Below are 60948 nucleotides of genomic sequence, written 5' to 3'. Positions count from 1 at the left end.
TGGGATCAAGTGATAGGGACCGAAAGAAGCACCCGGTGCTCCCGGCCGTCCTCGGTGGCCAAGGCTACTTCACGGAGGAGGTGGGGCTGGTGTTTGGTTGGCTTATTAGAACAGGGCGGGGCACATGCTGGGGACGAGGGGTGCATATTCGCAGACTGCAGGTGGCTGGTGTGGGTTAACATGGGCCGTGTCGGGGGGCGCCTGGGTGGCTCAGTCGGTTGCGCGTCCGACTCTTGATTTTGGCTCAGGTCGTGAGCTCGGGGTTGTGAGCTCGGGGTTGTGAGCTCGGGCCCTGCATCGGGTCCACGCTGGACGTGGAGCCAGCTTAAGATTCTCTCTCTCCCTCTGCCCCTCTTCCCACTCGCACGATTTCTCTCTTCTCTCTCTAAAATAAAAAAAAAATGTGTGGACAGTGGAGATGGGGCTGGTAGGAGTACAGTGTGTGCCTCGAGGTGACTGGCAGGAGATCTGCTTAGGAAAGCTGGTCAGGTAGGGCAAGGCTGGCCTCCCAGCAGGCCCAAACGGTCTCCCGCTGCAGCATCCACCCAGGATGGACTGCAGGTCACGCAGGAAGTAGCCGTGCGGTCTCAGACACCTCCACCCCAAACAAGACACCGGGTTGCCATCGCTTGCCACATCCAGAGCTGAGAATCCGCATCCAAGCCTGGGATGGCTGGAGCTGTGCACAGGTAGAGTGCTCCCTTAAAGGCATGAATCATCTGGGCTCCCAGTCCACACCCAGGAGGGCCGCCCCGGGAAGGAGCCGAGATGCCTGTGGGGTTTGTGCGGGACCTGTCCATCTGTCCGGCTGTGCCCTGCCCCACCCAGGAACCACCGCAAGCCCCGTGCCAGTGTGATACCAGCCTATGCTGAGCCCACGCGGGAGCCCGCTCCACGTTGTCCCCTGTGGGCTACCGCGGGGGCGGGCGTTGACCCTGGGAGTTGAGGGACATATAGAAGACTGCCTCCAAGGGGACAGTGCCCCTCCGAAGGTTGCTGGGGATCATGCAGACTCACCTCCTGCCAGCTTGCACCTCGGGAGGGCCCAGGCCAAGCCGACCCTGACTGGTAGCACCCCCCATTCACCATGACCCCAGGGTCCCTGGAAACATTGACTTCCTAGTAAATGGTTTTAGTCTCAGGCCTAGAAAAGGATGCCAACGTCACGTCAGAAGACGTTAGGAACGGTCTCTGCCAAGAACAGCAAGCAGCAGTGGCCACGAGTGAAGGGCCCACCTCCTCTTTCATGCAGCGGCCCACGGCGGGCACACACACCGCCCGCCGAGCACCAAGCAGCAGATGACCGTGATCCGGGACCCCAGGCACACGCGGGGCTTTCGGGACAGCCCAGGGCTCAGCAAACACAAGTCGGTGTTTCGTGTCCCATGTGCACGTTTATTTCTTTCAAAGACTATTCATGTTCCAGCCACATCTTCCACAGTTCGGTGCAGGACAGGGACCTGTGTTTAAAGTGCTACCGAGGAATACAATCACTGTCCAGCAAATTCATCACCACACTTAAGCATCAAGCCAGACCTTGCCACATACCTTGAAAACCTTTCATTTTCTTCTTTTTAAAAAAATGTAGCTTTGATGTGCTATTGGGTGGGGGGTGGGGGGGGTACCTACAAGGCTAACGTGTAAATGGTACATGACTGAGCAGTTGGAAGCTGGGTGAACTGGGCAGGTCGACGTATTCCGGATGCCTCCTCACATAAAACAGGAATGCCGAAGAGAAGGGCCCGGAGGGGACCTGAGTTTGCTTGGCAGAACGTAGCGGCGCCGGCGTGTCCGTGCCACGTGCTTTGGTAGTCGGGCCTGAGCAGGTATGGGGCAGGGGAGGGAGGGCCTGGCATCGGGGTCTACACCAGTGCGAGACCTGCTTTCCACCCAGCGGACATCAACGTTCTGACTTCCAGGCGCCACCAGCTTGTGCTCTGACGTGTCAGGACTGTGAGGCTCTTACCAGGAAAACCCCCGCACCTGCTGGCAGCGATACAAATTAATGTGTCCCTTTCTGCTCAAGAAGAAAACTTGCAACTCTCTTCTGAAGAGGCAGCCAGTAAAACCAATCAGAGACCGAGACAGGCACCTAATCTGTGACCGGTGGGCAGCAGCTGGCCGCTGAGCTCTCAGGAGGAATCAAGGGCTGGCTTTAACCTTAAACTTGAGAGTTGATTTAAATAAAGCACTGTCTAAACCGTCTTCTTCACAGCGGGTTTCCAACGGGACGATGAGATCGGTGCTTTTGTTATTGCTACATTAATAAGACACACACACACTTCAAGCTCCCTTGCATTCCTCTGCAAACACAGGCGCATCTCTGAATGCAGGGCGGTGCCCCAGCTCACAACCAACGTGAGCACCTGGTTCCAGACATGCAGACACACATTCCTATTAGCGTTCGTGAGAAATCACTCCAAAACACCGCTTTGCAAAAATATCATGAACGCAAAACAGAAACAAAAGCTCTTGTGCCCCTAAAGCATAAGGAAAGGCAAGGGAATAAGGTGATTTACCGATTGGTATGTTTAGCATTTGGTGCATAATCTTAATTGACATGTACCCTTCATAACATTTACTTTCGCATAAATACCTACACCATTAAAGCACAGGCCTGGATAAGCAGCCAGGAAGGAGGCATTCACAGTATCAGCATGGCCCATTTTCTCACGGTGCTATGTTCACGCACCCTTCCGTGCTCTCTCGGGTGTCCTGTAAGTTCAGAAAAGGCCCTCAGAGGAAGAAAACGTGTGTGCGTCTTGAGGGGGTGCTCCTGGATCTGACTCAGAGGTACAGGGCTCTTGATGTGTGCCCAGCAGACACACGGAAACACGGATCTCCTTAACGCTCTCCACCTCTCGTGGGACGGTCCTGCGTCCCACGCGGGACAGACAGCCCACCTGTCGCTTGCCCGGGACCCGGAAGAGGCTTCAAGTCACCAGGAAGTTGAGAAACCAAGAAAACCCTTGGCAAAAATATTAAACAGTGAACAAAATGCTCATGGGGTCAATCAGGAATGGGAATGGCTAAGACGTTTTTTGTTGAGAGCAAGGAAGTGGCAATGTAAAACTCTGATCCCATCACATTGAATAAATTGAGTTGATCTGAACTTCAGAATCAAACAAAAAACTGTGCTAAGGACTTCTGATCTGTGCCTGAAATTCTGGCACATAATGTCCTCTGAGAATTAATTTTTGAATGTCCCAAGTGCTGCCTACCCCGGGGGGGCGGGGGGGCAGGAAATAATCCTCCACTAAGACAAAACAAAGTGACCAGATGGGTTCCAAAAAGACTAGTAGTGATTACCAACCTGCGGAGACTAACTTGGTATGATGACACGTTGGAATGCCTGGTGTTGTTTCACGAGGTAACGGAAATCAAAAGTCCCCCGTAAAAACTCATCTTGCAGTCACCTGGTAATTCCTGGGACCCCGGGGCATTTCTGAGTGTGTATTTCAAAGTAAAATTCTTCATGTAGTTTTAGAATCTCTCCCTCAAGAAAAAGGGAAAAAAGTTCCGTAATCTGGGTTTTCGGGAAGGTTTTTTTTTCGGCAGTGGCTCCGTTACCCCGAAAGACGTGTTTTGGGGTCAGCGAAAGCGCTTGTGAGAAGGAGCGCCCCCAATTTCCTATCCGTGACAGAGGTCAGGCTTCACGATAGCCTTTTAAATCTTATCAGAAGAAAGCGAATCTCGCGGAACCATCCAGACGGTTCACAGGGACGGCCACAGCCCTAACCAGCTCGTCCCCAGCAGTGCCACCTTCGGGCGGATGGGCCAGTGGCGCGGACACATGGACAGGCGGACGGACGAGGACCGTGGCGTGAAGGGTACACAGAGATACGCACATGGCAGGCCACGTTTATCCGTTGTTTTTTTTTCTTTCCCCCACTGGGAACCGAAACAAGGACACCCCAAAACGTGTCAAGCGCTGTTCACGGCAGAATTCTGGAGAGCTCCCGAAAGGACTGATGCGACGTCTGGCCCATTTGTTATTAAACCTCCACCCCTAAGACTCCTACCTGAGACACACAATAGTTTTCTCTTCTGTCCTGGAAGTTCTTTGTTTCAGCCATCGGCAGCGTTTGGCAAACCAGCCGGGGACGAAAGGAAAACCGTGTGTGTGGTGTCGCCATGCGGTGGGTCACTTACTGCTGCCAGCCTCACTTGAGAGCCCCCCCCCCCACACGATCATGAGCACTTTTGACACTACAGAGGAAAACGTAAAAACCACATAGGAACTGATAGATCTCCCACTTGCAAACAGGCTCAAAGTAAACATCCAGGAGAGCTCAGCATAATGTGCGCAGGAGAGATTTAGTGTTTGCATACGGTTTCAAGTTATATGGCTAATATCAAAGGCAACTACCTTCTACCTTTGTCATAGTGTCTCTGTTACCACCGTAATTTCTCTATAGACCCCAAATCCTGCCTCTGTCCCACCTCTCTGTACTCAGGGCGAGCTGTACTGTGACGCTGAGCAGTCGGTGAGGACAGGTGACCCATCCGTTCCATTCAGTGACAGCACAGGGGGGCACCTCCTCTTTGCGACGCGGTCCAGGCGTGGACCCAAGGTACTACGTGTCCGAGTGCACTGCGGGTAAAATTGAGTCCCCCACATCTGCCCCATCACCATCCATTATAGGATGATCTTTAGTTCAGAACGTAAATCTCACATTTCACTTCAGCTCTTGGATCGGAGCACAGCCCACGTGGAGAGCCTTCGGGTCTCCTTTGGCATCGGGTGGCAAATCGGACAGTTGTCTTGGGGGAAACCTCCTGGCCGGAGACTTGGGTTTTCATTGCCCTTTAACCCAGCTAGCCCAGGCGGCCGTCTGACAGCTTGCAGGGACTCTCACTCCGTCCTGGTGGGCAGTTAGGTGGGCCCGCGTCTTCCCGCGTCCTGGTGCGGCAGGCTGCCGGCCGCGGGCTCCGCCGGGGCCCCGTTCATGGTGCTCTTACTTCTGTGTCTGGAGAGTAACTTCTTGTTCAGGATCCTGGTGAGCGTCACCCCCTTCCTCCGGGCCCCCTCCGGCTGCTGCAGGAACACGAGGTCGTTGTGCGACTGGCTCATGCCGGGGTCTTTCTGTTGATGTCGCCGGCGGAAGAACAGCTTTGCACCTTTCCTTAAAATCCCTCCTGCAAGAAGAAAGCACAGGGGGCCAGTCAGATGGGCTGTGGATGAAACGCCGGGACCACTAGTCTAAGATGAAAAGAAACAAGGACGTCTGAGCGACTCTAATAAGAGCGGTTTCTTACTTTGGTGTGCGGTCACTATATCCACACGGGAAAAGCAGCCAGAATCCGGCCTGGACCAAACACCAGAGTTTTCAGGATGAAAAGACTCTGAGCCGAGAAGCAGTGAGCTGGACTGTCAGGTACGTCCCAGGGCAGACCTCTCTCTGAGCTCCTGGTCAAGGCCGAGGGCAGTAGGCTGTCCCTCCCTCGGGTCCCCTGGCCCCCCCACCCCCAGCAAAGATGGCCATGCTATGGAAACCCCAGCAGGGTCAGAGAGCCTTCCCAGCCAGCCTGGAATTCATCACATCTGCGTGTCCATGCTGATGGCTTTGAAAGGAGAAAGTCTGCCCATCAGGATGAGGAGCTTTATGGTTATTTGGCAATTCCATTATTTTCATGATCGAGCCACCAAATACTTGAGTAGCCCTGACAGACACCAATGACCGAATGTTTATTCAGGGGGGACCACGAGGAGCATCTGCTGGTTCTTCTCCAGGAATGCGGGCGGACAGTGGTGGAATCGGGCCCAGCCCTGTCTGTGGACCTCTCACAATCAGCACTGTAGAACAGCATGCCCGCCCATGACTTTAAGAGGCTGCTCATTGGACCTGGCGCCAAGGGCGGACTTGCCGTTTGCTCTGTCCAGGCTCGGCCGCAGCACAGAGCTCAAGAGCCCCAAGGCATAGGCTGAATGTCATCTGATCAAAGCTGCTGAAAAGGTCTTTTTTTTTTTTCATTTTCTCTTTGGATACAATCAAACAGCCTATTATGCAGAATCACGAGGGCGTGTCTACACTGATCTAACGTGGAGAGGCTGTGTGCGGGGCTTTCGGGGACAGCGGGAAGGACAGGCAGCGGGATGGGGACTCCAAATGTGTAGGGGGCTCTACCCTCTCCACAGGCCTGTGCTACGTCTGGGGGCCACGAGTGTCTGTTCCTCGAGCTGTTCAAATCCTCGTGAGATGCAGCCTGTCACAAGGAGTCACCAGCTGGGGTGTGTTACCCCACCAGCCACCACCACCAGCTGGATTTGACTTTGCAGTCTGGCCGGTGGGGCAGATGCAGGGGTGCCCACTGGTTAATCCCCCGATCAGATGCCCTGGCCACCGGGAGGGGCTGCACCCTGACAGGTTACCTCGGGTCGCTGGGGCCCAGGAAGTGTTTCTAATCTACAGGAACCTGCTTTAGGCTTAGCTTGGGGTCCCTGAAGGGCATATAAACGTGGGCTCTCACCTGGATCCGTTCGGTTAACCTGGAGTGCTCTAATCCCACGCGCCCTGTCTCTCCATGGGGCTAGAAGCCTGAGGGGGGGCAGAGCGACCCCTCGCCAGGGTGGCTGGAGGTCAGCAGGAACAGGGGAGGTCCTGGAGGACCCCGTCTCCAGAGCCCATTCCAGGGGTCCCTGCACTGAAAGTTGGTCTGGGGTCTGCAGCCAGGGGCTGGGGTGTGAGCAGGGGTGGTGTTATGGGTTGGATCATGTCCCTCCAGAATTCATATGTTGGGGTTCTGACCCCCAGGAGCTCAGAATGGGACCTTAATTTATAGACAGGTCTTTAGAGAGGTGATTCATCGACGGTGAATCAGGGCAGGCGCCACACCAACACGACTGTGTTCTTATTCAAAGGAGAACTGTGGACGCAGGCATGCCCACGGGGAGAGTGCCGGGGGGAGGGGGGCTGGAGGCAGGGATGGGGGTCACACTTGTACAGGCCAAGGAAGGTCAAGGACGCCAGCAGACACCAGAAACCTGGGGAGAGCATGGAGCAGAGTCTCCGTCATGGCCAGCAGGAGGCCCTTGGACTTCTGGCCTCCGGAGCCGGGAGACTGTCCATTTCTGAGCCCGAGGCTGTGTGGAATGGGACAGACCAGCATCTGGCTGCTGAGAAGCATGGGTCTGCACCAGATTCAGAGGAGGTGGCTGTGTTCACAGTTCTCTAAAAAGGGAATCTACACGTTTTTAAGCAGTCACTTTAACTCTTTTAAATGAGATTGCACTTGGGGCGCCTGGGTGGCTCCGTCAGGTAAGCATCCGACTCCTGGTTTCAGCTCAGGTCATGATCTCAGGTCATGGGATCGAGCCCTGCGTCGGGCTCCGCACTTAGCGGGGAGTCTGCTTGAGATTCTCTCTCTCCCTCTGTCCCTCCCCCTGACTCACATGCATGCTCGCTCTAATAAAAAAAAAACACTTTAAATGAAATTGCACTTTAAATGACTAAAACTCAAATTCTTGCCATATCAAGATGAAATATCAGGGACTTCCAGCCTGTGAGGAAAATCGGGAAAGGGAAAGACCTGTGTGCTGTATTGACTTGAAACGCTCCTGCTGGCAGCGGTCTGTCCCACAAGCTAGGGTCTGCTCCCACGCGTCCCATGGACAGGGCCTATAACGGGCTGTTTTCTGTGCTTCCATCCCCACGCAGGCTCTCCGAACAGGTCTGCAGTTCTGTTAAATCTGACTGTTCAATATCCATACGAGAACCGGATGATGTCCTGTGTCCCCTGGTGCACGTCATCCTAACTCACCAAGTGTGGGTGTCCCCTAACTTGACGTGACTTGTCACGGCTTCTGTGGGGACAATAAAATGTGAAAGGAGGGACTGAGGTTTGCAAATCTATAGGCTGGAGCCCTGCTTATGTCTTATCCCTAGCAGTGATGCACTCCGCCCCACTAACGAGGGCCCCAGGGCAGAAAGCCTGTGTGTTCATGCCTGGCTCCCCTCTGCACCTAAGGGATGCTGTCTGAGCTGGCAGGGGACGGGTCCCAGCCCCGAGAAGTGGCCAGGAGGTCTGGTAAAGGACACGTGCATGGGCGGTCACCGGGGAAGGCCTCCTGGGAGTGGCACGGGTCTTGGTTCTCAGAGCATCCCAGAGCATGGCCCTGCACTCCAACACGGACATGGACAGGTTTCCGGAACAATATCAGTCTTGAGAGGCACGCTGGTAGCATGTGTAAGACAGGACGCAAATCCCTCCCCGATGCACAGCTTAACTCCTCAAACGTGAAGAATGACTAGGGTAAACGGAGGTCATTCCGTTCTCCTTTCTAAATAAAAACATTAAGGTCTGTTTAAACTGGGGCACGAATCACAGTGACCTTTGGGGTAAATAGTGCCGGAAGCACAAGGCCACAGAGGGGACACTGACTGCACCACTCCGCGGAGGTGTGAGGGTCCAGAGGCCAGCGCACTCCTCCGTCAGCAGGAAGGGTCACGGTATGGAGCTTCCTCAGCTCCTCGGGGCCGTGGCGCTCTGTCTTCGGTGTCAGCCCGGCCAGCGCTCATCTGTCCCCTGAGGGCACTGGGTAGATGCGGGGTCAACAGTGCATTCGGCTATCCTGGACTAGAGCGCGTTACCCTGGATGCTGGGCGTGGCCTTCGTCCCATCCGCTCAGTGCCCGAAGGGCCAACACCAAGGGCTCCCTCCGGGAGAAGACAACATTCTGTCTCCAGCCGGCCGGCCTGCCCTGCAGATTTCAGACTGTCACACCCCATGATGGTGTGAGCCACTTCCCTGAAATGTAGCACCTTGCAGTTCTGTTTCTCTAGAGAACTCTGGCTAAGACGGTAACTAACAGTTTGGTATGTCACCCTCGCCTCTGGGCCCCCAGAATCTGTCACCTTTGCTGCTGGGGAAGTTCACAGCACCTGAGCAGGAGCCCCAGTGGTCAGGGGTTTTTTGTTTTTTTAAAGATTTTATTTATTTTTCTGAAAGAGAGAGAGAGCACACGAGCAGGGGGGAGGGGCAGAGGGAGAAGCAGGCTCCCCCCTGAGCAGGGAGCATGATGCGGGGCTCGAGCCCAGGACCCTGGGACCATGACCTGAGCCGAAGGCAGACGCTTAACGACTGAGCCACCTAGGCGCCCCCAGTCTGGGTTTTATAAAGCTGAGCTCCTTTAGTCCAGACCACCTCAGCCACTCCAAGAGGCAGGAGCAAGACCCAGACCTCGCCCGCAACCTTAAGGATTCCTTCAGGTAAAATCTGGAGAGAAGGTATGTGAAATTTGAAGCAAATAGCCAACATCTTAAATGGGGGACAGAGGAGGGAAAAAAAAAAATCTTTCCCTGGTTCTAGCAAGGTTAAAAAAAAAAAACAACCACAAAAGAGCCGAAGAATAAACAAATAGGAAGAACTTCAAAAATAATTATTCTAAATTAGAGCTTTAATACAGCAAATATTTCCCAATTTACTCTTGTTTATCTCCACAGACCCTAACAGACATGAATAGGTCACTGAAGAATCCACCTCAAAATCTGAGAGGTAGGAAAACAGTGGCCAGAAGTGACTTTGCACGTCGTAGTTTGCTGCCCAGAGAACAGCTCTTGAATTCAAGCCAAACCATAGATAGTCCGTTTAGAAAAGTGACTGCTTGTTAGAACCAGGGCCCGGCTCAGGCAGCGGTGTGTATGCACTTGACGGGGTGCGAGGCTGGCTGTCCCCTGAGCTGGGGGACAGCGCCCCGCCCCGAGGCGTAGACGTGCTACATTAACCCCACCAGTGCACGTCTACGGAGGAAAACGGGGACACTAGCGTCCTGGGCAGGTCACGCTGGAAAGGAACAGGAAAGAAAGGGAAGGGGAGATCAGCTTCTTGCTGTCGCAAAATAAGCTTTTCTCATGGCAAGGCTGTACTCAGATTTTTGGGAAAAAAAAATATAAGACAGAAATAACTTACTGTGTAGGCAATTAATTCTGGTTGGCATAGCGATCCTCTTAAGTTAAAGGGAATGAGCACGAGATGACGAGAAGAGGTCAGAGGTCAAAAGAAAAGTATGCGGGAGCAAAACAAGAATGACAGACAGTGAGTCCCGAAGCATCGCGCCCGCGCACACGTGACGTTACTGGGCAGGACATCTGGCAAGGTTTGGGGTGGTTTGGGGTTTTTGTTTTGCTTTTTTTACTTTTTAGTATTTTTCAAAGTCTCCATCAATACTTTTGTTCTTATGGTAAAGTCCACAGAACACGGACTCTACCGTCTTAACCATCTCTAAACACACAGTCATGTTACGGACATTCCCGTAGCTGTGCAACAACACGGACGCTTGGTTAAGCTAAAAATCAACCCGAACTGGGGGGACTAGCTTCCCTGCATCGGCTGCAGCGTCACGACAATGTGCATTTCCAACCAGCGAAACTGCAAGAGAATTCTAACTACGCTGGCGGTCTTGGGGACGTATGTGAACCCCTGCTGTGACCGGACACAGGTGGTTCTCCAGCCAGAAAATGAGCTTCAGTTTAAAATGGAGAGAACGTTCCATACAGCCGCTCCCCCGATCCCCGGGTAGAAAGCTGAAAGTCCCCAGCGCACAAAAACGCTTTGGCACCTGTAACACGTAGTCGTCTAGGTTCTGACAACATCTAGAGACGCGGTGTCCAAATCTCTACGAAAACACTGGACTAGAAGCAAGTTTGGAAGCGCTGCCAAATACATCCCTTTACAAATCTGACGCCACGGGCGCCACGTCCAGCGAGGTCCCCGTGCCCAGGCTCCAGGGAAGCGCCAAGCACACCTGTCAGCACCTAGGTCCCCAAGAGTGCCCTTCCGGAGGGGTGCCATCCCCCTGGCCAGTGCCGGGAAAGGAGAAGCATGGCCGTGGCACAGCCAGGATGGAAACCCATGGGAAAGAACTCTCCAGAAGGAAAGGCAAAGGGAAGGAGGAAGCAAGGGATGAGGGGACAATGGTCTCTGGATGGACTCGGGGTCAGCGAGGCGCAGCCTCTCAGAGTGAACGCAGGAAGGCAGGTTGGGGGGTTGGGGTTCACGAGAAGAGGCAGCGGACTGTTGGCCATCGGGAGAAGGAAGGGGGAGGAAGGGGCGCCCCACCCCGCACCTCCTCTTCTGCTCTGCGCAGCGCACACTGCCTTCCTCGGGGCCAGGGGAGCTCCCCCGGGCGGTGCTGGCCCCCCGGACCAGGCCAGAGGGGGCCAGGCCATCCTGCACGCTGCGGGCTTGAAGCTGCGCCCTGGCCTCTACTGCATGCCGCCAACAGCACCCCAGTCCCCAGCTGTGGCTGCTGAGACTGTCTCAGGATGCTGCCTGGGTCCCCTGGGGGGCGGGGGGGCACAGTCACCCAGTTTGAGAACCACTGGTCCGCGGCGGCAAGAACAGAGGAGCGGAGCGAGGCAGCAGCAGAATAGCTGACCGAGGTTCCCGGCCTCAGGAGCGACTGCGATTTCCTGGAGTCTGCATTCTCGGGGGGCCGGGGGGGGGGGCGCGGACTTAGCGCTGAGCCGCACCCACGACTCCCAGCTGCGCTCAGGCGCCTGCATTCTGTCTCCTGTCCTGTCTCTGCCCCGGGATCTCCTTATTCCTGCCTGGGAGGGGGGGGCGCATCCTCACACACGGAGGAGGAGCGGAGGCTCGGGAGGCTTGACCGCCCATCTAAAGGGGACCTCAAGCCCCTAGACTACAGTCCCTCAGAAAGGCTCTTTAGGTTATCATCAGGCCAGAGCACTAAATTAACCGCACACGCTGACAAAATCTGCAAATGCAAAGCATCCATTTAGTGCTGATGGAAAACAACGGATTATTCTAACAACGTCACTGCTCATCACTACACACACGTTAAGTTAATCGGCTCCTTTTCTGGGGGACTTATCTGCCCTTGGACGCTAGCAGGACCCAGCCCTGAGGTCTGGCCAGCTTTTACTTGGAGGGAAGAGTCTGAGGCACAATGAGCAGAGCTGCCAATCCTGCAGGAAGCCTGGTCTCTGCTGGCTTTGTGCGGAGTCGCCTGGTGACCCCCTCTAAACGTTCTGGAGGGTTCTATTTCAGGGGGTGGGGTGGACAAAAGAAGGGGCGCCTCTAGGCATGAGCACAAGCTGCCCCCCTCAGTGCAGAGAGATGGAAGGATTCTGAATACGCCGCCTGCCCACCGGCTCCAAGCGGGCCCACCCCTGCCACGAGGGTGTGCTTGCTGGGGTGGGGTGCCGAGGGCGGGGTGGATTTGTAGAGGAGAAGGGAAGGGAAGCCGGCGATGGAACTGAAGGTTAGCTTGGAAACGGGCAGGAGAGAAAAGCTAGCGGGTGGGCGGGCGGGCGGGGGGCGTGGGTACCTTTATGCTTCTTGGCGATGCCCGGCTCCAAGACACTCAGGGAGCTCTCCGACAGCTCGTCCCCATCGGGGTCCAGCGGGGCCTGGCTGCCCCATGCTGAGGCCTGTGACTCCTTGTCCAAGTCCCAGGAGTCTAGCTCGCTCTCCTTGGGCTCCGGGGCTGGCGGGGCAGGGGCTGAGGCCTCGTCCTCTGGGGGGGCAGAAGCGACAGCCGCCCCCACGAGGGACGGGGTGTCCTCCTGGCGGGCACCGTCCACGGAGGCCGAGTAGTCCAGCATTAGGGCAGCGGCATTGTCCTGAGATAGTGAGGTCTGTCCCGGGACAAAAGAAGGAAGTCAGCTTGAGGGAGGGGGGCAAGGACACACGTCTTTCCCAGGAGGCGCGGCCGTGTTTCACAGGGACTGAAATGCAGCCAGTGCAGGTCGCCCCTCGCAGCAGAGGGTCGGGGCCCTGGCTGCGAGGGGCGCCCGCGTTCACAGGTGGAGGGGTGTGGAGGAAGCAGACACCCTTCCCCGGCAGGGGGGCCCGCGGAAGGGAGAGACTTCCCTCTAAGTGGCAGACAGCGCACGGGGAGGCACGGGAAGTGGGCTATGGATTCAGTGTGTCTTTTAACACTTCTTCCTACAGGAGTTTGCTTCCTGCAAGCAGAAAGTAATCGGCATACACACTGTAGCCTAAGAACTCTGGGTGCCACCTCTCTGTGTCTAAGACAAGCACAGGTGCTGCCCTGACCCTTGGGGCCCGTGGGCTGGAGGGTGGGAAGGTGACTGCAAGGGGCCGGGGGCTCCCTGGGGCCGCCCCGCTGTTCACAGGGGAGCCCGCTTCCTGACAACTGCCCTTGGCTGGCCGAGTGCCCACTCACTCACGATGGGGCCATCTGAGCCTCCGTGAAACATAGTAACCGCAGTGGGTTGGACACATTAAATGTAAAGTTTACGTGGGTTCCTAGTGATTCCAAGATACAGCCTTGGAGAAAGCAGACGACGTGGTCCCAGACTCCTCGTGCCGCCGCCCCCTGCTGGCCGCCTCCGGAAGTGCACTCAGGGAGGCCCGGGGCACCACGTGCCAGCCCTGCCAGCTGGTACTTGGCACTGGCCGCCGAGGCCCTGAGTATAATGGCAACACTGATGACTGACCTCCGCACCTCCCCGGCCCACGTCGGCATGAGCTACAGACTGCCGCATTCCCCTGGCCCACCTCCGGGTGCCAGCCCACCCTCCGTGTTCACCACGTCTTCTTGCTCCTCATCCCTCACAACAAAAGCCCCTTCCTTGCTGGCGTTCCCCTTGTTCATTCTGAGATGTTCCACACGCATATGGGACCCTCGCGCGGCCCCTGGCCCCGGGGGGCTGCCCTCTCTGCTAGCCTTTGCCCGCAAACAACTTAAATGGTTTGGAGACATGTCGACCCGCGAGAGGGTAGCGGCTCTGTCCCCAACGGGGGCCTTAGTCAGGCCAGTCTTTCTCTTTCAATAGCTTTTCTTCACATGGGTCACCAACCCCTCAACAGCCAGAGCATCCCGGGCCAGAAGCCTGCAAGCTTCCTCACGAACGGGGTGAGCTGCATAAACACAGGGCCGTGAGTGAGCCTCGTGCTGGGTGAGGAACGGGACCTGCCCTTTGCAAGGAGCTTTCTGGACGTCATCAGGAGCTCGGGCTACCTTCCACCAGGAGGAAGCCAGGCCACTGACAGATACAGCCCCCGGGGTGCATGGCCGCACCTTGGAGATCCCTGATATGATGATGGTGCTCTTCTTCCGTGGCGACTTGACCTTCAGCTTTGAGGACTCGCTGAGCTGGCGGATGGCGACTTCTGCCACGGGATCCGAGCCGTTCAGCACCAGCAGCTCTGCGGGAGGGAAGGCGATACTGAGCACATCACACACCGTCCTGGGGACCTCCAGGGCTGATGGAGATGATCCCCAGGCAGGGGCCAGCAAATCGCTTCTGGAAAGGGCCAGACAGTAAACGGGTTAAGCTTTGTGGGCCGGCCTGGGCCCCGAGCTCTCATGGTGGCCTCAGTCCCGTGCAGGCAGCCTGAGCCTGAACGGAAGTGATCGGACAAGGCTAGGCTCCGATGGAATTCATGAACAGAAACAGGGCCAGGTTTGGCTCACAGACCCTCTTGGTCTATCGCTGCTTCTGGATGGTTCCACGCACTCACTGCTGTGTACTTACTCAGATTTCTGCACTTTCTCATATGCCAGTCATACCTCCATAGAGTTGATGAAAAACAATGAAAGCAGGAAGACCAACAAACAAAAAACCTCTGACCCCTTAGACGACTTTGAACTTTGGAAGGCAATGCCCTTTCCTTCCCGAGAGTGGTTCAACACAGTGAGTTCGTACAGGCAGCTCCTCCCCGTGGTCAGCACCCCACATGTGGCCAACATCTGTGGGATGCTTACCACCTAGCAGGTGCTTGCCGAGGGCTGGGAGCACACTGTTTTGTGTCGCCATCCCACACCCTATGACGCAGGGGCCTTTTTAATGCCCATCTGAGACGTGGGGGGAGGTCAGGCAGCCAGGGGGACGGCCCGGCCGAGGTCGCTGACGCCGAGCTAGTGCCTATCCCTTCACTGAGGCAGCCCCTGCTCAGGCAGAGTCGAACAACAACGCGATCAGAAGGGCAGGCGTTAACGGGAGCGTCCCCCACCTCGGTTTCCGACTGCGGACGACAGATGCTCCGTTTCCCGGGGGACTGGCGAGGGGCTGACGCGGCCACACGCTGCCTGGCTGCCACCCACAGTGAGAAGCGAGAGGCTCACGAGGAGGGGGCTGGCGAGGACTCCCCAGGGGAGCACCCGGCGGCTCTGAGCTGTCCTTCAAAGCCCTGTCCAGGTGCCAGGGGTGCCCGAGAAGGCTACTCAGATTTCTGCACTTTCTCATATGCCAGTCATACCTCCATAGAGTTGATGAAAAACAATGAAAGCACAAAGACCAACAAACAATGGAGCGGGAGAGAAACCCACAGTGGGAACATCAGCCTGTTAAAAGGGGATCCTGCGCAGGGGAAGGAGTCCCTGCAGTACGAGGCAGCGGGGCGCTCGGCGGGGGGCAGGAAAAGGGGCATCGGGAGCGGCCAGCCACAGGAGGGCCACGGCTGCGTCTGGGAGGCTGCAGCTGGGGGGCGCTGCGGTTGCCAGAGAGCCGTGACCACTCCCGCCGGGACAGGCACCGTCAGCTTTGCCAGGCTGAGGGATGACCCGAAGCCGTCCGAAGACAGTGCCCGTCAGATGAGAGCTTCCTGCCCCCCGTCCTCTCCTCCTCGTCCCATCCTTGACCTTGGCAAGACCAGAAACAGGACTGGGAGGATGGGGAGAGGTGAGCCGGAGAGAAGGAGCCCACCTGCCCTTCGTCTGACAGCAGGTCACACCTAGCAAAGGGAGCAAACGTAATCCCCAAGTTTAGATTGTGCTTTGACTTAGGGAGGCCGTAACTCCTCTCTCCAAAGACTTTTATTACCTAAACATGACCATAAAAATGGGGAATTTGCGAGCAGAGTTCTGGGGGAGACCACTCCTAACGAGCAGCTTTTCTGGGACAGCGGGAGACGACAACAAAGCCACCTTTAGGACTACACCCCCAAGTCCTGTCTATGTGATGATATTCATAGCACTGGTATACTGAGCGCGAGGAGAATAATGCTCAACAGTTTTATAACGTGAGGCATAAACTGGGTTTTTATGTTTATTTTGTGAAAGCATCTGCTAAAACTTAACACCACCCCTGGTCTCTGCCTGTCTTCCATTCCCCCAGTCTCCTCCTCATTCTGCTCTTATTACTCAAAAAAGTGCCTCCCAAACTCCGAAAAGGAAATGCCGACCTGTGGACAGATGAGAAAGACAGGAGGAGAGCCTGGAAGGAGGCGAGAGGGAGGACGCCGTGAGCACGCGCCCCGTTACCTGTGTCGGAAGAAGAGAAGGTCTTACTGACAGGAGCCCCATGGCAGGAGATGGCTTGGACAGAGATGTCCTTCTCGATCACCTTCACCTTAACAGGTGTCTTCAGGGGAGACTCTGCCAGGAGAAAATCCAGATCACAATGGCCCCAAAAGCCATCTGAACCTACAGTTCCCGGAAGGTGAAATCACACCTCTCACGCAACCCCATCCATTTGGATTTTTTTTTAACAGTCTCTCATTTTGGGGCAGGGGGGGAGGTAGGGGAGGCGAGTACCCAAAAGAATGCTGGGAACCTGGGTTTAAATAAAATTTCAGAAACATTTTAATTAAGCCAGAATTTCACTTTGTTTTGTATTCAAGAACGGCGGTGCCAGGCAACCTGTTCTGGGAAGAGAATACATTATCTATGTGGAAGCAGAAACACAGTATAAATACAAATAAAATAGTAACTCCTACACTTAAACAGAAGTTGTCTCTGGGGCGGAGGCTGGGGGGACAGGTACAGAATTCAGCTAGATCTCAAGTGACTGCACACCAGGCCTTCTAAAAAACGGATTCTCAACCTAAGAACTTACACTGATCACTTACATCTAATGTTTCAAGACAGCGGGCTGTCCCCCCGTAAGTGTAACTGGGTAGTTCATTGAACTAGATGTTTCCTCTAATATCTAGGTTTTTAGCTTCAGCATGCACTACAGGGTTGAACCTTGCCTCGGCATGTCATGTAGTTATTTGAGAAAACATAAAGGTAATTGGCTAAAACACGAAAAGCTAAGCCCAAGTCTGGCCAGTGACCCTTCTTTCTGGGCCGTGAGACCGTGTGAACCACACAGAGACAAGATGCGCACGGGCCGTGGGCGCGAGTCTGCATGGCCTGCACTCACCACAGCTCAGCGGGGACGCCCTCCCCGTGTCGAAGCGAGGCTTGGTTTTCACAGCAGTGACAGTAGTGACCACAGTCCCACATGGCATCACCGTGCGGTCTTTTTCTACCTTTGCAGCAGGAGCAGGTGGAGGGGTCTGCCAGGATTTCACTTCACCGGGTTCTAGGTAAGAAAACTGCAGAGAAAGCCGGTTACGCATTTCGTGCAGCACCAATATCGACCCCTGGGCGTGCATGCTGCCCTCCTCTGCAATAACCTGACTTTGTCAATCAACGCCACTTAGTACTACTGCCTTCCTGTCATTAATCTGGGTTTCCCCCAGAACCCACAGGTGAGAAGTCCCCTGCTCAGACCCAGCCACTCAGTGCCTGACGATGGGCACAAAGGCTTGCAGACCCAAACGAAATCGAAGGGCCCTTTCTGGGTTAGGCCCACGTGACACGGCATCATGGAAAGTTCCCTATGCGGCAGACCACTCAACACAGTCATGGGCAGGAAGTGTCCCATTTGCGTCTAGAAATGTGCAGTACAAAATGGGAGCTCCTCTTAGGTGAGCGTCCTGTTTCCTGCTTGAAGCAAGCGTAAGAAGGACTGACAAGGTAAAGATGCTCCTAATCTCAAGTGGGTCAAGCTGGAGCTTGGCCACGGTAGAGAATGACGTCGTACCTCTGCAGTGACTGAACCCAGCACCGAGCTGCCAAAGGAGGACCCGCCGGTCAACGTAAAGCTCTGGGGCCCAGAAGGCTGCTTCTTGAATAAATCCAAAGGAATGGCTGTCATCGCCAATAGAGCTAAAAAGACAGGAGACAAGTAAAGATATGTTTCCACAGGTTCCATGGGAGCAGGGGTCAGCGGGAGCCGCCACCGCAACCAGAACTCCCAACACGTCCTGTCCGCTCCAACATCCTCCAGGTTCAGGACATTTCAGAATGTTCTAGAACACCAGAGACAAAGAGGGGCGGTGGACATGCTCCAGACCAAAGGAGGCGAAAGAGACAGGAGACTCAAGGCAGAATCTAATCCTGTGGAGGAGTGGAAGGTAACTGCTCTAAAGGAGACGGGGCCAACCGATGAAGCGGAAGGCAGGCGGCAGGTTAGAGAAATCGGTGCAGATTTAGGAAGCGGACAGCTGGGGTGTGGACACAGAAGAGAATATCCTTATTCTTAGGAAATACGCACCTAAGAAAGGAGGAGTACCTGGACTGATACCCTCAAATGTTCACACACATTTACCCTCCAGCATGTGTGCACACGCATTTGTGCGCATGCAGAGACAGCAAGCAAAATCAAGAGCAACCACCAAGTGTGAGCACAGATAATAAAGCAAATTGGGCAAAATGTCAAAACTATGGGAGTCTCGGTAAAGGTTCTACAGTTGTCCTTTGTTCTGTTTTTTTTGTTTGTTTTTAATGTGAAATTTCATAGATCCCATCGGGTTGTACAGGAATGAACCTCCAAAGGAGCCAAAGGAGTGGTGCCTCAGGAGTGGACTAGGAGTCGGCTTCTCTCAGGGCAAACATCGGCCCATCCTGGGTTCAAACCACACGCCCTCTCCTGGAATGTCCGTTCTTATCTCAGAAGCACCTCACTGATCTTATCCCAAGACAAGAGAATCAAGGAAATTAGCTCAGAATTCTTGCTAATGGGGGTGCCTGGACGGCTCTGTCGGTTAAGCGGCCAACTCTTGATTTCGGCTCAGGTCATGATCTCAGGGTCCTAGGGTCGGGCTCTGCGCTCTGCATGGAGTCTGCTTGAGGATTCTCTCTCCCTCTCCCTCTGCCCCTTTCTCTCTCTCTAAAATAAATGAATCTTTAAAAACTTAAAATCTTTTAAAAAGAAGAAAAAATTCTTGCTAATAAACAGAAGCTTGAATTGCTTTTTCCTGTGTCTTTGTAACTCTGGGAGACAACCAAATGGCTTGGTCTCTTAGCAGGATAAGCCACGTAAGGGTCCCCCGCTCCTAATTCTGGTATGTTTATGGGCATTTTTAAAAACCTAATACATACTGAAACTCCCGAGTTACACACATGCATACATACAGGTCCGTGTTCCCGTTCGTGATTTTACCTTTAATTGTTGCTTTCTTGTCTCTACAGCAATGTGTCCAGTATAAGCTGCTGTGGCTTATTTTATAAGGAAAAGCCAGCTGGAATCCACAGAGACAGAAAGCAGAATGGGGGGGTGCCAGGGGCTGGGGAAGGAGGGAATGGGGAAGACAGGGTCTCAGCCTGGCAAGAGGAAAAAGTCCGGGAGGTGGATGGTGCTGATGGTCCCACACCAGTGTGAATGTACTTAACGCCAGTTAATTTTACACCCAAAAATGGTTAAGATGGGAACTTCTATGGTATATGCATTTTGCCACAATTAGGAACACAACAGAACGCGTTTATTAAGGCTAAGAGGTTGAGAAGGGCTTCTCGAAGCCAAGAATTGCCAAATAAAAGAGTTTAGGTATTTGTTCAAAAAAAAAAAAAAAAGGCAAAAACCAGTTGAGTATATTCTTTTCCAAAATGTATGACCCTGCTAATAACTGAAATGGACTTTCAAGCAAACATTGCCTCGGGAAGACCGGAGTGGTTTCAGGGCAGGCCCACCCTGCCTCCCAGCTTCTCCAGGCCGTGGTCAGGGTGGCCGGGTGACCCCTCCCAGAGAGCAGGGCCTCCCTCTGCCTGCTCGACACCCACCTTCCGAGGATTGCGCATCCCCTGAAATCTGCAGGTGCAACTCCTTCGACTTGGCATTCAGCTCACTGCAGAAAGGAAAAAAAGTGCTGGGAATCCTTACAAATGCTTTATTATTTCTTGAAACAGTATTTTTTTTCTGATTATAGAAAGAAATACAAATCTCCATTAGTATAAAGATTATCTGCCACCTCCCCATCCCCAAACAGTTACTGTTATTATTTGGTTTGTGGTCTCCTAGAATTCTCTGCTGCTTTCTGGCTGACGATGGAGATGTCCTTCTAGGCGCTATCCAACCTGGTGGCCACTAGCCACAAACGGCCACTGAGAGCTCAAAACGAGGCCCGTGCAAACCGAGGGCCTGAACTTAATTTTGTTGCATTTTAATTCATTCAAATTTAAAGAGCCACATGCGGCTAGTAGTTACTGTAGCTATGTATTTATCAAAAAACAAAACATAGAGCACGGTATACTTCGCTTTTGTAACCTGTATTTTTCACTTAAGATATCAGACCTCTTTCCAGGTCAGAGTACAGAGCAACGCCCCTTTTAATAGGCATCCAGTGTCCTCCTATCTGGCCGTAGGAGATTTTATTTAGTCCAGTCCTTAATAACCAACCCTTAATAATGGCTTGGTTGCTTCTAACATTTCGTAATTATAAACAAGCTGAGATAAACACCCTTATACCTATCTTTGTACACACTGTGTGATTATTTCCTTAGGAAGACTATAAATGCCAGTCAAAAGGTACATGCATTAAAGAGATTTTTTTTTTTTTTGGATACATATTGAGGACTTCCGGAATGGAATTTCTGGAATTTTCTTCCAATTTACACTTCCACCGGCCATGCTCCCTCGCCTATTCTTTACCAACTTGTAAGGTGAAAAAATTCTCTCTTCTGTTTACATTTGTATTTCTTTAACTATTGCTGAGATTGAACAACTTTTCGGACGTTTCTGGCTATAGTTCTTGTTTTCTATTTTCTAGCTCAGACATTTTTCCCGGTTTTCCAGGAGAGGGCTCGTATTTTCATTACGGATTTATAAAAGCTCTTTATATTATACACGGGACACCTGCTGCCAGGACACTTTCCAATTGTTCACTGTTTAATAAGCCTCAGAAAGCAATTGATTTCTACAGTTTTAGAGTCAGCCACTTTACTGAAATATTTATATGAGTTTCCTATTATTATTTCTGATAGTTTTAACTGATTTTCTTGAGTCGTCTAGATATGCAACCCTATCACCTCCAAGTGATTCGTTTTGCCTCTTCCTTTCGGTACTTACGCACTACTCCCTTCCTCCTCTAACTGCACTACCCGTACTTCTAGAACAAAACAGCGGGTATCTTTCTCTTAGCTTTAACGGGACTACTTCTGGTCTTTGTCCTTTACAGTGATTTCTCTTAGCTTATTAAAGAAGTGGCCATTAATCGTGTTCTAATTAAGATTTTAAATTAGGAATGCGCAGGAAATATCACTGATCATCTCAGCATGTATCGAGATCAGTATGTTTTTTCCTTTGATCTATCATCACAAGGGATTCAGTTAATTGATCTCACGAAGCCATCCGTACATTCCTGGGCCGAGCCCGGCTTCTTAAGGTGCTGGGGGACGCTGCTCCAGGATACATTACTTAGAATTCCTACACCGTTTCTTCTAAATGGGCCGTACTGTTCCCTTCGTTCCCGGTCAGGTTCCGGATCAACCCGAAGTCCCCTCCCTTCTGCTCCAGACGGCGGGTACTTCTAAAGTCGAGGGAGCCTGACCAGAGTGCTCTCCGGTCAGGGCAGGACACGGGCCGGGGGAAACTCATACCCAGAGCTGCCTTCAGAAAGAAACCCAGATTCAACCTAAAGCTACCTCAGATGTTTAATACACCTTTTCAAAAGTAATTTTTTGAATGTTTCTGTTTTGGGTATGGACAATGCTACCCGCTGAGCTCGGGACCTGGCAGCCGTGAGCGGGGGGGCTCCGCCCTCGCAAGCCCGCGTTTACCGGGCTGTACGCACAAGGTGAATTCTTCTTCCCAGCTGAGGTCGGTGGTGTGTGTCGCGAGGGCGCTGAACTTCTGAACGGGATCGTTCAGCCGAACTACACACTGTGGGTTAATGTTGCCTGCAATCAAACAAAGGGGCATTTCTATTTTTTAAATTGCGTTATGTGCATACACATTTTGCATATAACAGGCTGAATTAAACGCCTGTCTTGGCTCACCCATGTCTGAGGGACTATTCTTTATTTCATTTGCCATTAACAAACTCTCAAAGCACCTCACTTAGGGTTTAAGATTTTCGATCCCCAACTTGCTATCCTTTGGCCTGGACGGTGGACCTCAAGAGCCCCTGCTCCCCGCCCTGGAGGAGGGACACTCCCCAGGGGCAACATTACAACAGCAGATGTGGCCCCCATTTTTGGACAAGATGACCAACTTGCAAAAGGAGAGGCCTCTGGGGTGACCCCTGAATTTGGGGACACCACACAGAGAACCCATATCCCTACTTACAAGGGGTGTGCTTTTATACCTGACTCAGCTCAGACAGAGACCTATTTGGGGGTCTGTGATCTGGGGGATGGGACATGTCACTAGTCAACAGTCCTTTCTGCTTCTGGGCAATGCCTGTCCCATGGCACAGAGCTGTGAACGTAATGTGTAACCAGTAACCACTGGACCGGACACCGCACAGCATTAGGTATTCCACGCACATCATCGTACTGATCTTCACGATCACCTCTGATGGGAGACACGGGCCCAGATGTGACCTGCCCACAGAGGCCAGGAACAGGGACCCCCGAGGACATCACCCACAGCTGGCTTTGCACAGTCTCGGTTGCTAAATGTGGACAGTCTGTGCTTTGGGGACCGGAAGACACTCCCTGCACATAAGTAACCCTGAGCAGCTTCAGACAATAAAGAATTCATTCCTGTTCTCAGCAAAATCGAATCGCAGTGCAAGGATGGGTCCCATTCCAGGCTGCTGTGCATTTGGGGTCTGGGCAGCCATTCAGGACCACCTAAAAAGAAGGATCTGCTCTGCAACACTTGTCCTCACTCAGATAACAGCCTCTCCTAGCACTGGAGGGTCCCCGATGGGCCCAAAGCCCTTCTGACACTCTGTAAACCGCCCACGTGGTGCCCCGTCTTCTAGGAAAGGAGAAGGTGCGCATTACGTAGCAGTCAGGGATGCTCAACATGTATTTACATGTTCAGTAGCTAAAAAAAAAGGGGGGGTGCCTTCCAGATGAAAGAAAAGGGCAAGGTTACGATTGCATTCCTTTTTTCCCTCAGCCTTCCTGCCTGCAAAATCGGGACGGCTGTTTAACGGTCTCACGTTATTATTCTGGTTTTCAGGGGCTCTGTGCTCAAAGGCAGGATCACACTGCAGACCCAATTGGGGGTGCCACGGGAAACCCAGAGGCCACTGAGAACCTGCAGGTCACTCCTTGCTCTGCTCTGTGGTGGAACAGTCACTTCTATTGCTGGCAGGGCCCCCCGCGCCCCCCAGGGCTTCCTGCAGCCTGGCCACCTGCCTGAAGCCCCAGGATCATTTAGCAGCGAGGCTCGGATGTTCTTCACCAGTAATCTGAGTTCGTGAGCCCTTGGAGGTTTGGGAGGGCAGGATTCCTGAGGAGTAGATGAAGTGCGTTGTAGATTCTGCAAACAGAAAACCAAGAGCAGTGACCCGGGGACAAGAAGAGGCAGCCACCCACCACCTGTCACGGGGCGGGGTCTTGGGGACAATCCGCACGGGGGGCCTGACCCTGTGCTCGGCTTGGGAACAATTTTCCATTCTTATGGCAAGGGAGGGTCCCAATCCACCATAACCTCTTGCCCTGCCTGGGAGCCTTTTACATCCAAATAACCCGAGTGAAGCAGCAGTGCGCTCAGCCAGAGGGGCTCCCTGGAACCTGGCTGTGAGTGGAGCCCGGAAGCAGAACTTGCCTTGGGTTCGCACCTGCCCTAGGCCAGGTGGTGACGAGAACGTGGGAGGCCCTCTCTAGGCTGCAGGCGCCCACTGCCCACCGGCACCAAGCCGGACACTGGCCTGACACACACGGTGAGGGCCATCAGGCAGATCCGCCATCCAGGTGGGGAGTATCTAAGTGTCATCCAGGTGATGCACAGAGGCAGGTGCCGCCGGGACCAGCGTCCATTATCATGTCCGCAAATGAGCATCGAGGCGTTTCCACAGAGAAAAGGCTCCTCTAACCGTTTCCCAAACTGGCTTCCTCCCTTCCCTCGCGGCTGTGAGTGCTCCTTAAAAGGGGTCCGGGGACCCCTGGGTGGCTCAGTCAGTTAAGTGTCTGACTCTTGGTTTTGGCTTAGGTCATGATCTTGCATCTGTGGGATCGAGCCCCAGGTCTGGCTCTGTGCTCAGTGTGGATTCTGCTCCAGATTCTCTCCTTCTCCCTCCTGCCCACGCTCTCTCTCAAATAAATAAATAAAATCTTTAAAAGCGGGGTGGTCCCTTAAGTACCAAGGTCTGAGAATCCTGGAAAGGCTTCTCAGAGACATCACAGGTCTCTACACAAACAGAGCCTTCCAGGAAGGGACCCTGGGTACTGATCTGACCTCAGATGTTTTTTGGGGGAAAGCTTACCAACCTCTCAAGGTCACCATTTAGAAAACACTACTGTGAACCAGGACCTTGCCAACTGTGAGCTGCAAGAATTGCAAAAGTCCTTAGGATCCAAGTCAGTGAGCACAAGGGCCAAAGTGATCACATGTCTGGGATGGAGATGAAATATTTCAGTTGTCTGTGTGTGATGGTTAATTGTATGTGTCGATGTGACAGGGTCACGGGGTTGCTCAGGTATTTGTTCAAACGTTGTTCCGGGTGTTTCTGTGAGGCTATTTTTGCATGAGATGAACATTTAAATCAAAAGACCCAGTGAAAGAGATTGCCCTCCCTAATGTGGGTGGGCTTCATGTAATCAGTTGAAGGTCTGCTAGAACAAAGGCTGACTTCCCCTGAAAAAGAGGGGGTTCCTCAAGCCTGACAGGCTTCACGCTGGGATATCAGTTTTTTCTTGCTTTCAGACTCGAATGGAGACACCAGCTCTCCGTGGCTCTCAAGCCTGCTGGCCTTCAGGCCGGAACTACGGAACTCCACCGCCGGCGCTCCTGGGCCTCCAGCTTGCTGACTCACCCTGCAGATCCCGCGGTTCGTCAGCCTCCGTAATCACGTGAGCCAATTCCTTATAATAGGTTTTGGTGTAGATGAATAAATACACATTTTGTATATAAATATATGATTGGCTCATGCAACTACGGAGGCTATTATATAACTGGATATTTTACATATATATAAAAAGCCACCTTGCTTCGGGGGCACGTTCTCATGGCTAATTGGGTTTCCCAGCTACCTCAGTCCTGGAAGGATGAGATCTGAGGCCACAGGCCGAGTGGACAGTGAAAAGTCGAGTTTCGGCTCCAGAAAGGCAGAGGCTCAGGGCTAATTAGGCCTGGACCATGTGAAGCCGCCCAGACACCTGTTCTCCCGTCCCACGGGGCTCTGGAACCCCGTGCCCTGAACTCGCAGCTCGCCCAGCAAGCAGTCGGGCATTCTTGTTCTACCACGGCGGGCGGAGGAACATTCGAAACGCACGCAGGTTCTCCAGGAGGGGGACCGGGATCCCTAATGGGTCGTGAAGCGCCACCCTCCGCGGCTCACCTGAACGTCCCTCACGTCCACAGGCTTGGTGCTCAGAACGACCGACGGGGAGGCAGCACTAACCAGGCGCCTCAAGATATCCTTGAGGGTTTCAGACACGGCATTGGTCTCCGCCACCCGGTCCTGCCAAAAGAGGGGGAAGCCGCCAAATCACTTCCTGACTGTGCGCCGTGCGACAGGAGGGCAGGTGCCAGGCGACCGCACTGCCTCCCTGGGACCAAGCACGCGGGGGGCAGCCCGAGCTCCGGGACGTCCGATCTCCTCTGGGAGACAGGGTCCTCCTTACTGATATCAGAAGTAATTCCTGCTCCTTATTTTTAAAATGGTAACAATCAAGGCTGGTGCAGTATACAAACATGTTGCTGTCTCTGTGTAGACCCCCTCGGACAGGTGTGTTTTTTCTTTCTCGCATGACATTGGGTATTTTTTTTTTTTTTTAATTAAAAAGCCTTCAAGTAAATGAAAGGGCCCAATAAGAAAGATAAGCTTGTAGAGGAACAAAGCTGGATGATTTATATTATCAGGTGTCAACTCCATAAAGCTATAATAATTACTCCCCAACAGAAAGGCGTTCTTGTGTTCCAGAATGTTCACAGCACCACTATTCATAAAGCCCCAAGCTGGAAACCACCTAAGTATCCGTCGATAGCTAAACAGATACATCGATTGTGGTGCGGTCACAGGGAGGAACGGTCCACCCTCTGGTGTAGATGCCCTCGCTGCGGGGCTCCAGCGTCCCCACCCTGCTCAGGGGACAGGACATCTGCACGCAGGGACTCCCACCAGGACCACAGGCCTAGGGAAAACCTCCCGCCTTGCAGAGGTGAGCCTGCGGAGGGCTGGCTGGCTTGTCACAGCAAACTTAATCCCACTCTGCCCATTACTGAACGTCTACTCTCTGTTAGAAACTCTAATAATTATCAAAACAGCTAACACTTCCATCACTCTTAGGCTATGTCCGGCTCAAGTCTATGCACTCATATGTATTAACTCATTTAATCTTCGCAAGCACCTTGAATATCATTATCCCCATTTTGCCGACGAGGAAACCAGCACACAGAGACGTTAATTAACACGTGTGGGGTCACAAGGCTCACGAGTCTGCACGTAAAACCACCACTCTCTCGTCTCTCTCTTCAATAGGTCCTTGATATCCCTATCTTTCTTTTTTTAATGGAGGCCAAATTCACGTCACATAAAATTAACCATTTTAAAGTAGACATTTCAGTGGCATTCGGTGTGTTCGGTGTTGTGCAGCGACCATCGAGAGGTCATCGCTTACCCTATCTCTCACCCACCAGCAGTCACTCCCCGCCCCTCCCCACCCCCACCCTTGCCCCTCCCCACCAACGGCCCTGACCTGCCCCTGATCCGCTTGCCACCTGCATGATTTGCCTGTTGGGGAAGATCTCCCAGCAATGGGCTCCCACACACGTGTTCCGTGTCGGGCTTCTCTCACTCGGCATGACCTTCCCAGGCTTCCTTCGTGTTGGTAGAAAGCGTCACAGCCTCACTGTTTTTCTTTTTTTTTTATGGTTGAAAAATATTCCATCATGTGGATGGACCTCATTTTGTTTACATACTCAAATCTTTCTTTAACCCCCACGACTTCCTGTCCCTTTACAGAGGAGGAAATCAAGGGTGAAGATGAGTGTTGGGGTGCTCAGATGTCCGAGCTCCTCCTCAGATGAGCAGCTGGCTCAGGCCAACCCCCTGCCCCCCGTAACACCACATCCACCAGAGGCCCCAGAGGCTTGGGTCCTGCGCCCACAGGACCGGCTCCCAGGGGGCTGGCTTAATGCTACACTTGGAGAGTCTCGCTTCTCATTCCCGTGGGGAGCACGTGACGGTCAGAAAAGCCCATGGGACGCTGGTGGGACAAGATGCGAACATGCCATCCTCTGGGTAAGAACGGGGGAATAAGCTTGTTTTTGCAAAAAGAAACCCGGGACAGATAAACACGAACTAATTAATGAACAAAGTTACAGTGTGCAGGGGTGGATGGGGTGGGAGGGACAGGGTGGAGGCTGGATGTCTGAGTAGAAGGTTTCACACAATTTTGACTTTTGAACCGTGTGAATATTTTACATTTTCAAAAAAAATCCGTGTAAATTTACAAAGATGGGGACAAAACCTAAAACTGAGTCCTAGCAGGAGACAGCGCACTCAACTGATACCAAGCTGGTCCCCCAGCACACAGAGGAAGAATTAACTCCAGGGGTCCTGGACACCAGGGTCTGCCCCCCTCGGCAGGGCGTTCTGGTGCAAAGGCAGGTGCGAGTCAGCCGTGGTGCTGAGACAGCAGGCCACGGGAACGTTCTGCGTGCACGGCCAGCCTGACCACAGCGCAGGGTGGACCAGGAGATGCAAATGTGGGAAGGAAGAGGAAACAGGACAGGAACCGGGCCTCCTGGGAAACAGTCCGAGCCCCTGGTGTGACCGAATGGCCAGGAAAAATGACAGTTCAGATGTATGCCAGTTAGGAGTTACAATTCAAGCTTATTCATCTTAAAAACAACAAAAAACTGCATGCATTATATCAAGGCATGAAAGGTATAAATAGGTATGGACAAAGGCTTACAGTCACATACTTAGCTGTTGGGGATCTCTTCGTGGTTGAACGAGAGTCTGAAACAGAGCAAGACTGCGAACAACCATCATAAAAATCCCACCCCTGCAAAGGAATCACTAATCAACTGAGCCTCTGGCATACATGATTTTGCATGATCTTTCCAGCCGCTGAAAGTGACCCCAGTGTGACTTTATCCACCCACTCCCTGCTTCCAAATTCATTTCCTCCAACACTTCGGACCGTGGGAAGCAGAGAGATTGCCTTCCAATTTGAGATGCACTTTTGCAGAAACTGGGGGAGAGACGCCTGGCCCTGGGAGCCAGCCCACGGCCGCAACCTGAGCTGTCTGGGGAGTGCCACAGGGAAGGACAGAAGGTCTGACGAGCAAGCATGACAGCCCGTCGAGGAACCCCGCGGCGACAGGACGTCAGTGGTCCTCAGCCTTGGCCGCACAAGAGCACTAGAAACAATTCCAGGCCCAAGGAAACCTGCATGGGGGGCATCAGGGGGCAGGCCCAGGGCTATCTAAAGCTGCCAGGTGATGGCAGGTGCAGCTGGGTTGAGGGCCCAGCGTTACATCCAGCACAGCCGCGGTCCCTCCTGCCCCGTCAGGATGGCCCCATGCTCCAGGAGGAGGGGAGAAGCCTGCCCACATGGGAGGGGCGCTGGGCAGAGCCTCTATTCCCCAGATCAGGGGGTCACGATGTGCATGTGTTCTGACATACGCCGATGGGGGGAGGGTCATAAAAACCCACAGACTGACCTCCACTGCTGCTTTGGGCTGGACCGTAATGGCCGTCTCCGGAGCGCTGATGAAGGACCACTTGATCTGGATGTCCTCTCTCTTCTCTGTCATGTGGAGCTCCAGCTATCAAAACACAAAGTGACCGGAGAGCTACACGCTCTAGCAAAACCTCCACACGCGTCCGTGCGTGTGTCCGTGTGCATCTGAGTGTGTGTGCACACGTGTGTTCATTTATTTCCCTAGACGCCTGCCTGGCCGCCCCTTGCCTTTCGAAATGGGAAGGAAAACTCTAAACTCCCTGGGCCTCCCCTTCACCCCACCCCTCCCGCCAGCACCCTGCTCGGCCTCAACCTACCAGAGGATTCTCAGCATTGGAGGCTGAAGGCCAGGTGTCATTAAAGCTCTGCAGTCTCTCAGTGAGGAATTCTCTGTGCCTTGGATTCTCTTCTGGGAGTGATAGCAAGGCACGCAGGACAGGGAGGAACGGGAGGGAAGGGGGATGCTTAGCCCAACCCCACGCTCCCACACTCCCTGAGGCTGTGCACATAGCACATGGTGTTCTCATCCTCTCTTGCCTGGGCCAACGCACGCCCTCCAACTGGACTCTGAGCTCTTGCAATAACCCATCGGATTGGACCCATCTGTGGTGGCAGCATAATGCCCTCCACCAAAGGTGTCCACACCCAAGTTCTCGGAACCTGTGAATATGTGACCAGATACGGCAAAGGGGGCTTTGCAGGAGGGACCAGGGTAAGGACCGTGAATGGAGGGATAATGCTGGGTCATCCCAGCGAGCCCTCAGAGACGGAAGAAGAAGGCAAGAGAGCAGGCCAGCGAGAGATGCCCTGCAGATGGAGGGAAGGTGCCAGGAACTCAGGAATGAGGTGGCCTCTAGAAGCTGCCAACGGCCCTCAGCTGACCGCCGGCAAGAACACAGGCCCTCAGCCCTACAGTCGTAAGGAACCAAATCATGCCAACAGCCCAATGAGCAAGGAAGCGGATGATCCCAGAGCTTCCGGACAGGAAGGTCGCCCGCCGGTGTTACCCTGTGTTGGACATCACGCCTCCAGAATGGGGACATAATACATTTATGCTTTTTTTAAAAAATTATTTATTTTTTAGAAAAGAGAGAGCGAGAGCGCACTGGGGGATGGGGGGCGGTACAGAGAGAGAGAATCCAAGCAGACTCTGTGCCAACCATGGAGCCCGACGCGGGGCTCGACCTCATGAGCCTGAGATCATGACCTGAGCCGAAACCAAGAGTCAGACGCACAACCGACTGCGCCACCCAGGAGCCCCTACATTTACATTTTAAGCTAAGTTTGCGGTGATTTGCTTCAGCAGGCACGGCAAACGAATACCCCTCCCTTCGTTTTTCAGCCAGAGACTCTTTCCAAAGCACGGATCCTAGCACTTCGCCTCTGTCCCTTCCCCACCCTCAGCAAAGGAGGAAAGGGCGGCTTTAGACAGTACTACCCACCCTCGGGAGCCTCGGCTCACACCAGCACCAGGGTAAGACAGGCGACGCCTTCCCCTGCCCCATAATCCTGGGTGACGCCAGGAAAGGTGCACTTGACTGTGTTGCTGCAAGTCCCCGAGTCCGCCCCCAGCCCAGGCAGGTCGTGGGGCAGCGAGACCAAGGCAGGCCCCCTGTGCCCCTTTCATCTGAAGGACAACAGAACAGGAGTGTCTCCTGCTTGCAGCATGAATAACTGATCGATCTCCAGTAGCTCCCTCTGCTTTCAGAGGGAATCCACAGAGCGGTTTTCAACCGTGTTAAGAGATCCAAGATACAACTGTGTTACTTGTCTCTGAGCTGCATGAAATGGCACATAAACAGCATCTCGGAAACTCCATGTCCTTCGTGGAGGTTTATGGGTCTTGCCGGACTCACTCCATCCTGAGACAGGTGTCCGGCGTCGGCTACATGTGTCCCAGGCTTCGGAGTTATTTTGCAATTACACTGTCCAAAATGTTCGGGGGAGCAGGAGGGCATGAACATCCGACAAGTGCATGAAGTAACACCCTCCTCAGCTCTCAGGAAGGGAGTGTTAGTGAGGGGGGCTGCGGGGGGCTGGCTCGCAGAAAAAAAGCCATTTAGGTAGCCAGAAAATCTTGTTTGCCCCGGCTCTTCAAAACCATGTCTACGTAAGAAAAGCACACGGAATATCCTCTTCCCTTGTGGTTGAGGGTGCTGTATGACTTAGGCTCATCCCCCAAATTAGCAGCCAAGCACGGGGACAGAGGAGGGGAAACATGGGGCTGAAGCAGCAGCGACCCCTAAAACAGACCCAGAAATTCACAACGTTCACATGCTGGCTGAACAGAGCTTCCGTGGACCCCTGCTTCATGTGAGGGACACACTGTTATCTGATGGTTCAGGCAACCAGAAATTCCCCTAATAAGCCTATTATGATTATTATATATCTCTGTATAATTACTATAGAAGTCATTATTAACACGATGTAAAATATATACGAGCACACCTCAGAGACAGATCTGCTTCCAGAACACCGCAGTGAAGCAAGTCACGCTAATGTTTTGGCTTCCCAGTGCATATAAAAGTTATATTTAGGGGCGCCAGGGTGGCTCAGTCAATCGAGTGTCCGACTCTTGATCTGGGCCCAGGTCACGATCTCAGGGTCCTGGGATTGAGCCCTGCGTCGGGCTCCACGCTCAGTGGGGAGTCTGCCTCTCCCTCTCCGTCTGCTCCTCCCCCAGTCTCACGCTCTCGGACTCTCTCTCTAAAATAAGTACGTATTTTTGTAAAAGTTATATTTACACTGTACTGTAGTCTATTAAGTATACAAAAGCATTACATCTAAAAAAAAAAGAAAGAAAACCAAACATGCTTTATTGCTGAAAAATGGTGACCACCATGTGAGCTTTCAGCGGGTCGTCCTCACTGAGCACAGAGCACCGTGACAAATGTAATAAGGGAGAAGCATGACAGACGACAGAACCACCCAAATGTGACCCAGACGCGCAGCGGCGGAGGCTGCTAGAGGAATGTGCCGACGGGCATGCTCTGTGCTGAGTCCGCAGACAAACTTATACAAAAGAGTAAAGGTTCTTTTAAATTTGACTTTTCCCAAAAACTAAAAAGAGGAATGTCCCGTCCAGTGGCTACGCGGGTGTCCCAGCTGCAGAGGACGGCTGGGGTCTGGCCCGGGGTCCCCAAACAGAACCACTGTCCTCACCGCGGATGCCACTCACCATAACTCTGCTTGAAAGCAACACCCCTGATCTCTTTAAACGCCTTGAAAAATATCGCATCTCCCAATAGCGGTAGCTGGGCAACCTCCGAGCTCATGATACACATCCGCACGTGGCTATAGATACGTGTATGCGTGGGTGTGGATACATACGTGTGTCTACGTGTACACAGTATGTGCGTATACATGACGCACACTTTATTTCCCACAGATACAATATAACATAGAAGCCTACAGTTTGAAAATTATGAAATAAATGATTAATAAAAGCCTGGGAAACCAGGGCCCCACGATCACACCAGGCTTACCCTATGGGTTTATGAGCATCTTCCCATGACTCACTCGATCTACCCAAACTCACCTGTAGATGAAACGGGGAGAGCCGTGCACCGTACATCTGGCGCCCCGTGTCTTCGGGGGACACGGGCCCCGCGCGGACCAGGAACTGAATGGCCTCGCCTACCACGTGACAAGACACGACCTGGAGGGGGCACGGGATAGGACAGAAAGGAGAATTCGTTCCAAATACCCCTTTAGCTCACTGAATAAAATAATCAGGACCTGAGAAGTTAGCAAGGACAAGACTTTAGAGTTCCAAACTTGATAAGTACCCAGATTCACATCTTTTCTGTTACGGAATAGTTGGAAAACTGGAAGCAACATTCCAGATCTTTTCTTCCGAATGCATTTCTCAAGAGCTAAACTCTGTTTTGCCCAAATCGAGTCGTTATATTCTTTCCACATAAAAAGTTTTTCCTGGATACTGTGATCTGTTTCTCCCCACCAGCTGAGTCTGCAGACATTTCCCCGTTCATATGGAGTAAAAGCCATTAGCCATCTCCTCTCTCTAAAACTGAGCCTTAGAAAGAAAACAAGTGAGGGGTGCCTGGGTGGCTCAGTCGGTTAAGCGGCCGGCTGCCTTCGGCTCAGGTCATGATCCTGGGGTCCTGGGATCGAGCCCCACGTCCGGCTCCCTGCTCAGCGGAGAGCCTGCTTCTCCCTCTCCGTCTGCCTGCCGCTCTGCCTACTTATGCTCTCTATCTATCTGTCAAATAAATAAATAAAATCTTAAAAAAAAAAAAAACTTCTTAAAAAAAAAGAAAACAAGTGATAGATTTTATAAGCAAAAAACTTAAAATATACTCGGAACACCATAAATTGTTTCTATCTAGATAATTTTCAACCTACTGTGGCCTCCAAAGATGTGGGGATAATTCGAAGAACATATAAAATATTAAACACTTAGGAAATTATACAGCCTTAACAAGAATAGCATTATAAAGTGAGTTCGCTTAAGGACCTATAAGACAAAGACAAGTAATTACACCAGGAATAAACCAGGCCACATTCCCAATAAAAATCACAAAGCATTTTAGAGAGAGAGGTTACCGAACAGAGAAATACCAAGTTTCTGCCATAGAACCCCTCTATAGGAGAGGATCTTCTAGAATGAGGGGTCACCCCTGCCCTCGCAGAAGGCCGAGCAAGCCCCCGGGGGATGACGGGGATGATGAGGAGCCAGGTGCCAGGTGCGCACCTGCTGGGAGGAAGGGCACTGTGGGGCACGCCCGGCAGGTGGCCAGCATGCCAGGCCAGAGCCAAGTCATCAGGAGGCGGAGCGTAAGGCAGGCGGGACCCCCACCTTCCCAAGGGAACACTGCCGGCTGTCACTTGGGAAGGAAAAGAAAATTCTTTAATTCTCTGGTGGATTTATCAGAATCTAAAATAAAATACCAAGTGGAAAGATTATCCAAATAGTTCCTTTATCCGGCCTGCTGTTTCCCCAAGTTCAGGCTAGGACATCAGGCTAGGACATCTGTCCCCTTCTTCTTTCTCATCCCCAGCTAACTCCTTCCTCCCCACCCCCAACAGTCCTGCATCCAGAGCCTCTCCACCCCCATCCCACCACCCCCCCCGGCCCATCTGCCCCTCCTGAGGAGACCTGACCCGGACACTGCGACAGCCCCAGCGTCCCCCCACAGCGTCCACCGTCGGAGGGTCGACGGCACAGAATGAGAAAGGAAAGCATCACTTGCTCTCCATCCTGGCAGACACCACCCCACACCGGTCTCCCCCGTCCCAGCAAGGTCTCGAGAAGGAACTTGAGCTACGTGCCTGAGTTTACATATCTTCATCATGTTATTGCCTCTCCCGAGTTCACAAAAGGTTGGAACAAAAAAATGTTTGTGTAAGAAATGTCGTCTATTCATTTTAAAAATAAATGCTCTATAAACAATCCTTTTTGGAGGAATATATTTTCGTGCCAGATGAGCTACAAACACAAATGACACGACAAGGAGAACATTCGCTGTCCTCGTCTCGACGGCCCGGGGCCTCACACCGCTCTGAGTAAGACACCAGAGGATGACTGCTTGACTCCCATTAGGTCTCTGGAACCTTCTCTACTAAGCTAACTAGAATTTTAGCAATAAAATCCCACGGCTTCATCAGTGCTCTTGAGCAAGAAGGAGTGGGTTCTCCTTTGTATCCAGTTCTAGACAAAGCTTCCCCCCTACCCCATCCCTGGATATGGAGGTGGCCTAAGCACATGATTAAGAGCAAATAAATAAACAAGCGGATTTAGACTTAAAAGACTTTAAAACTTCTAGAATGCAAGACTCCAATGGTCACAATTCCTATTCGAGTCACATCAAGAGAGTAAGTACAATACTAAAGACAGAGCATCTATGGGTCCCAACGTTCTCTCACCGAGACCCGCTGGAGGGTCTTCCTGGCCCTAGGAGTCCCGATCCCCCACATAAAACCCGTCACGCAGACAAACCCTTCCTTGGTCTCCCTGCAGCACTCAGCGGGAGGGCCAAACTACAACGGCTATCCGAGGCTGCCCCAACGTCACAGCTTGGCCCAACGAAATGCTGCTAGTGCTGTGGCCATGAGCCCAGCTGAGGGACAATGATGGGACCAATCCTCATCCTGGCCGGCCGCTGCCCCTGCCACCCTGGGAATAATAATGCTTCATTTGTCAAATGGACAAGAACAAAATGGAAAGGCTTTAAAAATAAGTAATCTTCTTTTAGTTGCATTAAGGTGTTATCCACAAGGGGGATTAAATTCTCTCAATCCCGGTGAACGGGGGCAAGCCTTCACCATCACACAGGGGACCCCGCTTGGAGCAGCAGAAGGTGGGGGCCCTGATATAATGTTCAGCAGACCCTTCCAGCCAGTCGGCCTTCCCAAGGGGCCAGAATGTCCAGGGCTGACATCTGCCTAAATCCGATGAACAACCCTGCTCTTGACCCAGTCTCCCCTGTCCCACACACACCTGTGTTTATGAGGGTCCCTCCCGAGGTTTTCAAGTTAGCTCCTCAGAGCATCCCGATCACACAGAGCTGTTTACATAGGGCTATGCAATCCTCATCGCTCAGGCTTCCCACTGAGGGACTCTGATACTGATACTGGATTTTTAAAGTTAAGTAGAAACAATATCTAATATCCACAGTGGGACTGAGTACTTCTCCGAGAACAGACGTGAAACTCTGGCCCCAGAACAGGACTTCATGAAGCCAACATCTAGGAGCATAAGGGGCTCCTGTGGAAACAGCCAGCCATGAGCCCACCTGCTTTATGCTTGAGTTATCTTTTTCCAAAGTGAGTAGGCAACTCCTCGGTTACATAAACCATTTCAAAATCGCACCAACAGAAAGCTGAACTGTGTATTCCAGATAAACCCCGCTCCTCTCTACAGAAGAGAGCGTTTATGCAGGATGGACTTTGTGGATTGAGGGTCCCCAAGGTGGAGACCTGGTCCACCCCTGCAGATCAAGGGGGAAGGCCAGGCGCGAAGCATCATGGGAATGCAAAGACGAGCACACGTCCCGTCACCGTAACATGTGCAGACAGAACAGAGTGGGGGCCATTGTTCACTTTTCTGTGCTCTCTCCAGCTTCAAGACAGAAGCTCAGATAGTCACATATTTAGGCAAATAGGTCTTATCTTGAAACTGTATTCCTTTGTTTAGACTTGGGGCCAAAGAACGCCAGGCCTAGGTAGTCCTGAGTTTTGCTACCGCTTGCCAGAGAAAGGCCTGTAATGTCTTCAAACCTCACTGCACTCCTTCCATGTTCCTTTTCAAGGAAGCTTCTTGTACGGCTGACTCAGCTCCTCCTTCTCTTGGAACACTCTAGAGACCTGGAAATAATTTAATTACTCCTGTCCCCAAAAGAACTGGAATACAGCCACAAAAATGCATCTAAAGGGTTGATGTCACTGAATCTTTCTCCCTATAATCATGCTATACAACATCCTGAGGAAAGAACTCCAAAATGAAAGGGAAGGTAAAGCCCCTTCACTAATCATCCAGAGCTCCCAATGCGGCCATCCAGACTCACCCTCATAAATGTTCTTGAAGACAGCACAAAGCTGATTTATAAATGACCATTTCTACTCTAGAATAAGGAATCTTTAAGATTTTATTTATTTGTTTGTTTAGAGAGTGTGAGCAGGGGGAGGGGCAGAGGGAGAGAGAGAGAATCTCAAGCAGACTCCATGATGACCACAGAGCCCAGTGTAGGGCTCAATCTCATGACCCTAAGATCATGACCTGAGCCAAAATCAAGAGTCAGAAGCTTAACTGAATGAGCCACTCAGGCACCCTGAGACTCAGTTTAAAAGGTAAAATGCATTACGGCTAGATATGATCAGAACATCTATGAAGCTAATCCTGTTTGCCCAGGGAAAGATGAAACATACTGGAAACAAGATGGCGGCCCAACCCAAGGAATGCTGGGTGGACGCTCTACTTTATGGTACTGAGGGGCGTGCCGTGAACTACACGGGCTCTGACATCTCACCCTGGCAATACCCCAACCCTCCTCTTGTTGGGACACTTTAAAATGAACAGGCTTTCCAGTAATACTGCACTCCCAAGAGGAATGGTTACTAGGGAATGTGGTTTACTGTGGGCATTCCTTGGCTCAAAAGTCTGTTTGTGAACATGCCATTCTCTTTCATCAACCCTATGTATGAAAAGACACATACGAGACATTTCCTTTAAAATGAAGGCAGGAGGGAATTGTGTCTTCTCCAGGCTGGCTGTTGGTGCTCCCTGCATGGGGCCAGGTCACTCTGTCCCACCTACCCCGAACGCTACTGCTTGATAGTCCAACACACAAGACTCCAGCTTGTCTGTGGGTTCTTTACCCTGTCTTCTCAAGGCAAAGTCAGGCTGCAGCCCAGGATTGACTCAGCCCAGAACTCAGTACAGTAACCCAAAGAGGTGGAGCTCCGGGGAGGCATGGCTCCCATCCCAGGGTGGTATCCACCCTGGGTCTCAGAGGGTGGGGCCTCCAATGAGGTATCTCCGTAGCTGCCTTTGGAAAGACCCTGGTACAAAACAATTTCACAACCTGTTAGCATTTTAGCATAAATACCAGCCTGATGGATACCTCGAATTTCAAGTCATGCAAAGCAAAAAAAAAAAAAATCAACCACGCTTCCCATTTGCAACTAGAGAGACAAACATGGACAACCCGGAATCAGGCCACACTTGGAAACCAAGGGGGCCCACTGAGGTCTAGAGAGAGCGCGGGAGACCCTGGCCACTCTCGGAGTATATTTCAGCACACAAACACGTCCCAGCCTTAGTCAGCCGCACACAGAACACGACACACACCCAGGGTGGGCTGTGGGGCTCCCTGACGTGCAGCGCGGGCGGAAGAAGATTCTGGGGGAGAGTCCATGCAATTGTCCAAGTTCTGTTTGTTGCTGCGGGTTTACAGAAGCAAAGGTGGGTTAGGGCCTCATGCTCATCTGTCTCTTCCGCTGTCGGGTGGGGGCGGGGGCACAGGGGACAGAAGGATACGGGTGTGAAGAAGAGTCACAGCGCTGACGACGGTGTGCCAGGGTTCAGCTTGTCTCTGGAGGCTGACTGGCTTCGACTCCGGCCTCTACTACTTGGTATCTCTCGGCCAAGTGACTTGGCCTCTGTTCGCCTCAGTTTCTCCCTCTGTACAATGGGCGTTGATACTTGTATGGTGAACACTGATGAGAAGAGACAGAGCCCGTGGCTGCTCACACCTGATGGCATCAGGAGCCGAGGCCCAGGCTGGCCCTCGTTCCCCCCACCACCCTGCCAGGGAGGGATGCACCCTTCGCAGACACCCAACCGCCAGCTCAGAGGGAGAAAGAAGTGCCCAAACATGCTCAGATCCACCAGTGTCTCCCTGGCTTCCGAGCTGGGCCCTTCTCCGTGCTGGGTGGGTTATTACGTCTATTCAGGACTGTAACCTACACATGATCATTATACCATTAGAAGCCTCTATTTATTTACGAATGGCACTGCAGACGGGGATAATTACTGTCTTTCACAGGATACCTGGCCTCACACCAGAGAAAGAAAGCCAACATCACTCCCAGTCTCCAAAGATTGCTTCCAGTGCCAAGCGGGACCCTTGTTTTCACCGGCAAGCTTTCTGAATAAACGCTGTGTCCAAAGAGACACACCATGCTCCCTAAAGGAAATGCATGGCTTTCTCGGTGGGTGCCTGTCCCAGCACCACTCCCAAACCCTGATTCAGACTGGATGAGTCTCCACGGGGCCCTTGTAGACCTCTTGCCTCCACGGAACCGAAGGTGGAATTTCTGAATCCACGGACGTGCCGTGGAAGGGCTATTGGGACCTGCTGCGGAGCAAAGAGCTGACTCTCGAGCCACTTGCAATGTAGAAAGGAAGGTTTGTCTTTTCTAGGTCAAACATTCTGGAGCAAACCTCTCCCAGGACATGCGGAAAGAGAACGTAGGTAGAAACTCGTTGCTCTTGTGTAAGAGGGTAATTACACTCTGGGAGAAATAAATCTATTCAGAGCATGTTGAGACTGGAAGGGAAGGCAGAGGAGCCCCTGGAGAGAAGTTTAAAGGTGATGGCTTCAGTGCAGAGTGCCCCCACTGGGAATGTGCGGGGCCTGCCTCCCGCCTCCGCCAGCCGTGCCCGCATACAGTGAGCCCAAGTGACAGGGATGCTTCCGGCCACCGCCCAAGAAGCTGCCCCGCCAGGCAAGCACAGGCTCCCTGTAGGAAAACCCACGACCCACACCACCCGCAGGGCTGCTGCTTGGGATAAATACCTGGGCTTTGTCCCCAGGTCCTGGCTCACGGCTCCTAACACCATTGGATCTCCCAAAGGATAAGAGTGTTTTTTGTGTGCTAAGGAGATGACTGGTGATTGGGGGCTGTGTATGCTTCAGGATGGGGGCTGGTTACTCCCAACACCAGTCATGATCAGCGGGATGGAACTCTCAGCCCCACCCACTGGGGAGGGGACGGGAGGGGAGAGGGGCCGGAGATTGAGTTCAATCGCCAAAGGCCAGTGATTTACTCAATCATGCCTGAGTAATGAAACCTCCATAAAAACCCCTAAACGACGGAGTCTGGAGAGCTTCTGGGTTGGTCTACATGAGGAGGTGCTGGGAGGGCGGCGTGCCCGGAGTCCGCCTGAAGCTCAGGGCCCCTCCCACCACACCTTGCCCTACGCATCTCTCCCATCTGGCTGTTCTTGAGTTGTTTCCTGTATCATGAACCAGTAATAGGAAGTAAACCGTTTTCCTGAATTCCAGGAGTTGTTCTAGCAAATTATCAAACCTGAGGAGAGGCGGGAACCCCCTGACTTTACGGCCGGGGGGTCCGAACTCCAGATGGCCCAGACTTGGGATTGGCATCCAACGGGGGCAGTCGTGTGGGGCTGTGCCCTTAGCCTGGGGGGCCTGGGCCAAGTCTAGGGGGTCAGGGTAAGAACAGAATGGAGTTACTGAACACCCAGTGGGTGTGCAGTGAGTTGGTTATCACATGGAAGAAAAGCTCACACCGCTGGTGTCGGAGTGCTCCAAGTCCACAGTGCTCCTACTGAGCCACGGGCAGGCCGTGCATCCGGCCCCCACCACGGGCTCTGCAAGGCACCTCACGCTGCTCCAAGCTACGCAAGACCCCCTCTCAGTGTAGGACGTGGGGGTGGGGGGGTGCTGATGAACCAAGTATTTGCCAAGGCGATTACTTTGGCACACGGGGGTCTTTATGGGTAGCAGGAGAAAGTCAAGTGCAGGGTACCTGGAGAGCAGGGCAGGCCCGGTTCTGTTCCCTGGCGGCCCGCGGTGAGACTCAAGACCGAACATGAGTCAGGAAGGCGCGCACAAAGGGAGACCAGGATCCCCATTCCCATCTAGATGACCAGAGACGTGACTATGTCCTCAAGCCCCACGGTCCAGGCCGGACTTGTCCCTGTCATTAGCTCAAGTGCCATCCACACGTCCCTTGTCAGGGCTGAGTCAGGGAGTTGAGAAAGATACAGGCTGATCGTACGGAGCGAGCTGGGGGAGGGAGGGTGACGTCCTTGAAACCATGCTTCTGTATTTCTTTAAACCTTTGTTTGTGGTCCCCAAGTGACGTTATAGATTTCCCTCCTCAAGAACTCTGCAGAGCACAGGAAAAACATGACAGAGTGGACAGAGGGTTCAATATGTCTGAAACCCAGGTGGGGGGTAGATCCTAAAAGCAGCAGAACCCGGGTGCTGGCAGCGTCCTGCGCGATGCAGCGGTTCGAGAACACGAGGTCCTGGAGCAACAGTAGAGAGGCCATGGTCCATGCCCGCCTTCCTCTGACGTACCGGCGTTAAGAATCCCCCTCCGGGGCACAGGCAGGAGAAGCTCTGATTAACCTTGAAGGGCTTGATCCCTTCACAAAACGGCGCCTTCAAGCGTGCCGTGGTCAGCCAAGAAGCCCGACCGTGAGTGGGGAAGGCGGTGTGCAGGACCCACGAACTTGGGGGTGTCCTACACCCAGCTTCCCAGGAGCCAGCAGGATCCCAGTGGGGTCCCCCACCGTGGGCGTGCGCAGGCCACGGGCTGGTAAGCGACAGTGGCCCTCGGTCCCCCCCCAGGACCCACTCTCCCACACCGCTCGGGGGGGCCGGGGGCCTGACACCGACGGGCCGCCAGCTCACCCCAGGACAGCAGTACCTGCAGCCATGACAAGGAGATGACAAGCTCCCATTTCTCACTCGGCCAAGGAAACGTAAGAGTCAAGAACTCTGCAGAAACTCATAAAACGAAACAAGCCCCCGTGCGCTGTGCCATTTGTCTGCGGGACGTAAGAAGCTTCCGAGAATACGCTGTGGGCAGCGGTCCCTTCCCGGGGGGCGCAGGGGAAGGCGGCTCCGTGCAGGGGGCCAGGCGGCGGGCGGCTGTATCGTTTTTAACTTTTTAATGCGCATGCACCGTTTCTGTAATTGTCTTCAAATAAACACGATTTCACCCTCCCCTTTCTAAAGCTGCTTTTCTGGCACTAAATATCAAGGCCTTTAAAAACGGCCGATTGCTCTATCCACCTCTCAGCTCCCCCCTCTACACCTCCGGGCCCGCCCCGCACGCTCCGTGCCTCAGAAACTGGGGCAGTGTCAGAAAACACCAAACAGCAAGTGCCCACCACAAAGGGATTCGGTCCCGATCGGTCAATAATAGAGGGTGCTCGCCGCGCCCAGAGGCACTTCCCATGCGGGGGGGAAGCCAACCGCCCTCAGCCCCCCAGTATCATAAAAGCACTGGGCCACCTGCTGGCCCAGCCCCGTCCAGCCCTAACGTGCCATGCGGGTCTCGGCATCCCGCGCTACTGCAGCCAATTTCCTGTCGTACCCCGATACCTCCCAGAGACTTCCCCACACTCATCACAGGGATAAAACAGCACGGACTCCAGTATTGGGAAGGGGGTGGGGAAGGAGAGCCCTCGCAGGGGCCCAGTGGGCGGGGAGCAGCGCTCCGGTGACCAATTCCGGAATAGCTGGTCACTCTGCAGCGGGCACCTACAGCCTAGCAGCCCCGCGTCCCCCCATCTACTTCCCTGCTCGCGCCTGAGGAGGCGGGGACAGGACGCACGCAGGTTCACCGCAGCCTTGCTGTACTACTGGGAAAGAGAGAACAACTCCATTGTCTATGGGTAGAAGATGACGACAGAAGCTTGGTCCTTCCAGAGCCCCGACCTGTAGGTAAAACGAAGGAACCAGGGCTGCAAACGCTATGCTAGCGAGGACAGGGAGCAGAATCCGAGGGGGGGGGGCGGGGTTCTGGGGCTGGAGTGCTCACCTTCTCCAGCGGGGTCACGCCGGTGTCCCCCCCAACCCCGTCTGCTAAACAGCACGTGTGGGACCCGACAGTAAAACGTAGATAGATACAAGCCTTGTATTTCAGAGGAAGTCTCTCAGGAGTTTTTACAGATACTTTTCATTAAAAAAAAAAAATCTTTTAAATTATTTACGGTACGTGATCAGACTAATAAGTAACTTCAGCCCGTGAACAACCACAGACTGTAAAAGGAGCTCAACAAAGCGTCGAGTTGGCTCAAATCTAGGTGTCATATATATTCACACACACAAATATATGCATTTTAATGAGAGATGATTCACATATCATTTAATTTGCCCATTTAAACTGTATAATTCAAGGGTTTTTTTAAGAATTATTTATTTATTTGAGATAGAGCAGAGGGAGGGGCAGAGGGGGAGAGAGAATCCCAAGCAGACTCCCCGCTGAGCATGGAGCCCGACTCAGAGCTCGATCCCCCAACCCTGAGATTGTCACCTGAGCCAAAATCAAGAGTCAGACTCTTAACGGACTGAGCCACCCAGGCGCCCCCAACTCAATGGTTTTTAACCTATTTCACAGAGTTGTATGGCCATCAGCACCACCGCTTTCAGAACCTTATCATCACCCCACAAAGACACCCCGCACCCACGGGCAGTCACTCTGCATCTCCCCGCCCAGTGCGCGGCGATGTAGCCACCCTGGATAGGCCACATAAACGGAGCCACGCGAGATGTGCCTTCTGGGACTGGCCTCTTGCGCTCAGCGAGGTGTCTTCAAGGCCCATGCACGTGGCACGTGCCAGAATCTCCTTCTTTTTCAAGGCGAAATACTAGTCCATTGTGTGCATCTACCAGGTTTTATTTATCCATCCATCAGTTGATAGACCACACTTAAAATTTTTTTTTTTTTTTTACATTTTTAAGGTGTCCACATTTTCAGTAATCCTAAAACAGAATAACCTCCCCCCCCCCCCCCCCCGAGCTTTGAATTCGCTCTCTCAGTCGGGAAAGGCCCGCGGCAGGTGACCGCACCCCAGCTCACCTTCTCCTGGGCGGACCTGGCCACACTCGAGACTCGCCGCACGGCCAGCTCGAGGGGCTGCTGCAGAGGGTCCTCCTCGAAGGACAGGAACAGCGGGCCCTGGAACAGAAGGAGAGGCACAGTGAGGGCACGTCAGCATGGGGCGGCCCCCGTCACGATTCTATACTGGGGAGAAAGCTCTGCAAACCTGGGAACATAACCCCCTTCAGTTAAAGCTGTGCTTCCATCAGCAGCGGGGGTCAAATATCGCTCACAATATAACGCGCTTGGGGCTGGGTTCGGTTACCAGAGAGGGACAGGAAGCAAGGAATGCACAACAAAACCAGACATGTGGCAATAAAGATGGCAAAGGGGGTTCTGAACACTCGAGTTTACAAGGGGCAGGGTGCTGGGTGTGGCGCTGAAGGTCCAGCTCACTATCTGGCCAAGCACAGCAGGGCCAAGGGCTCTGTCCTCTGCTCCTTTTGCCAGAAGAAAGAAGTTCTCTCTGGTTTTAGAGAATCACTTCTCCCTGCTCCACGTGGTGCGCCGCCTTCCTCTCCCACCAACCAGTGGTAAGTGGGCAGGAACCCCCAGGGGCCAGCCACCTCTCCCTGGAATTTGAAATTCCTTGGCTAAAAATGAACCAGCCAGCTGGCTGTGCCCAAGGAGCGGATTCCTGAGCCCCTGCTTCACAGACCTTTGGGGCTGCCAGGCTCCTGCTGCCCAAGGTCTCCTGGGTCCACTCTGCCTTGGGCTCTGTGCACCTTACCACACCCTGTGAGTAAACCCCTCCGTTGTGTGTCAGCCCATGTTCATTTTCAGTCTTGCAACTAAAGATCTCCAAAGGAGAGATGTGCAATTACATTAACAGGACCACAAGGCAAGACTCATGTTTTATAAAAGAAAAATCAGGGCTGCGATAGTCAGCCAAGTCTTGGCCTTTTTAAAAATAAGTTCTCGGGGCGCCTGGGTGGCTCAGGCATTAAGTGTCTGTCTTCGGCTCAGGTCATGATCCCAGGGTCCTGGGATCGAGCCCCGCATCGGGCTCCCTGCTCTGCGGGAAGCCTGCTTCTCCCTCTCCCACTCCCCCTGCTTGTGTTCCCTCTCTCGCTGTGTCTCTCTGTCGAATAAGTAAATAAAATCTTTTAAAAAAATAAATAAATAAAAACAAGTTCTCGTGGAGGCCGAAGGCTTACGCCGCCATCACGACCCTGGAGTGAAACCCTTCCTGATGCGCTCTAAGAAGTGCCTCACCGTCTCGTAAGTTCTGATTGGGTGGTAAAAAAACATATATTCAACCTCCCAACTTCCCACCCTCTGTCATCATGTCAGACACTCTCCACGTGGCCAGCCATTCGCAACTACAGGCCACGATCGAGGGCAGGAGAATAAAATGGTACGAGATGGCACCAAAGTTCCTCTGACAAGCAGGGTGCAAATGAGCAAGCCGTGAAGTTATCCGGGGGCTATTTCTTAAGAATTCCCGATGACCAAGAGTGAACCTAAAAGTCCCAGAACGTTCTCACTTACAGGCGTCCGACCGTGCCCTGCTTTAGCAACATCTATCTCACCCCCTAAAATCATCAGGGGAGAATTAAATCTACTTCTCAAGAGTGATGAAGTCACTCTTCGGGCTGCTCCGCAGACGTTCTCCGCGGCTGGAGCTTGCTTGGGTGTGAGCTGCGGGCCAGGGGCAGGGAGGGAATGGGCGGGCCGGCCGGGGCGGGCAGGGGTGGTCGCGGCTGCCCACACGGCCTGGTGAAGCAGCTGCAGCTACAGGGGCCTCAAGCACCCTGGGGACCCCGGTATCGGTGGATGTGCTCTCTACTCTCCTCCCTCTGACACCTTCTAGATTAAAACCCGGAAAAGATTCTGCTGGGAAATTGAACGTCAAGGGGTGGGACCCAAAGGAAATGAATTATTGAGTTAAAATAAAGATGCAAGGTTCCCTTGCCCTTCCAAAGGGCCCGGTCCTAGGGTTGCAGGAAGCCCAGCGTGCAGGCGGGACGCAAGCCCTCGCTGATGTACCTCTCACGCTCTGTCCATGTGCAGACACGGCCGCACTCAGACCAGAGCAGGCCTTTACGTCCCCAGGGAAAAGCAACACGCAGGAGCCACCAGGAAGACACCGAGAAAAGAAAAACACGAGGAGGACTAGCCCCACCCGACGTGAAAACACACCGCAGAACCTCGGTAACTCCAGCTGTGCGGTCCGGGTGCGGGGACACACAACGGCCCAGTGGACCAGACCAGCGTGTCCACCCCACCCCCAAACGCGCGGAGAAACTTCATGACAAACGCGGCATCCCAAATCACTGGGTTAAAAAAATGGGGGCGCCTGGGTGGTTCAGTCGTTAAGCCTCTGCCTTTGGCTCGGGTCCTGGTCCCGGGGTCCTGGGATCGAGCCCCGCATCGGGCTCCCTGCTCTGCGGGAAGCCTGCTTCTCCCTCTCCCACTCCCCCTGCTTGTGTTCTTGCTGTCGCTGTCTCTCTCTCTGTCAAATAAAGAAAGAAAATCTTTAAAAAAAAAAAAAAATGGATTTTAAAAAAAATCAGGATGTGGGAGGAACCCCCGAAGGAATACAAACAAACAAATGAACCTAACCGCATTACCCATGAAAGCCATCACCCCCTGAAGGGGTGGGAGAACACAGAGCTAACCTTAGAAACTCTGGATGACGACATCCCGACTGCGTAAACGCATAACCTGGTCCGTAAGTGTGTTTCTCACAGGGGAGCAGGTCAGCGATGCAGAAACTGCTTCATGTGTCTACTAGAACTGACCAAGTAAGTCACCATGTCAGAGACAGGAAGGGCCAGACGCCTGCCTCTTGGAGAGGGAGAACAGAAGTGAGGAAAGGAGAGTTACCGGGACTCTGCTGTTGAACGAGAATCTGAGGTATCAGCCTCCAGGCAGACAGAAAGGTACAGAACAACAGACACGAGCCTGTGAGTGTGCGGGCAAACACAGCCATACCTCCTAGCTCTGTCTACTAGAAGGGTCTAGAAGCCATGAGACCGCAGCAGTAACAAGCACGTCTGATGCCCAGACCTTGGTTTCTTTTTTTTTTTTTTTAAAGATTTTATTTATTTATTTGACAGAGAGAGACACAGAGAGAGAGGGAACACAAGCAGGGGGAGTGGGAGAGGGAGATGCTTCTCCTCAGCTGGGAAGCTGAGCAAGGAGCCAGATGCGGGGCTCGATCCCAGGACCCCGGGATCATGACCTGAGCCGAAGGCAGACGCCTAATGATTGAGCCACCCAGGTGCCCCCAGACCTTGGTTTCTAAACACTTCTCCAATAAAAGGTATCAGTGCAGCTCGAAGCAGTGGCTGAGCCTGGGGCTGGAAGAGCGGAAAATAAAAAATGCGAGATGAGTCTCAAACAAACATCTTGTGGAATCATGAAGAAGAGAAGTGCTAAACCGATAGATATTTATGTATCTTGATGGTGGAACACAAGAGAGCAATTCCGCCAACCAAGCAAGCAGCCATGGCATCAGATTATAAGCTGCAGAATAAAATAAATATCTGTGAGTCCACATGGAGACAAGTCATCGAGGGCATGGAGAAGTGGGAGCTCTTTCTCGCAGGAGAATTGCTATGAATCCACGTAGAAGGAGAGAAGGAAACAGAGAACCATCATCCAGCAGACCAGATACACGATGGATGCCAAAATCAGTGAGAAGGTTGACAAGTAACAGGACTTGTAACAGTCTCAAAGTAGCTCCCCAAGATAGCTCTTCACCACCAAGGGGATGACAGGAGAAGAGACACAAGGTATAAGGAAGAAAACCCAGCAGAAACCACCCTCACCAGGGGATCAAGGCCAATGCCCCCTCAGTAAGAACTGTGACGTCACAAAGCCCATGCTACGGGACATTAATAGGGGCACATCACTTCTGTGGTTTGTATAACCTCGGTCCAAGCCTGTGAAAACACCAAATTGAGCGACATTTGGCAAAATAACCATCAGTCCTCTTCCGAGGTTGTGAGCTGTCAAGGTCGTGAAAAACAAGGAAAGACTAGGGAACTGTTACGGACTTTGCAAGACTGGGAGAAGTCGTAGCTCAGTGCCCTGTGGGACCTAATGGGATCCTGGAACAATAAAAGGAAACTGGTAGACTAGGTGAAATTCAAGTCAGGCCTTCAGTTTAAAGGCTTTGTGCCCATGTCAATTTCTTACAAGTCACCGTTGTTAATATCCCTGCACTAGGAATTATGGTAACATTGTGCCAATGTTAATTTCTTGGTTCTGATGTTGCCTGTGGTTATGTAAGGCTGGGTGAGGAATGTATGGAAACTCTGAATTATCTTTGCAACTTTTCTATGTATCTAAAAGCAGTAAAAAATAAAAAAAAAATTTTTTTTTTAAGGGAGACTTTACAAGAAAACAGCCCACCTTTATTGGCTATTTGCTAAATACCTCACACAGACCTCATCCCGCTCACAGCGGATTCTGTTTTCCAGACTGAACCCAAAGTCATCCTCCCCTACAGATGAAGCACAGAGAAGCCAGGGCTTGCCCAAGGTCACACAGCCCCGGAATTGCCTTCCAGCCTCAGCAGTGCAAACACGGCTTCTTCCAAGCTGCTCAAGAAGTCCCCTCCCGCCTCAGCAACCCACGACCTGGCCGATGGGAATGGAAGTTAGCTTTGGCTGCATTTTAGTTGACGTTAACACTACACCCACTCTTCCTTCCCCTCAATTCCTGTCTCTGGGAGAATGGGTGAGGGCAAAGAACAGCCGGAACTGGAGCCTAGTCCCGGGTTTCACATTGGCAATTTGCAAAGTCATCAGTGAGCCTCCTTGACTGTTGATTCTTTAGAAGTGAAAAACAAAGCACATTAAACAGCTTGTCTTGCCCAGGCTTGGCCAGCTCCCAAGCAGGGAAGGCCTGTGTCCAGACGGGGTGATGCACATCGCCACCCTTCCTCCCCGTCTGGTGACAAGTTCCTACCAGGGCCTGTCACTCATCCCCTGGCCGCCGGCTGCTCTGAGCCTGCCTTGGGCTGGGCACCGAGGCGGCTGTGCCCAGAAACACAGGGCTCTCTGGGCTCGTCCACAATCCCAGGAGCTGATGAGGACACAAGGTGTGGTGACAGGACAGGTGGCCTGGGTGGGGGTGGGGCAGCACCCTCTTGGATGGGAGGATGGGGGACCTCTGCGCTGAGACCTGAAGGTTTATAGAAGCCAAAGAATGAGAAAGGTTAATTAAGTGTTCAAGACAAGGGGCGCCTGGGCGGCTCAGTCGTTAAGCGTCTGCCTTCGGCTCGGGTCATGGTCCCAGGGTCCTGGGATCGAGCCCCACATCGGGCTCCCCGCTCAGCGGGAAGCCTGCTTCTCTCTCTCCCACTCCCCCTGATTGTGTTCTCTCTCTCGCTGTGTCTCTATCAAATAAATAAATAAAATCTTTAAAAAAAAAAAAAAAAAAAGACGAAAGGAATGACCTATGGGAAGGCCCCACACGGGAGAGAACCCTGAATGTTTGAGCAGCAGAAAGGCAATCGGTTAGGGGGCGGGGCAGATCCACGGCCCTGACCCAAAGTCACCTTCACGTTCTTGCCAACTGACCTCCCATATCGTGGCCACCGACGCTGCTCAGGGAGTTTAGATTTTTGTGAGCGCCACTCAAAGTTGGTTGTGAAATAGGAAAACTGTGAAGTCTTGTTGCTGTGTTCACTTTTTAAAATGTCAAAGCTCATATACAAGTCAGAGCTATTAATAACACGTTTTAAGTTCACAGTGTCTTTTTTTTTTTTTTTACAAAGACCACAAATGGTCCCACAGTCTTGGTCATTTGCATTGAGAACATTCCTCTGAAAAAAATCCTCAGGCAAATGACTAAAGCAACAAACAGTTTTGGTGACCCTCCTAACTCAGGGCCTCTGCCAAGCTGGGCAGTCCAGTCCTAGACGAGCCCAGAACACCAGCCACAGGACACAGCCCTCGCTCTGCAGCCACTCTTCCCTACATGTGGCCCAGCAGCATCAGACTTGGGAGGGGCGTCCTGTCCACAAGGACCCTGGCTTCCAAAGCCTCCCAGGTGGGCGTTGGGGTAACTGGAGGGGTAACTGACGATCACCACAAACCACTTCATAAACGTGCACAGAAGTAAGGGGGTATTGGTTTCCAGGCTAGCGACTGAGCCAGCTCGAGGAGCTTTCTGTTCTCCGTGACCGAAGTGCCACCAGGTCAACAGGAATCCGGTGTTTGCGGCACCAGAGCGGAGACGTCACTGGGTGGGAGGGACCCCGACTGACTGGGGGCCGGCTGAGGGACAGGTGTGGACCCAGGCGAGAAGCTCCCTGGGGAGCCCGTGAAGACCACGGTATGCTCCCTGCGCTCTGCCAACCTACCAAGTCCGAACTGGGGGGTTGGGGAGCGTGTGGATTTTCTCGAAGCTCTCTGGGCAGCTCGCCTGGGCTTTCAAAACACCTGGCATCTGCCTGACCAGCTGGTACAGCGGCAATGGTTTCCCCTTGTGTCTCCCTAAATCACCACCCTGTCTAGTTTACAAATGCTTCTGGAGTGAGGGCTGGAGCCCCAGGGGCCCGTCTGACACGGGAAGCCTGCACTGCCATAGTCGATGGTCAGGGTCAAAGGAGAGCCCACAAGTTAGCGACCAGCCCTCAGATGCCGGGAGATACGAGCCCCATCGTTAGGACAGCAGGTCAAACAATCACGCCCTTTCCCCCTTTCCTGCTGTGCCTCAGTGAACGGAGCATGTGGGTCTCAAAGTTGAACTTGCCGTCCACGGGGGGATGTGACAACAGACGCGGGGCGGACCACACTGACACCCGCCCAGGAGCTAGGTCAGCCCGGGCAAGCCTCTCCAGCAGACGGAGGGCACTCTGTACAGGAGTTTAGGGTCCCTTCCAGTCTTAAAATTCAAGGCTGGAGCAGAGCTTAAATTGGGAGGGGCTCCTGTCTCCATCCACAGAGAATTCCCTCTGCATAGAAGATGCTAGGCATGGTTAACTTCATCCGGCGAGTCCTCAAGCTCCAGCAACAGGCGAAGTGGTCCCCCAGGGCAGGGCAGGGCAGGAGTGGGCGAGCACCACTAAGCTGTTGCTCTCCAGAGGAGGCCAGGCTCCAAGCATCAACCCTAATCGGGGATTAGTGGGAGTCAGTGGGAATGGAGCTGGAGGAGGACAAAGGGAAACTCCTGCGGGGCCGGCCGCCAGGGTCGGGACACCCACTCACGCCACACCAGCTCACCCAGTGCAGCGGCAGTGGTGGGCCCGAGACAGCGGGCCATGCCCAGTCACTTACCCAGATCCTATCTGTCTGCAAAACCTGTCATTTGATTTCAAATCAAGCAATGCTTCCAGGCATCAGGGAGGGCAGAGGTTTCCACCACACACACACACACACACCCACAAAACCAATCCACCTGACAACACAATCACAACCAAACTGCGTCCTCCCAAACCATGAGAGAAGACTCGGCACATTTGCAGCTTGACGCCGGGGTATTGCTACTTCCAGGCAGGAGTCTGCAATGACTGATGTCTGAAGCTCCACGGTGCATGGTGAGTAGCAGGGAGAGAAGACAGAACATGCAAACCAAATCTCTGTCTCCCAGAACAGAGTCCCTCCTGCTCCCACACAAAAATGCAGGTGATCTGGGTGAAAGCTTCAGGCATTTTTTTTTGGTGTTCTCTGCTTTACCTGACCAAGCAAAGACAAATCCCAGAGCAGCGTGTTCCTCCTTTCTTCTTCAACATGCCAGACGCATGCATGGGCAATCTGGAAGCATCCTATCTAAGGCAATCCTATTTTCCGAAGCCAATCAAGAAATGTCATGACATGAAGCAACATGATGTAAGCAGGACTATCCCAAATCTGCAGGAGGCAAGAGTCCCACGGTTAGAAGCGAAGGCTTCTACAGATCATTCAGCCCATACTTGCTCAAATTTTGCAGAGAACCGGGGCAAGGCTCCCACCTGCGCACGCCACCAGCCCAGAGTAAACTCAGCCGCAGAACCCAGGCCTGTGATAGCAGGTCAGTTGGGGCGCCAAAGACAGCAGATTCCTGGGGAAACAAATCTGTGTTTGCTCACACGTGTGAGGTCACATGGCTTTAGATGCGGCGGTTCCGGGGTGCCTGGCTGGCTCGGTCAGTAGAGCATGCGACTCTTGATCTCAGAGTTGTAAGTTCAAGCCCCACGTTGGGTGTGGAGCCTACTTAAAAAGAGGGGGTCGGGGAGAGATGGGGTGGTTCCCCTGAATAGGAGATGTCCAGCTCTGGACAGCTGGGGTACAGATTCTAGGCATCAAGACAGACGGCAGTCAACTGACCTTTGAAGGCTTTTTTCATCCAAAAGGTATAGTGAATTTTATAGTTCAGAACACGCGGTCTTTTGAGTTAATGAATTTATACTCATTTACACTCAAAGACTTCTTGTTCTTAAAATCCATGGCTATGTGAGTCAAGGCCATGGCGCAAAGACCAGGCAGAGGGCCCCCTAGGGAATATTTCGGAGGGTGAGGGATCCAGACATGAAGCACTCACTACTTTTAAAGTGAATGGCCAGAGGCTTCTCCACGGAGCCTCGCAAGCAGGTGGAGGAAGCAGGTGGAGGAACACAAAAGCAAGGGTGATGAGCAAAGGCTGGTCAGGCACTTCCCCAAACACACCAGGCCTTAATTCCTCTCAGGGGATGCCCAGAAATTGTAGACGCCAGGAGCTTGTCATGAAATGAAGATGTCTTAAAAGTAAAAATAAGTCACCAAGGAATTAACCGGAAGAAACAACCGCGGGAGAGTGTGGTGGCAGAATGAGTTAGTGAGCCCCCCAGCTGGCAGGTAGGAGAGAGCGGAGTTCAATGCCTGCTCTGCCACCCACAGGCCGTGTGAGCTTGGGCCGGTCACCTAACCTGTCTAGGCCTCAGTTTCCCCACCTGTAAAATGTGGACAACGCCTCCGTCCCAGGAGTTGTGAGGGTCCAAAGAGAAGATATATGTACTGAAAGTCCCCAAGACCATGTCTGGCAGGTGGCTGGCCCACAACAAAAGCCACTACTTCCATAAGCCAAGGGGTGCAAACCTTTGGGAAATATGTTCTTGGAAAAAATTCATTTCTATAGATGGAATCATATTTGGGTCACAGTTATTCATCTATCAGGTGTGAAAGCAGTAAGTATCCAGCTGGGTACCGGAAGCCACCTGGGACTCCAGGAAGGGCAGCGGGCCCCTCCGACAAGTCCCATCCAAGGCCAGCGTGTCCCTGCGGTGGAGCCCGGGGCCCGGCACACCTGATGGGTGGTGAACACCATCTAATCGCTTTGTCTTGATTCCCCTCTCCCGGGTCTTTCTCCTAACTTTCAAGAATGCTCCGCCGCGGGGAAGGCTCACTTCCACCCGTCCGGGGCGGTGGCGAGGCTCCAGGGAGGAGCTCTGCCCTTACAGCCGGCAGCCGGCCATCAGCCTCGCAGCCACGACCCGCCCTCACAGACACTCACCCCTTTCCGTTTGGCCTCATCATTCAGGGCGGTCACCCAGGCGGCCTGCCACCGGCTCCTCCAGCTGTTCAGCGTCAGGATCCAGGCGAGCAGCGCGTCGGACTCGGGGCGCCGGCCCTCGCCAGGCTCGGCAGCCCGCCGCGGGGGCCGGGGTCGCGCCCTGGCCAGCGCCCACTGCGCCAGGTACAGGCCCACCGTGCCCAGGGCCACGACGAAGAGCGACACCAAGACCAGCCACTGGACCTCACCGAGCCACGAGCTCAGGCGGGACATGGTGATGGCGCATACCCGGCGCGCCTCGCCCCAACTTGCCAGGGCAGCCCCGGGCCTGGGGGCGCAGAGCCCGCGGGCGGCGAGCTCAGGACATGAGCGCGCGGCCGGCCCGGCTCGCGGGGGGGGGGGGGGGCGTGGACGGGGCGCGGCGGGGCTGGGTCGGCGGCTGGCGGCGCGGGCCCGGAGGCCGGGCGGCGCGAGCGGGAGGAAATGCCCGGCCGGCGCACGACGGCCGCGGCCCGGGACTGCGCCCCGGCCCCGCACACCTGGAAAATGGGGACGCGGCGCTCGGCGTTCCCGACTAGCGCGTCTGGGCAGGTCCCGGGCCGCGGCCGGCGCGCTTCCTCCTCCGCGCGCCGCCCCGGGCGTCCCGCCCGCGGCCCAGCAGTGGCCGGAGGAGGCTCGGGCCGGGGCGGGGCGGGGGCGGGGCCTGGGCGGGGGCGGGGCCTGCGGGGCCAGGACCGCCCCTGCGCCCGGGCCCTCGCGGCCGCGTCCCCCCGCGGCCCGCCCCGCCACCCCCCACCCCCGGCCCCTTAAAGGCCCCGCGGCCCCGCGCGCCTGCCGGTCCCCGCCCCCCCCCGCGGCCCCGCGCGCCTGCCGGTCCCCGCCACGCCACGCGGGCCGTGGCGGGGACGCGGGGCGGGGTGGGGCTGGCTTCCTCCAGCGGGGACGTGCCCCCGGCGTGGCGCCGCGACAGCTCAGTGCGCGGGGCTTTCCACTTAGCTGGACCCCAGGCCTGCGGTGGGGCCCGCGGGCTTGGCTTTCGTGCGCGTGTGTGCGCGCCTGTGCGCGTGGAAGGGTGATTTCTAGGATCACCATCTGCCCAACAGCAAGACACTTAACATACTTGGAAAGTCCCTAGAAATCCGCAACTCGCACCCTGAAGTCTGGAGGGCCTGGAGCCTCCCCTCGCGGGCTGCGTGCTCCCGCCCAAGGAGGGTCTCAGGAAAAACGCCCCAACTTCGCAGGGATGGGTTCTTTGTTAAGAATTGTGTGCACGTGTGTGTGCGCGGGCGAGGCAGGCCTCCTGCGCCCCTCACCTTGGAGACTCAGCTCCCATTAGTAGGAAATGCCACGAAACACTAGCCCGAGATTCTCGGAGGCCGAACGAAGGGCCTAAATCACAAAATAGTGATTCGCATGTATTTTCTGCAGCTGTTATGAGACGGATTTGACCTTGAGTTGGGTTGGCTGCACCCAAGCGCTTAGCCTTCTCTCACCTAGCATTCCCGGTGCTCCCTCACCTAGCATTCCCGGTGCTCCCTCACCTAGCATTCCCGGTGCTCCGGCCTGGTTGATACCATCAGTGGGGATTCTGGCTCTGGTGTGGCAGCAGAGGGGTCCTCCCTGGCTTCCCCTCAGCCCCTCCCTGCCGCTGTTCTGGGAAAGAAAAACCCTAGAAAGTGGCCCAGAGGGGAGTTTGCTAAGGAGACAGGCTAGCTTGATGGATCCGGGATTAGGAACCTAGGTCTGGTTCACAGGATAATGCCATTGTTGACACTTATTATGGAAAAGCCCCGGGACAGTAGAGCAGAGAGAACCACAGATGCTGTGATGGATCTGTGCTGGAGACCCAGTGCTAAAGACAGGAGTGAGGTGCCTCCCGGAAGGGGGAGGTTGGTACAAGGGCATATGAAGGCGTGTGTGTGTGTGTGTGTGTGTGTGTGTGCAAAGGCCCTGAGGCAGAGGGGGCAAGGGGGTGTGAGAGTTAGAGGCAGTCAGGAGGTAGGCAGAACCTGCAACTGGAGCCCCCAAGTGATGGGTAGTGGATTGTACCATGGAAAAGGAGAAGCAACAGGCTCTCTTAAGCACAGAGTGAAAAAATGGAATTTTACAAATATCACTTCCAGCAGCAGGCGGAGACCGGGTTGGTAGGAAGTGTGGGGGGGGGGGGGGCAGAGAGACCAGCTAGAAGGTGATCCCAAGGGTGCAAGAAAAGGGTTTAAACTAGGCCTGGTGCATGGCCGGGAAGGAAAGGAGGTATTTCTTGCTTAGAGGTGGGAGACCAGGAGACAGAGAGGAGGGCGAGTTTGGGTTGTGGGCGGGGAGCAGCAGAAGGACAAAGGAGTTTACACCCAAGGGGCCTGACTTTCTTTGAAAAAGAGGAAGGGATTGGGAGGCAGCTAGTCTGAGAGCCCTTGTGGGAAACAGAACAGGAAGCTGGCAGAGAGTGCCCAGGTGAGCTGGGGTGGGGGTGGGGGCGGGGAATGAGCCCTTACTTGGCACATCTGATATTAGTAAGTGGAAGCAGAATGATCCTGTGAGCTCTCTGCGAGCTACCTAGTCATTGAACACTAGTTCCCCATTTTGCCCGCAGGCTCCTGGGGAGTGTGGGGTGGGGGAATGCTCTCCTTCTTTCAGAAATCTCTTCTTATTTGGAGGAAACACCTAATTATTTTCTGATCTGTAGCCAGATCTGCGCAGTTGAATAATTCAAGGACTCCAGCCCCCTTGCCAGAATAACAGGGATAACGAGATACCTGGGGCTCCAGTCTCCGCCTGTGGGCAAGGTGACACGTGTTGGCGGTTACCAGATAGCCCGCCCTGCCCCGCGTGACCGGTGGAACGAGTCTCCTCCCTGCTCCCAGCACAGCGCCCCCTCCTCCGCCCCACATCCCTGTCCTACTCCCAGCACAGTGCTCCCTCCTCCGCCCCATCTCCCTTGGGCCCAAGGAGCCAGACTGCTGCACTGCCCAGAAAGGACTCTCCTCGCCACCAAACCTTCCAAGATGTGGTGAGTTCCAACACTCAGGGCAGCTGCTTGCTGTTTTTAACCACTCCTTAAAGGGAACCCCGCTGCTTTGAAGTGAGCATCTGTGCGCAGGCGAGGGGGGTGGGGGCAGGGGTCTCAGTGCAGGGGTCCTGGCCACTGTTCCTGAGCTGGGCTCTCACACTGCCCCCTGTGGGAGACTATCTTCACATCAACCTACGGGACCCACCAGAGACAGCAGCCTGCCTGGAATTCTCTAGAAGGCATCACTCTGAACCTTGGACCAGGTGAGTCCCATGGTGGTAGGGAAGAAACAGCAAAAGCTGCATTTCCAAATTTTTCTTCAGAACGTTCTAGAATAACTGGTTGTGAGGGCACAAGACCCAGGAGTAAAGGCTCCATTGTTCTATTTTTTTTTTCATGTAAAAATCATTTCCAAAATGCTTTTCGTGTAGACAAACATTGCTTGCTGGGCGATCCCGCCCAGTCACCCACTCGCTGCATGTCTCATCTGTGCATCCAGGATGGAAGTATTTTGACATCTTTCCTACCAGGATATGCCGTGATGATGTTACATTTTTAAAAATTAACACATATGTCGAATGTCATACATGTTTCCTATCTATAAACAAACCCAGGTATTCTTAGGAATTTTAAAAAATGATTAACAAAAAAAAAATTGGGATAAATACTTTAATACTTACTTCCAAATAATTATCTTAAATTTGTAGAAGAGGGAAGGGGGAGGTACCGGAAGTTTATAGTTTGTTTCTGACTTGGTAGAGAAGCTCCTTCTTCAGTTTGCGTGGTTATTATTATTGCTCGAATTATCACGTTGGGCTCTGGTCGCCGGCAGCCCGGGGCGTGGCGGGCTGGGACACACGACCCTGGACTTGGCCTGAGGACCCAGGACTACAAATGTGCAGCTTCCTCCAGCAGCCCCCGAGGGAAGACATTCCAAGAATTCCCTCTCTGCAAAATGCTTTTAAGATTTGGCTCCATGCCCTCGACAATGGGGTCTGTGGGGACATTTGACCGTCTCCTTGGCTACGTTCACAGGGCCCTAGTCATTTCCACAATCGGGAGGCTCGGTGTGCTTCGGGCTGGTTTCCTGTCGTGCCTGCAGTGGTTACAGGGCACCCGTGAACCCTGTCAAAGGTCACCCGCGACCAGAGCCGGGCCCTGCGCCAGCTGGGCCCCCCCCCCACCCCGTCAGAGGCTTTGAATTCTCCGACTGACCATTCGGATGCTGAGATGTGGTTCATGATGCCTTCGTAACAGTCCCGCAAATCTGCAGGAACTCCCAAAGCGCAGCTTGTAAGGGCTGGGAGAGAAGCTTCTGAGTCTGCAGACTGGGCCACATGCAAGCCACCCCCGGCAGGAGTGACTGGCACAGGACGGGCGCCGAGCGTGCAGCCAGCCCTCCGTGCCCCCAGGATGGGCGCCGTGCAGCCAGCCCTCCGTGCCCCCAGGATGGGCGCCGAGAGTGCAGCCAGCCCTCCGTGCCCCCAGGATGGGCGCCGAGCGTGCAGCCAGCCCTCCGTGCCCCCAGGATGGGCGCCGAGCGTGCAGCCAGCCCTCCGTGCCCCCAGGATGGGCGCCGAGCGTGCAGCCAGCCCTCCGTGCCCCCAGGATGGGCGCCGAGCGTGCAGCCAGCCCTCCGTGCCCCCAGGATGGGCGCCGAGCGTGCAGCCAGCCCTCCGTGCCCCCAGGATGGGCGCCGAGCGTGCAGCCAGCCCTCCGTGCCCCCAGGATGGGCGCCGAGCGTGCAGCCAGCCCTCCGTGCCCCCAGGATGGGCGCCGAGCGTGCAGCCAGCCCTCCGTGCCCCCAGGATGGGCGCCGAGCGTGCAGCCAGCCCTCCGTGTCCCCAGGATGGGCGCCGAGCGTGCAGCCAGCCCTCTGAGTCCCCAGGGCAACACGCAGAAGATGGCACCGTCCTGTTTTCAAAGTGAGGAAGCTGAGTTCAGAGAGGCTGAGTCACTTGTCCAAGGCCACACAGAGAGAAAGTAGCAGAGCCAGAGTTTGGCCCCAGGGGGCATCAGTCCCAAAGCCTGTGCTGTTTCCATCTCCTTTTATAAAGCAAACAAATTCTACTAAAAAGAGAAAAACTTCAGAAGCTGGAAAGGAAGGGGTCCCATTTCTCAAGTGCTTGGGCAAAGATCTGTCCGAAGAAGATGAATTGCCTTTTGTGTTCTGAAGTCCAGGAGACGCTGCCTCTTTCAAACCCAGAGGGGAAGGAAGTTCATTTAGGGTTCATCCGAGGGATGTATGTGGAGCTTCTGCTCTGTCCTAGGCCCTTTCTGGGGAAGACACGGAGTCCTGTCCCAGGGCCTGCTGGAGGGGCCGGGAAATTAGATCACCATCCCGCAGATGCCCACCAAGGAGGGTCCAAGGGGCCATCCCTCCCACGAGCAGTGCCTTCCAGGCTGTCCCCCTCCCACCCTAAGAGTGAACTGTCAACAGGATGGGCCCTCAAATCCCACCCTGGTGCTGGGCCTGATGAGGAGTCTGAGTCATGCTGCCGTGCAGGCAGGGGGAGGGGGTGGCGGCCTGCCCTGGGCCAGCCTGATGACAAAGCCCTGCAGCACTGCGCCCACACCGGGCCGATGGAGGAATCTGGCCCAGATGGCAGGCTCCCTCCCTGCCAGGTGCTTTGCTTAAGCCTCCTGCGTGATTGCCCAACAGCAAGGCGATAGGGCAATCTTGCTTACGCCCAAGGCTGGGACCTAACTTATGAATGAAATATTTAACCTTGTCATTTTTTTTCTCTTTTCTCTTTTCTATGCTGAAAATGTCTTTCCATGGAGGCAGTTGCTTAAAATGCATGCTCTCCCTCACTCAGAAGGATGCTAGTGCCACACCCGTCTGCTGACACGTGGGATCACGTCCGTTCCTAGGGCTTCCTCAGGTGGCAGTGGGGGCCCGGCCAGAGGGCAGGCTGTAAGACAGAGATGGAGGCACTGAAGACAGACCCCCCTCCTTGTTGCTGTGGCCTCCTGGCATCAGAGGCCCCAACGGGGGGTGGCCACCATGGGGCCTTCTAGCTGGGCTCAGCCTCCTGGGCCGCATGAAGGGGTGCTGCTCCTAGCTTCTTGGAACATGCTAGATCCAACTCTGCAGTCCCATTGATTTCCCTATTCCCAGTGCTGACTTTGGAACACGGGTTTGATCTCGGGGTCGGCTCAGCTAGACAAGGGCATGCTCACGGCTGGTCAGCCAGGCCCCGCAAACCAGGGGGAGGGCCGAGGCTCAGCCTACCTCATGTGGGACTCAGGAAGCCTCCCCCCACAAATGTAACCTAAAATTTCCCTTTGTGTATGTGTGTTTGTGTGTGTTTAAGCCTCTCTGGGCATCAGGATAGAATCCACTAAATATCTGGAGGGATAGTTCACGTCTTTGAGAGTTAAAGGGCTTTCCAAACACCCCAGGAGCACCTGTTCCCCTACCAAGTCATTAACATGCTTATTACCAATGACTCCTGTCTATTCCAGTGGCACCCCAAACAATCTAATTAGACAAAGTGAACAATTTTGCTGGCCTGGAAAATACTAACATGTGGGAACAACCGAGCTAGGGATTAAAGGAGGAAAACACGAATAACTTCTGTTTACCCAGCACCTTACAGTAACCCCGGTAATAAGTAACTCAGCAGGGACAACGTGGCCTGCGAGGGGCGGAGACTCACCTGGAACCTGGGTGTCCCCCCGTATGATCCTTCCCGCTTCCCCGCCTGCAAGTCTGCATGACGAGCCTGCAGAGAGCAGAGAGCAAGTCTTCGCACGGATTTACCGTGATGTCTCATTTCTCGGTGAATCTGAAGGAGTCATCGTCCGCCCCCCCAGACCCCTCATGTGAGGCGTAACTACCCGTGAACACCTGGGGTCGCCACAGCCATTCTCTGGGTGCATCATTTCCCGGGAGGTTCCAGCTCCCTCTGGGGGGGACACCCCCCCCCGTGACTGAGCAGAGGAGGGAGGAATCAGTAGAGCAAGGGGATGCCCCCCATGGCTGCCTCCCTTTCCCAGCTCTGCCTCCCCATCCAGCCCAGTCCGACGTCCTTTGGGTTGAGGGGGCCACAGTGATGAAGCCAAGAGCCCTCGGGAGGGAAGTAGCCCAGCTTGCACCCAGAAGGTGACAGAAAGAAGGTGGCTGATGGGCCCCAGGGGGAGAAAAAGGTCCTGCTCAGCCCTACCTTTTCTGTTTGTTAAGCACATAAAGATCCTTCCTGGATGTGTCCCTCATTATTCATACATGTATTGCTTTAACTTCATGCTTCTGTGTCCAGTAAGATGGGGGACGGAACAGCCTGGCAAATGTCCGGCCCGCACGTCTAGGAATGCCGCGTGAATGCCACAGGGAGTCACACCAGCAGCCTTTCAAATGCATAGCTGAGCGGGACTGAAAAACAGCGGTGGCGCAAGTTCCTCAAAGGAACAGGAAAACGAAGACCGGGATGATTTCCGGGTGCTTGTGTCCCATCGCTCCGGGACCGGCCAGGGCGGTGCAAGCTCGGCGTCTTTGTCCCCAGGGAACGGGACGTTTAAAGCCAGGGGGCAGCAGGCGAATACCAAGCAGGTGGAAATGCGATCCCCCACACTGAACAGGTCCCTTCAAAAGGGACTGGAGAAGAATGTTCCAGGAGTAGAGGGGGATGTCAAGGAAGCTGGTCTTCATTTACAGGAGCATCTGCTTCTGCATGATCTCAGAAAGTCCACGCGAACATTTTTATAAAAGGGGGTATCGGGCTGGGAACACGCAGGGCTCCCACAGAAGCCCCTTGGCAGGGCAATGGCATTCACTGTTACCCCTTGGCTTCTCTGCTTCGTGGAAAACAGATTCCAAGTTACAGAATCTCTGGGGAAAGCCGGCCAATGAGACCACCTGTCATCCTGTCAAAAAAAAAAAAGCCCCAGCCCCAAGTCATGTCACTTGGGCCAAGTCACCATGCCAGGACTTCATCCCTAACCTAACGGCAGTTCCAACCACCCCCGGAAATGTAGTCCTAACTGGCCAGTGAGGAATGTTCTGGTGGCCACCAAGGAGGTACCCGGTCCCTTGGGCCCTCTCCCTCCCCCCCCAGGAAGAGGAGGGAATCTGGGGATAAGACCCCTGCTCCTCTCCCTGAGGGAAGGTGACCTTTCCTGAAACCATTCTTGCTTTTGCTAATAACTTCCTGGTCCCACCGTCCTTCTTATAAAAACCTTCCACAGTGTACAACTCGAATTCATGCCCAGTTCATGAATCGATGAATAAAACCAGTTAGATCTTCAAAGTTACCCAGTTGAATCTTGTTTTTAAACACCCTTAGCCAATGCAGCTGAGTTTAGACAAGCCAATAAGTGAAAAGAACAAAGAAGCTTTAAAGGGAATTAAAAACATGAAAAGGGAATCCCTCCCCCAACCACCACCCTTGGGTTCCGCCCCTCG

General features: G+C 53.7%; 1 protein-coding gene across 2 annotated transcripts; it reads right to left on the bottom strand.

Annotated features, from left to right (window-relative positions):
* Window positions 1–1374: 1374 nt before the first annotated feature.
* On the bottom strand, window positions 1375–52943 carry C2CD2 (C2 calcium dependent domain containing 2). 2 transcript variants are annotated; one of them, XR_013447401.1, is made up of 15 exons: window positions 52538–52943; window positions 43091–43189; window positions 32325–32444; window positions 28767–28871; window positions 25432–25554; window positions 23288–23411; window positions 21769–21874; window positions 19760–19824; window positions 17742–17866; window positions 17076–17250; window positions 16193–16306; window positions 14009–14136; window positions 12290–12599; window positions 3314–5139; window positions 1375–2715 (listed from the first exon to the last, which is right to left on the bottom strand). XR_013447401.1 is itself a non-coding variant. In XM_078071390.1 (14 exons), exons 1-14 carry the CDS (start codon window positions 52808–52810, stop codon window positions 4877–4879), a joined length of 2130 nt encoding a protein of 709 aa, XP_077927516.1. In that variant the 5' UTR covers window positions 52811–52943; the 3' UTR covers window positions 1375–4876. The 2 variants fall into 2 exon arrangements, 1 of the variants encoding a protein (XP_077927516.1); XM_078071390.1 differs by having other exon boundaries at window positions 1375–5139.
* Between the last annotated feature and the right edge of the window lie 8005 nt (window positions 52944–60948).

Source organism: Halichoerus grypus, chromosome 1 (genome assembly GCF_964656455.1).
Source record: "Halichoerus grypus chromosome 1, mHalGry1.hap1.1, whole genome shotgun sequence".
In the NCBI taxonomy this organism is placed as follows: Eukaryota; Metazoa; Chordata; class Mammalia; order Carnivora; family Phocidae; genus Halichoerus; species Halichoerus grypus.
This window is presented reverse-complemented; position numbering and strand designations above follow the sequence as displayed.

Excerpts from the sequence above, each read along its gene's own strand:
- C2CD2 (XM_078071390.1), bottom strand. The coding sequence starts at position 52,810 with ATGTCCCGCCTGAGCTCGTGGCTCGGTGAGGTCCAGTGGCTGGTCTTG. Across the intron at positions 21,875-23,287 it reads AAATGATCCTGGGGCTTCAG|GCAACATTAACCCACAGTGT; the intron begins GCAGGTGGCCAG and ends GTTTGATTGCAG. Across the intron at positions 17,867-19,759 it reads GGATGCGCAATCCTCGGAAG|CTCTATTGGCGATGACAGCC; the intron begins GTGGGTGTCGAG and ends CTGTCTTTTTAG.